A 72,089-nucleotide genomic window follows, 5' to 3' on the forward strand; every position below is an offset into this window, starting at 1 on the left:
GGTAAGTGGTGCGGAGCTTATAAAGAAGGTCTGTTGCATCTTCTGGAGTCCCAAAAGCATCCTCAAGAGCAGCCATATAGTCTTGAAAAGTTGCATTAGGATCACTTCGCCAAGCAGCCTGCACTACCTCCATAGCTGGACCCTTCAAACTCTCCACTATTCTCTGCTTCTTTACTGCATCCGTGCACTGCCACTCTTGCAGGTACTGCAGGGACACATCTCTCCATGTGTCATACCCCTCTTCACCAGCTGGGATTGGAGTGATACCTGAGAAAGTCCTCAAACGGCGATAGCTGGACTCTGGCTGAATCTTTGCAAACTGACTCACTAACCTTTCCATAGCTGCTACCAGCATGTCAGCAGAAGCTGGTGTTTCTTCAGATCTGGCTGATAGTGGGGTAGGAGGTAAACATCTACTAGGCCTCCTATGCTGTGTGTTTGGATCCTGTTGCCCAATCACTGCAGGCCTCATAGGCCATATGATTTTCCATTGCCTACCATGTCCTGGCGGCACAGCTATAACTGATGCAAAGTATTCTCTTTCCAAAATCTTATCAGTTGCTATTAATGCTGCTGGGAATGGTGTATCTTCATCACCCCTGCGATCAACCACCTTTGCATGGGTGACACCAGGAAGTTCATTCACTATCTGCAGTATCTCATCATCAGATACATGAAAGAATTTACCACACAAGGCAAAACTTTTTTCATCACCAATGCACATCTCCTCACACCATGTGGACACTTCTCTCTCTGTTAAAGTCTCCATGGCAACTGTTTTGTTTGTTCAATCTCAGCAGTGCCTCCACTGTAACACCCCTTCAGGCCTACCTCTGCTGGAAGGGTGTATGGCGACTTCAAACTCAATATGGCGCAGTGCCTCCACCCGAATCTTGCTTGAAGCTCTGTAGGTAAGCAGGAGGGCTTTCCTCTTCTGCCAGGGGTTGACTCGGGAAACCCCTGCCTAAGCTTAACACACACTCACAATAGGTAAGGGTAAAACAACTTGGCAGGTTTATTGTGAGGGAAGGAATTAGGGATGAGCCAAGTGCAATGAATGCAAACAGGGAAAAACATAAACAGGAATAAAATATTTACAAAGGCAGATTTTCTACTAAAATGTACTGCTAGTGGCAATAAAGGGTAACTGCACTCCCTAGGCCTGGTTGGGATAATGGTGCAGAGGGGTCCCTTTAACTAAGGAGCTCTGTGAGCAACAGAGGGGATAAATCAGAACACAACAGAAATGACACCTGTCACTATCACACACTCTGCAGATGACAACACACTCTCTCTACCTGCACAGATTACACTATTATGCTGCAGCTATGCATATTACACAGTCCAATCGTTGGGGCCCAGTTGCCGCGGACGTTGGCGCGCTTTCTGCAACGTTGGTGCACTTAATACTTTCAGCACTCCTGCAAACTCCTTACTAACAATAAAGTCTACTCACAACTCTGAGTAACTGCACCCAGGCTTCTGCTTGTGGCTGGGACCAGGCACATGGATGGTAATGGAGGGACAGGCAGGAACCTCCTGTGTGGTGGATGTGGAGACCTCCTGGGGATCAGGCTGTGGTGCAGAGGTGGAGCTCCTCCAGCAGGTCCTCTTCTCCTCTGGGGCTGAGCTGCTGGGCTGTCTCTAGTCCTCTGCTGTGTCACTCTCAGTGCAGGACTCTCTACACTCTGCCATGTGCTGTCAGTCCTCTCTGCTGCACATGAGGTCTCTCTCCCTTCTCCTCCCCACAATCCCTTGTTTTTCCCATCAGCCCTTTCTCCAGCAACTCCTCCTATCAGTGTCAGTGGCACAGAGCAGCAGTGATTGCTGGGAGATGTAGTCCAGTCTGCTCCTGAGGAGTAGGTGCTGCTAGCTGCTGGTCTTAACCCCTGCTGCCCAGCAATTACATTGTCTTGTTCACATGTTGTGCTCTTAGCAGGGGTTACATCTAGAAGCAAACAAAAATGGATTGGGCATTTTAACCCCCAACATGCTGGCAAAAATTTAATACAAAGTAAGTGATGCATTGCATTTTTTCCTCAAATATGCCATTTTAGTGCCAAATATATTGTTCCTTACTCAAGCCACTTTAGACAAACACCCCAAAAATCATTCTGCGGGTGGTCCCAAAATACCCAATATGTGCCAATAATGGACAGACTGGGCACACAGTAGGGTTGAGAAATGAAGGAGCGAAAAAGGAGCGAAATTTAGCTTTTGGACTTCCGTTTTCACGGTTTGGATTTGGAGTGTCATGTCATGGTCGCAGAGCTCCTGAGGTACCAGTACAATAGAAATCCCTGAGAAGTGATCCCATTTTAGGAAAGGGTTGTATAAGTATTTTAACCCCAAAGATCCTGGGTCAAATGTAATACAAAGTGAATAGTGCAGAGTAATAATTAATTTTTTTTCCCCTCAAATATGCCATGTTAGTGCCAATGTATTTTTACAAACTAATACCGCTGGGCAGTGGCGTAACTACCACTGTAGTGGCTGCTATGGGGACCATAAGGTTCAGGAGCTGCCTGCCGGATTTTGCCCCCGGGCCCCTCCAGGCTACTGCCCACTCCTGACCCACCCACCTCTCTCCTGGATCGCCCACCCGCCAACTCCCAGACCCGCCCACCACCTCCCTGACTTGCCCACCACCTCCCTGACTCGCCGCTCATCCCCCTGCAGGACGGCATAGTCGACACATGTATTGTTGTTAATACAACGTCCTCTCTCTTATCCTTGTACTTAGCACACAATATTGAGTCACTGCATAGTGCTCGGCACTCGTGCCTTCTGAGTTTTTGCCATAGCAGCGACTTAGAGAGTCCTCTCTGATTCCTTCTAACAGTGCCGCATGCCACAGTTTGTCTGGAAGCGAGGTTCTTGAGAAGGGTACTGCTGGTGTAAAAATTATATACATAGAGGTGGTAGCCCTGATCCAGTAGAAGGTGCACCAAATCCGTAGCGAAATTCACAACTTAAGGAAAATGTATCCACCCAATTCCACATCTGGATACAAAGTATCAAACCCTCAGGTGATTAACAGGGGACAAGTCACTGACAGCATTCTGGGGGGGGGCATTCTGGGGGCACTATTCTAGAGTCTTTCCACTCTCACACAGCTAATACATCTTAACGCCATACCTCCCTTTGAAATGTACCAAGGACTCGATAGGTGCTTCTCGGGGGTATATATTTCCATAAATTTTGCACTCAGATACTTTATTAGGGACCTGACCTTACATAATCTATCATATCTCGGGTCATCTCTGGGTTGGCACTGTGTATTAAGGGTGGGCACTCCTCTTAAGAACTACTACTCCTGCAGAAGACTACTAATTCTCCAGAAGATTATTACTCCTAGACACAACTCCTCCTCCTCCACAGAACTACTCTTCCTCCGCAGAACTATTCCTCCTCCACAGAACTACTCCTCCTCCACAGAACTACTCCTCCTCCACAGAACCCCTCCTCCTCAGAACTACTACTCCTCCACACGACTGCTACTCCTCCACAGAACTGCTACTCCTCCACAGAACTACTACTCCTCCCCAGACCTACTCCTCCTCCACAGAACTTCTACTCCTCCACAGAACTACTACTCCTCTCCAGACCTACTCCTCCTCCACAGAACTTCTACTCCTCCACAGAACTAGTACTTCACAGAACTACTACTCCTCCACATGACTACAACTCCTCCAGAAGACAACTACTCCTCCACACGACTACTCCTCTTTCACAGAACTATTCCTCCACAGAACTAATCCTCCTCCACATGATTACTCCTCCACACGACTAAAACTCCTCCAGAAGACTACTACTCCTTCACAAGACTGCTACACTCACAGAACTACTACACCTCCACAGAACTACTACTCCTCCACAGACCTACTCCTCCTCCACAGACTTACTCCTCCTACATAGAAATACTCTGCCTCCACAGAACTACTACTCCACAGAACTACTACTCCACAGAACTACTACTCCTCCACATCCTCCACATGACTACTAATGACAACGAGTCCTCCACAAGACCACTCCTTCAACAACAACTACTCCTTTTATTAGATTGCACTTAAAAGTGCAGTTGTGGGGGGAATGGGTAAGATCGCTAAAAGTGCAGTAATGGGACAGATCGCTAGCACTCCTCTCTCTAACATCACCAAGCACAAAATGGCGATGTTGGAGAGCAGGGGGCTACCAAGAGAGAGACTGCTGGCCGTGCCCTAAGGGAGCTGAAACATGGCCAAATACGGTGGCTGAAGGTAAGCCTGTGACGGGGATATTGACCAGGGGTGGAAGCCGTCACCACAAGACTTTTTGCTATGCTCTAAAAGCTAGCATGATTTAAATGAACACTGACAGCAGACATTCAGTCCATTTATATATATTCATAACATATGTGAATGTAGTTCTATAGACTTATGATAAACTATTTATTTTTAGCAAAAATAAGTGCATTAGAGAAGATGGTCCAGCCGTCTCCACTCTATCTGTGCTGGGCAGAAGAAGGTGCTTCTTGCTGCGATCAGCGAGTAAAGTAAGAAGAGGAGTGAGGAAGGGGTCCGGAGTGAAAGGGAGGAGGGTTTTTTTTAAATGCAGTGTGACAAGCATTTCACAGAGGGCGAGGGAACCTGCTGCTTGATCAAACCACACCCTGGGGACACAGGAAACATGCAGGCAGGGAGACGAGTAAAACTTTGGAAATCATATTGGGGCGCGTTGTCACAGCAGAGGGTTGCTTAAGAAATGGCCCACATGTCTTTTACCTTTGTGTGTTTGTCTTGTGTGTTTATGTTTATACCTGTTTTCATTAAGATGGATGGGCCCTCCACAATGGCTATTTAACACTGTTACGAGTGGATTTGGGGGTTAACTGTTATTTCATGATCTCTTGCAATGCTGTAGATTATGACTACATATGCTTAACAAAACATTATAATGTAATCTGTAGTTGGTAGATCATAACCTGCTTTGATAACCTGATGTTTCATGTTAATTACTTAATCTCTGAATCAACGTCATCATGGTATCAATGAAAACATGAGTTCCATATATTGAAGTGTCAAAGAAAATAACAAAAGGTGTCTTTCTGTTATAGGTGACCCCGCAATCCATATCTCGGATCTCGGATCGCGGGTGCCGCAATCCATGTCGCCCTTATGATCCGGCACCTCCCTTCACTCTCTGTGGGATCTTCAAGTCCTTCCACTGAAGTGAAAGCCCTCCGTGTTTCCTGAGCATTTCCAGACGCCTCCTTGTTCCTGTGTGTTTCCAGACGCCTCCTTTTTTTTCCCATGTTCCTGTGGTATTCCTGTGTTCCTGTGGTGTTCCTGTATTCCTGTGGCGGTCCTGTATTCCTGTGGCGGTCCTTTACTCCTGTGGCGGTCCTGTACTCCTGTGGCGGTTCTGTACTCCTGTGGCGGTTCTATACTCCTGTGGCGCTCCTGTACTCCTGTGGCGGTCCTGTATCCTGGTGGCCATCCTGAGGTCCTGCCAACCAGATGTCCTGCCAACCAGAGGTCCTGCCATCCAGAGGTCCTGCCTACCCTGTGTCACTACCTTGGCTGCTACCCCGCTGCAGCAATACCATCCCGCTTTGCGGCGGGCTTTGGTGAAGACCAGGGATCCACATAGACTCCGCTCCCGGGTTGCGGCTAGTATCATTATCCCCTGCGGTGGTCCAGGGAGTCCACTGTCTTTAGCCTCAAGAGACTCTCCCACACCTCCGTGCATGACACTTTCATAGACATGAGCGTATCCGATGTTTCCAATCGGCTTTGGGTTCCGTATGCACAACTCGGACATATTGCTGGAATGTGAGCTGAACAGCCAACCTGGCAAATTGACGCCCCTAGCAACTAGCAATGACCGAGGTTCTCCCAAGAAATCACTTGCATACAACAGGGAAAAACTCTAGCATATCCATGGGAATCCGTATAAAATAGTAGCTTTATTTCATCCACATAAAAATCCAGACATCACGATCATGGACACAGCAAAAAAAAAACTATGCGTTTCATCCTACCAGACTGAGTCATGGTTTACATTTTTTAGGTTGTGCCCCCAGCATTCTTATACCAGTTGTGCAATCAACAGGCACCTGAATCAGTCTCACCTGAACTCTGATAATTGTGTGAACTGGCCAGAGAATGCTCAGTGCTTCAAAACTTAACACATAATTAAAAGTTAACTTATATAAAAACATCTTACAAAAAGCCATTTGTTTTTTCTCATTATAATCTATATATATGTAATATCATATCAGGACTCACCTAAACCAAAGGCACATGTATACAAATCAGTGAGAAATTTCAAAACACTTAATGCTAGGTCGCAGCTCACACTATAGGGCAGATGACATAAACTGTATAGAATGGCATATACCGTATATACAAGCCGAGTACAAGCCGACCCGAGTATAAGCCGAGACCCATAATTTTACCACCAAAAATTGGGAAAACCTTTTGACTCGAGTATAAGCCGAGGGTGGGAAAGGCATTGGTCACAGACCCCCCCCAGTGTATAGCCAGCCCCTGTAGTAAACAGCCTGCCCCCAGTAGTATACAGCCAGCCCCGCCTGCCCCCAGTAGTATACAGCCTGCCCCCTTTAGTATACAGCCTGACCAGCTTGCCCCCAGTAGTAAACAGCCAGCCCCGCCTGCCCCAGTAGTATACAGCCAGCCCAGCCTGTCCCCAGTAGTATACAGCCTGCCCCCAGTAGTATATAGCCTGCCTCCAGTAATATACAGCCACCCCAGCCTGCCCCCTGTAGTATACAGCCACCCCAGTAGTATACAGCCACCTCAGCCTGCCCCCAGAAGTATACAGCCTGCCCAGCTTGCCCCCAGTAGTATACAGCCTGCCCCCAGTAGCATACAGCTTGCCCCCAGTAGTAAACAGCTGGCCCCCAGTAGTATACAGCCAGCCTAGCCTGCCCCCAGTAGTACACAGCCTGCCTAGCTTGCCCCCAGTAGTAAACAGCCTGCCCCCAGTAGTATACAGCTTGCTCCCAGTAGTATACAGCCAGCCCAGACTTCCCCCAGTAGTATACAGCCACCACAGCCTGCCCCCAGTAGTATACAGCCAGCCCAGCATTAAAAAAAATAATAAACTTTTATACTCACCCTCCGGTGGCCCCGTTGTGCAGCGCTTCTCCCCCGATGTCAGCGTGGCTCGTCTTCTGGCTTCCGCGCCTGTCTTCTTTCTTCTGTAAGATTGTGGGGAAAGATGGCGGCGCCCAGCAGGATGTTAGAGAAGAAAGAAGACAGGCACGGAAGCCAGAAGACGAGCTGCGCGGACATTGGGGGAGCAGTTCTGCGCATCAGGGCCATCGGAGGGTGAGTATATAAGTTTATTATTTTTTAAGTATTTTTTACTTTATATTGACTCGTGTATAAGCCGAGGGGACGTTTTTCAGCACATATATACCGTATATACGGTAATCTATATGTGTTATATCGCATCAGGACTCACCTAGGTCAAGGGCACATATATGCAAATCAATGAAATATTTCAAAACCACTTAAAGCTAGGTCATTGTTCACACTTAAGAGCAGATAACAAGCTTAATAACACAAAATCTAATCTCTTCTGAGATTGAGACCCATTGGGTGTCTTGTTTTTAACAGAAACATCCAATAGGTCTCCCTATTCAATAGTTTCTTATTTAAATCACCTCCTCTCAATGGTTTTTGAACTTTTTCTATGTCCTTCCATACAAATGTAGAAACATCTTTATTGTGAACACTTCAAAAGTATTGTGATGCGGCTGGATACATCTGAAAGGTGACGTCTTATCCTGTTCTTTAGAGGACACGTCATGCAGCCCACATACTGTAATCAACATTCACTACACGCTATGAGGTATACAACATATGAGGTATTACAATTAATGTAGGTTTTTATATCATAATTAATATTAGTTACATAAGAGGAAAAACAGTTTTCCGTCTCTAAATGTGTGCATGCCCTACACATGGAGTGTCCAGACTTTTGGTTACCAGGAAAGTAAAGCCAAGAATAATTGCTTCCTACATCATTGTTCACACTACAAAACAAACTCGGCGATACCTTTGATCCAATGGTAGGGGCTCGTCTGGCACTAAACCTGACTCCTGTCTGGAGACATTTTGCTGTATCCTCGTCTTGTTCAAGAATCGGTAAATACCTTTTACCAATATTTTTTATTTTATTGTATTGCTTGCTATATGTTGTGACAAATGTTAAAGGTGTTTCTTTTGTACTCCATTTCATTGTTTTTACTTCCCGTGGTTTAAGTCCCTCCTTTGCATCTTATTGACTTTTCTCATTGCACCATCCAATATGTTACCTTTGTATCCTCTCTCTGCTAACCTACTATACGTCATTTTAGACTCCTCCTTAAAGGTAACCTCATCAGAGCTATTTCTGGTTAATTCTCCCAAAGGCATGTTGTTAACACACATGTTGCAGATGACACGATGTGGCCAATAACACCGAATTTCCTGCCATATCTTTGCGAAAGGGAGACACTTTAATGCCTGTTGTGTCACTCCTTACAGTTATATCCAAAAAAGTTGTTGTAATAAAATAAATTACTGTATATACTCGAGTATAAGCCGACCCAAGTATAAGCCGAGGCCCCTAATTTTACCACAAAAACCTGGTAAAACCTATATATTTTTTACTCGAGTATAAGCCGAGTTTGGGTTTTCAGCACATTTTTTTGTGCTGAAAAACTAGGCTTATACTCGAGTATATAAGGTAGTTGTAAATTGTAAATTCATATCATCGGCATTTATGTACAGTATTTGGCAAAGTTATTAAATTCTACTGAAGTGCCCTCCCAGACATATATCAGATCGTCTCTTAATCTTCCTGCCCATTTTACGTGTTTTTTAAAGGGTTTGGTATCTGAGAAGAGAAATCTCTCCTCCCATTGAATCTTATAAATATTTGCGAGTGAGGGGGAATAACTTGCAAATAAAAAGTCTTGTCAAAAACAAAAAAAATTTTGTCGTAACAAAAACTCAGTGATCATGATAATGTACTCTTTAAGTTCATCTGAATATCTACTATATTTATTTATATTTATTTAAATGCAAATATAGATATTTTATTGCAAGGTCATACAGAATTGAGGAGTAAAGTGCCACTACATCGCACATTGTCCAATTATATCCCTTATTCTATTGTAATCTATCTACTATGTGAAGGACATGTTTTGTGTCTTGTAGATAGCATGGGGAGATAACCACTAAGGGCTGTAGCTTATGGTCAAGCCAGTTTTCCAATCGCTCCCCAAGGCTCCCAATACCCGCCACAATGGGGCAGATTTATCAAGCAGTCTGAAAGTCAGAATATTTCCAGTTGCCCATGGCAACCAATCACAGCTCAGCTTTCATTTCACCAGTGCTCATGAATATTTTAAAGGGGAGCTGTGATTGGTTGCCATGGGCAATTGGAAATATTCTGACTTTCAGACACTTGATAAATCTGCCCCAATGGGTCTACATGAGGGAGGGAATTTACCCTTGTGAACCTTGGGGAGGGAGTGGAAAACTGGCATGACAAGGTATTCTACATACAAGTATTCTGCAATTTTCTCATCAAGTATCCACATGTTTGTGCCTTCCTGCACTGGACAGAACTGGACAGAACATCTTTTGTAGGATCACTGGTCAATTTGCGGTATCAGATAACATCAGATAACATTTTTTCATTTAATTATTTATATAGTGAGGCATTTAGCAAAACTATTGCCCCCCCCCTCCCCCCTTTATCTGACATACATACTAGCAAATCTTTGGGCTATTTTATATCTTCCAATGCATTTTTTCCCTCATACTAAGATTACCCTTATATAGATTATTTTGACACATTATTTTGAACTTGTCCAAAACACCGCTGTGTGATGATATTGGATAAAAAACAGGGTTTCTAGTATTAAATCCTTTTTCCAATTTATCTGATTTAGGGAGGGACTCCAACATGAGGGATCGTAGTTGTAAAACATTGCATTGATCCACAAAATCAGTTACATCAAATGTAAACCATGACTTATTTCGGTAGGACAAAATGCGTTGTTTTTTTGCTGTGTGATGATCGTGATGTCTGGATTTTTATGTGGATAAAATAAAGCTACTATTTTTTATGGATTCCCATGTATATGCAGGAGTTTTTCCTTTTGTATGCTGTTGAACGGAGAGACTTCGGATTACTTCTCCGTGCACTGGGAAACCAAGAGCTTTGTTGGTGAGCTGGACGCTATTTTGTTTTTGGTGTACTCTGCAAGAAATCACTTGGGTAGCTATATCTCAGCCTCCTGTAAATTAGCATTGATATTTATTAACCCCTTCCCGACGCGCGCCGTACTAGTACAGACCGTGCCGGGTCCCGGTGCATGGAGAGGGCTCACTGGCCGAGCCCTCTCCATAGCCGGGAAGTCTTTGCTGCATATAGCGGGTGTTTTCACGTCGTTCGCCGCCAGCATCATTAACCATCTTGCCGCGGATCGTCGCTCCCCGATGACGTCACGGGGAGCAGCGATCCGTTGCCATAACAGCTTCGGGTCTCACGAAGGCCCGAAGCAGTCTCGTTTTAGCCCATTCATTACAATGTGCTATCAGCACATTGTAATGAATGAGGAGTAAAATCCCCATATACTGCCATATTGCAGTATGGCAGTATATGATAGGATAGATCAGACAACCTAGGGTTAACGTACCCAAGGGAGTCTTAAAAATATTAAAAGCAAAAATTAAAAAAAAGTTAAAACATAAATTATAATAAAAAAAACATTCAAATCACCCCCCTTTCCCTAGAACTGATATAAATATTAATAAACAGTAAAATTTATAAACACATTAGGTATCGCCGCGTCCAAAAATGCCCGATCTATCAAAATATAATAACGTTTTTTCACTGCATTTAACCCTGTAGTGGAATATAGCGCCCAAAGTAAAAAATAGCACTTTTTTGCCACTTTGAAAAATATAAAAAAATTTATAAAAAGTGATCGAAAGGCCGTACAGTCCTACAAATTATAGCAATGAAAACGCCATCAAAAGTTGCAAAAAATGACACAACCCACAGCTCCGTACACCAGAGTATAAAAAAGTTATTGGCGCCAGAAGATGACAAAATCCCCCCAAAAAATTTTGTACAGGGGGTACAAAAAGCTGTAAAATCCGAGCCCACAAGAAAATGACGCAAATGTGTTTTTCACCATTTTCATTGCATTTGGAATTTTTTTCCTGCTTCCCAGTACACGGCATGCAATATTAAATACCGTCACTACGAACTGCAATATGTTACACAGAAAATAAGCAGTTGCAGAGCTCTTTATGTGGAAAATAAAAAAGTTATAGATTTTTTAAGGTGGTGAGTGAAAAATGGAAGTGAAAAAATTAAAAAAGGCCAAGTCGTAAAATTTAACAAGTTCAAGTAACCCCTTACACAAAAAAAGATAAAATAAAAACACATTTTACGGTGTAAATCTCTAAAGAGATCACAAATAACAAACAAAATGCTGCTAAATCTATGGGGCAAGATATGGATTCAGACAGGTAGAATTTGACAGCAACAATGCCTCAAATATAAATTTATTTAGGGATGCGTAAAGAAGTCAAGAGGTGAGTATTGGGGAAGTGCTCCTTGAACATTACCGTAGTTCCTATGCTTAAAAGGAGCAAGTTTTAAGTTGCTTTCGATATATAAATAATAATATATAAACAGATCATATATATAAATATATATAATATATATATATATATATATATATATATATATATATATATATACCTATATATATATAACAGCCACATACATTCTCATATCCAGAAAAAGGATGACCTAACTCTTCAAAGCCATCCATCTGGCCATGCCAAGTTATTTTTGGTAAAGCTGAGGTCAGTTGAGCAGTTTTTTTATTTCCTTGCAGAATTCAATGAATGATAATCTGCACAAGTATAACCACCACAAGTACAAAGAAACTGTACACAGTGTTTAAAGGGGAGCTGCCAGCATACGACCCATTGTATTTGTTTCCAGAATGGCATATAGCTCCTCTCCTGAAATTGATAGGTATTCTATCATTTATATGACTTTGACAAATCCCAGGTACAGACTATAAAACATGAACAAGTAGTGGTTCAGCAATATTATCATTATGCTCTCTAGTGGTGAATCCAGAGAAAACAGTGCCACAGATATTTTCACAAAATACATTTGGATACCCTAAAAATGTTCCAGATTTATCACAGTGTCTGATGCTGGAAGACAATGCATATATTTATATAAAGACCCAGAGTAAAATTTTGCCACCTCTTACTTAGCTTAGGGCTTACACTTTGTGTGGTCTATGAAAATGGTCCATGCAGTGTCTTGTGTCACTGACAACAGGGGACAGAATTCTTATGTGATGCAAGGAGTCCCTGCTTCCTCACTAAACAGCAGTGCCGACACTTTAATGATTACTGTACAGTGTCGGTGCTGCTGTTTAGTAGAGAAGCATTATATATTTTTTAAAAATCATCTGTTAAAAAAAAACTAAACTTCTCATAGATCAAGTTATCATTAATGGGGCTTATTTACTAAGGGTCAGCGGATCGCATTTCCATCGGACTGTTCATGGTTTTCGGGATTTGTGCCGCTGGGACAGAAATTGCGGGACGATCCGACTGATTCAGACTGAGAGCGGGATTTATTATTCAAATTGTATCACAACCACTGCAGTTACATACATTGGAAAGAAAATGGTGCACTACGGCGGACCTGAGTGGGAAGCGACATATTCAGGAAATCGCGCGCACAATCTTAGTGAATCGCGGCACAGTGGATTGTCATCGGACAATGCACTTCGGGTGAACTTGGCTGGGTAAGTAAATGTGCCACAATATGTCAATCAAGACAAAAATAAATAGAACTTGAAATACAAACATCAACCAAAAGCTGTGGCATGTTTGGTTTAGGAAACATCCTGAGAAAAGGAAGGAGGAAAGGGGAAACAAAGGTACATCCATATCAACACATTAAAGGAATCAATCACAATATCTAAATATTTCACACAAATATACAGAAGATGACCCAGGAAGCTAAAGAGAAGGAACCCCACGGCCACCAATGCATATGTATCACACTTTCAGTAATGCCCTCTCCCAGTGGCGTAACTAGAAGCTGATGGGCCCTAGTGCAAAGTCTGTGCCAGGCCCCCAACTATAATGTATGGTTTATAGTAATAGTCTTCTCGTATGGGAAAGTGACACCATAAGGGCCCCCTAAACCTCTTGGGCCCAGGTGCGATCGCAACCTCTGCACCCCCTAAAGTTCTGCCCCTTCCCGCTTCTGTAATAATAATAATAATCTTTATATAGCGCCATAAAATTTTGCAGCGCTTAACAAGTCATAGGGGACATATACAAATATAATATTACATTACAGAGCACAAACAGTCTTATGGAACACAAGAGCTTACAGTCTATGAGGATGAGGGGGTTACACAAGAGGTATGTATATTCCTGTACATAACCCCCTCACATATGGTTGTGCCAATAACAACTTTACTTATATGTAAATACAGACAACAGGAGAAATCCCTACTTCATTCCCAGTGCCTGCAGGCAGCGTGTCCCTGGCCTGTAGTTGTTCTAGATCTTCTCCATTAGGCATCACCCCGTCTCCTCTTCAGCCATGTGTCCTCCCTGTGGAGTTCTCCACACCAACATCTTATGTTCTTCATTGTTCCTACATTTTGATATCCTGACAGTGTTATCCTGCTTCTATAATCTATAAACGTTGGGCGCTAGCAACGCTTTTGGCAACACTTGCAACACTAGTGCCACTTGTGAATGCCCCCTAGGAAATGTCCTGACACCCCCCGGTATTGTCCCCCACAGCCTTTGGTAATGTCCTCACAGCTTCCCCGTTTTGTCCCCAATAATGTCCACACAACCTCCACTAATGTCCTTCACAGTCCCCAGTTTTTGTCTCCTGTAATGTCAGCACACAGCCCCCCAGTAGTGTCCTCACAGCCCCTAGTAATGGCCCCCACAGTCCCCTCAATGTGCCTCCCCCTCACAGCGCTCAATTAATTTACCCCCTCATGTCCCCCCCTCCTTATTCAGTTACCCCTTCCTACAGTTAACCCCTTTTTAGTCCCATCATGTTTCCCCCTCACCTTACTGGTGAAGTTGTGCAGCTCTGTGCATTGCTTTACCCTGCAGCCACGTCATAAAATATCACAGGTCTTACAGCCTCCGAGTAGTAATATTCTCCTGGAGGCTACAGCATACTACAGCATACTAAGGCTGTGGTAATTTTTGTAGATTCTACTAAAAAAATATATTGCAATATAAAAAACGTTTTGATATCTCAAAAGCTGAGGAAATGTTTAAACACTTGACAATCCTTACCCTGAAGCCCATAGGCAACGGTTAAATCATGTTACAAGAAGTGGAGGAGGCTATTAAGGCCCTTAAGCCTTCCAAATTGCTGTGCCCGCACGGCTTATATGTTTAAAAGCTTAGCCCCACCCTGGGACCTCATATGGTTAGATACTTTAACCAACTGATTGAGGGACGCCTTCCCTTGCCAGATTTGCTACAGGCAATGATTTCGGTTATACCCAAGCCCGATAGAGACCCCTCCTCATGTCAGAACTTTAGACCCATATCAATCAATGTCGACATGAAGATATTGACGAAGATCATGGCCACCAGGATCAATTGTTCCATCTGATCTCTAAGGCTAAGTCTGGGGAGGGGTCCATAGAAATAAAATCATGTGCCTCTCGTTTGACCTACACAAAGCCTTTGACTCAATAGACTGGGACTACCTGCTGTATACTGTGGGTAGATAGGGATCTGGCGAAGTTTTTGGGCTTACTTAAAGTTTTATACTCTTCCCCATTTGCCAGGGATAATATGGCAGGCTATTTATCTCCACCCTTCCCGATATTAAGAGCAATGCGCCAGGGTTGCCCCCTCTCTTCTTCCCCCTTGGCTCACCTGATCAGGATGAATTAAAATATTAAGGGGCTGGAGGTGGAAGGAGTGCCGCATAAGTATGCCCTTTTTGCAGATGACATTTTATTGATATTATCCTTCCCATTTACCCCCCTTCCTAACTGCCTAACTTACCTCACTTCTCTAACTTACACTAGACTTTAGTCCTACACCTCCACTCTATTAGGTTCAAAGGTAAACCACGATAAATCTGCTCTATCGGGCTCGAAACTAAACCATAATAAATCCCAGTCCCTAAATATCTCCGTACCTATCCCAATGGCTTAATTTCTGTAATTTAACTTTGATTTTCAATGGAGGAAAGATAAAATTCCATACCTGAGCATGTTTTTGACCTCATCAATTAATATCCTTTTCACTGCTAATCAAAAACCAATCTTCCATAAGCTGAGAGGGGACATGAATAAGTGAGTCACCTGATGGGCTATCACAGCCATTATCATGGATGGGCTAAATATTGGCTGTGAAGATGACCCTGCTGCCGAAACTACTGTACTGTTTTCAAACGGTCCTGATTGATGTACCCATTACAAACCTAAAATCTTTGCAAAAGTATATAAACAAATTTATATGGGGCCCCAGGAGAAGTAGGATCTTGGCGACCACAATGTACACTTCTAAGGCACAAGGAGGCCTCGGAGTATTACTACACCTCCAGGCTGGTATCCTTAGTGGTCTCGCATAAAAAGGAGACCCTACCTCACTGCACAGTGATTAAACAGTCTGCGAGTTGCGATAGCTTGGGTCTTAGGTCTGGAGAATACTAAATCTAAATCTAAATACGATATGCCAGGTTTAGAAATATAGAGATTCCACCAAACATATAATTTCCTCCAAGGGTTGAAGGAATCCTTCCCAGATATCACACCATTTTAAGGTCTGTGTCTGAAAATGGCAGGTATCCCTAACACTTTGTCCAATATTTATCACATCATTAATGACCAATCTAGGAAACTTGGATACATGTTAGCATGGGAAAGAGACTTAGATAAACCCTTTTTTTCCTGAGAGAATGGCAGGATATGGCTAAAAATACAGCAAAAGTCTCCATTAATATGTCATTGGTAGAGGCAAATTACAAAGTGTTGCTCCAATGGTACTTAGTCCCAGTCTGCATCGCTCCCAAGTGCCCCCAACATACTTTCCTATGTGGCACCTATGTGGCACCAGAGGCACCCACCTTCATATTTGGTGGGAATGCCCTAAGATCCGGAGATTTGGAGACAAATTTATAACATGCTGTACTCTATAACTATGATAAATCTGACTCTATCCCCTAGCCAAGCCCTGCTAAATGAGAGGATCCCTGACATTTCAGCATCTGCCAGAAGATTCCAATCTTCTTTATGGCAGCTAAAATAGAGATTGCGACTTCCTGGAAAAAGTCTACTGTCACCTTAGACAAGTTTTATTGTCTGGTACAAAATGTCTTTATTTAATGACACATGGCAGATGTGGATCACATACCATTCAAGAGTCTGAACCATTCCCATTAGGACCCCCCCTACTTTCCCTTCTCCCCTATGTTGTCTTCCCTCTCCCTCCTGTCTTATACTTGTAATATAATATGTTGTATAACTATGTTCAGTGTTTTTACATCTTTAGTTCTCTTTCCTTGTGTCTGCTTTGGTTTCTTATGCTGTCTTGAACCCCGCTTGTTTCATCCTTGTTCGTCCTGTTTTTTCCCCCTGACTGTATACTGTCCTAACTCCCACATTGAAGTTTTCTGTCTGTACCACCTCACTGTGGATGACAGACCTATTTGGGTTCCTCTCACCTCTCAAGGCCTTGCAGGGTAGATAGGAGGTTCCTGCGGCAGAGGCTCCCTACCTTCAAGGGGGTTTCTGCCTTGGTAGGGTCTAGTTGGTAGAACAGCGCAGGGTTAGTTCGCCCTCTTGCTCTGCTCTGTCAGCCTGCACTCAGACCGTGTGGTAGTTTGGCGTACAGTACTCCAGGCGTAAGTTTTCCTAACAGATACCCCCTAGCGTGAGATGTATATGTTGTGTAAGGAAGAACGTACCCAAGGTCTGTTTATTATGGAACACTCTCGGCCAGACATGTTAGGAAGGGATTATGCTTCCTATTTAGAGAGAACAATAAGTACATGACCCAGGCCTCTAAACAAGGTTTGAATACAGAAGACAAGAGCAGAGGATACACCCATTTAGTAAAAGAGGAACAAGAAGGAAGGGGGAAACAAATGGAGGAAAAGAAAAGAACAGAAAAGTAAAGGGCAAAAAAGCAGGGATGCAAAGAAAGCCTGGATGCCTAGCCCCAAAATAGATCCCCAAACTCTTGTGAAGCCTTGAACTCCAACCAAGGTCTCCACACCTACAAATATCTGCAATAGCTCCTTCATGCAAGACAAAGCAACATCTCCTAGACCCATTCAAATATGGATGGACAGACAGTGAAGCGCTAGTGTCTAGGAATCACTGCTCTAGCTGCAATCAAGCAGAACCTCAGTTAATCTTTCTTTTGAAGTCCTATGAGACCTGGGAGAATCAGTAAGCAATGCTTGAGCAGAGGAAGTTGTCAACTACTTACCCGTGATTTGCCCATAAATTGCAAATACCTGATCCCAGAACTGCTTGAGTGCGTCACAGATCCACCAGTTGTGCAACATATCTCCCTTTTCCGTTCCACAGTGCCAACAGGAGTCCAAGACAGAGGATAAAGCCAGGTGAAGCACCATCAAGAGCAAATTTAGTAATCCTTTTCTTGCACAAGCACAAGCACAGACAGTCGACAATTTATGAGTGAAGAAGAAAGAGCGCAGTCAATCCTCTTCTGACAAGGGTGCACCCATTTCAAGCTTCATCTTCTTACAAAGGGCAGTACCTCTGAGCCCTGAGATGGGAGGGAGTAATTCTGCGAGATAGCATGAGCCGGCGGTGAGTATAAATGGAACAGGCCCTCAAATGATGTGAAGGAAGCATCAAAAGCAGCAGCACCTCAGCTGGCTATAAAGGATCTGAATTGTGAGTAATCGAACCATGTAAGGCATATCTCAAGATAGTTGCCTGGGGGGTAAAGGAGGAGACAAATTCAAAAGGTATCCACGGGAGTAGCCTAAGGAGTACTGGGGAATATGCCTGCTCCAGTGACACCCATTGTTTAGAGGTAGAGCGATAATGCCAGTCGATGAGTTGCAAAAGCAACAACGCCTGGTGATACATTTTGAGGTCTGGGAGGCCCTCACTATCTCTGGGCTTGGGGTGGTTCAGGACCTTCCATCAATCTCTTGGATGTTTCATTTTTAATTGGAAATTAGGTGGATAAATTGCCATTTACTCTAACCTTGGCAGGAGTGCCAGAGTATAATGCCAGGAACTTCCCCCAAGACATCAGACCCAACCCTATTTGTTTCAGCACTGCATTAATGAACACCCAGTGAACCCAGTGGAAAGACTTCTCCGCATCAATAGATAATAGACAAGAATGGATCGCGTGTGCTTTGGCCTCTGACAGGAGGAGGACGGTCTTATTCAGGTTATCCCGAGCTTCTTGGCCCTGAACAAAGTTTAGAAGCTGTCAGATAATGACCTGTGTATATAACTGGATTAAATCCAATTCTAAAAAACATTAACAAAAATTAGGAACAGATATTTGTACATAACAAGCTGAAAGGAAAGCAGATGAAATGTCTTGTGGCAATGAAGGTGACGTCACAATGCTCTGACAAAGTGCTGATGTCAAGTGTAGAACATTACATGAAACATAACATTCTACTGGCGGAATACAGATATGTTCATCTCTATCATCCATGGAGGTAATCTTATCCAATAATATATTTTAAGATATTTTAAAAGTTATGAATATTATTATATTCTAGGTCCGTTTTTTTGCAGACACACAGGAGTTTTTGGTCAACATCAACTGCAATGTTATTCACCTCTTGGATTACCTGAAGCAGAGATTTCAGTTACCAATGACAGGTATCATATTAACATTATGTTAACATTACGACATATGTATAGTTCACTTTTTCAGACAGGACATTTATAATGCTCCTGTGTCTTTGTTACTTTAATTCAACTTCATCTACTAGAAAATAACTTTATTGGCAGTACTGTAGGTCAAATACACATTATAACAGAGATATCAGAAGAGTGATATAGCTGCACTGTCCAATACTGTCCAATAAAGGGCTCTTCTCATTGACGACACCCATGACAGGACAAGGGGATAAATGACTGAATGTTCCATGTTTACAAGACACGCTGTATACTTGAATAGAGTCGTGGCTATGTATGTGTGTGTGCATGTCTGCTAAAGGAATCTGTACCGTCGCATTTATAACCTAGTCTATGACGTTTCCTGAGTCAAAATTTTCACCCTGTGCTTTCCAAAATAAACTTATTAACCACCATCTACAGAAGACATTGGGGCACATTTACTTACCCGGTCCAGTCGCAATCCCGCGGCGCGTTGTCCGTCGAGGACTGCCAGGATTCACTAAGTTTATGCGCCCAATATCCAGCAGGTGTCGCTGCTCCGCCGGAGTTCACCTTCTTCTTCCCGGTGCATGTAAGTGCTGATCTTGCGACACAATTTTTTTTTTTAATTCTGCTTTTTTTCCGAATCCGTCGGGTTGTCCGACAGCCATGCCCCCGATTTCTGTTGTGCCGCTGATGCGCCACAATCCGATCACGTGCGCCAAAACCCAGGACAATTCAGCGCAAAATGCCGTAAAACGGAAATATGCGGGAAAACCAGACGGAATCACGGCCACAAGACCCTTAGTAAATGAGCCCCATTGTCTGCTGGCTGCTGTGGCAGTTAGCAACCAATCACAGCTATGAGCAGCTTATGTGTGAGGTTATATGGATAGAAATAGTGACAGAGAGAGACAGACACAGATAGACAGAATGAGAGAGACAAAGAGAGGATACAGAAAGAGAAAGAGAAAGAAAAAGAGACATACAGAGGCAGAGGGAGAGAGACATAGAGAGAAAGAGACAGAGAGAGACAGAGAGATAAATATAGAGATAGATAGAACATATTTTTTGTTGACCCACTGAATTTTTTTTATAGCTGAGAGCAATTATTTACTATACCAGGCAACGCTGGGGGCAACAACTAGTAGTATATATATATCAATTGATGTGAACTGACTCCTCCACCCAGAGGGAAATGATAAATCCTCCCCAGCTACACCCCTTTCGCCCCCCCACATCCATTGCTTTAAACAATACTGTTTAACCCCTTTAAACGCCGGATGCAGTTGTTTGGAGAGGGCTCACAGGCTGAGCCCTCTTTATAGCGGTGAGTGCTTGCTGCATATTTCATGGGCGCCGCCATGTTGGCTTGGATCATCACTCCCCGTGACATCATCCGGGAGCGGTGATCCATTGCTATGACAGCCTCGGGTCACACAAAGACTCGAGGCTGTCTCGTTTTACAACATTTATTACAATGTGCGATTTGCACACATTTTTACTGTAGTATGGCAGTATATGGTAGGATCATTTAGATAACCTTGGATTAAAGTACCCTAAGGGGTTTGAAAAGTAGATTGAAAAATCAATCATAAACATATTAGGTATCGCCCTATCCCAAAATGTCAGATCTATCAAAATATAAGAAGGGTTATTCCCAGCATTCAACCCCGTAATGGAAAATAGTACCCAAAATCAAATAGTACCCAAAAATGTTATAAAAAGTGATCAAAAGGCTGTACAGACCTCAAAATGGTAGCAAACGTCATCAAAAGTCCCAAAAAATTACACCACACACAGCTCCATACATTGAAGTATGAAAACCTTATTAAGCCAGAAGATGGCAAAATGAAGATTTTTTTTTTATTGTACATGAGGTTTTAATTTTTGTAAATGTATGAAAACATTATAAAACCTATATAAATTTGATATCTCCGTAATCACACAGGCCCAAAGAATAAAGTAGGCATGTCATTTGGGCCGCACAGTGAAAGCCACAAAATCGAAGCCCACAAGAAAATGGAGCAAATGCATTTATTTTACTGCATTTGGAATTTTCCCAGTACATGACATGGAATATTAAATATCGTCACTGTGAAGTGCAATTTGTTACGCAGAAAAAAAACACTCATACAGCTCTTTAAATGGAAAAATGAAATAGATCTTTGAAAGTGAAAGGACTGAAAAATGGAAACGCAAAAACGAAAAAAGGCCCCAACACATCAATGAATCCTTAAAGGACATTGTGTCATGGTAAAAGGCCTCATCAGGGAAATCCGCTCTTCCTGAGAGAAGTGGTGAACAAAGAAACTTCTCCTTTTTTTGATAGACGACCCGTCAATGTAGACGTAGTTCTTTCCGCCTCCATCTTCTCAAGCTGAAACAGCCGCTTCATCTGATCTATTACTCTAGATGTCTGGGGGACTTGTGAATCAAGCTAATGTTGCAGAAGGCATCTCTTGGCTACCAGGCACATGGTGTGGATAGACTGTTCTTCCTCACTGCTATTGTTATAATGAAAAGCTGTGCTATTGGATCAAAACCTATTTACCTACCCCACATCCTATCATCTAGGCATTTTATTTCTTCCCCAAACTTCTGGAATTGGGGGCACTCCCACAACCCCTGGTATGGATCTGTCGCTGGTAATTACAGGATGTCAGTCACTCCAGGCAGTTAGGCAAAGGAGGTATGTTTAAACCATAGATGGCTCTATGCAGAATTCTGATGGGAGTATCTCTCCACACTTTAAGACTGCTCCTCTCAAGGTTCACCACCCCTTTCGATCTTAGTGAAAAAAAAAACATCGCCCAGTCCTTTCTCTTTTACCAAACTCCGGTATAAAAGCAAGATTTCTACCTTCTGCAGTGGAATGGTCAACATACAGGCTGTCTATGTACGCATATTTAACTTGTGCAAATTTAAAAAAATGGCTCCCCTCATAGGTCATATGTCTACCAGTTCCTCCCTGGTTAGCCATTTCTGTTCACTCAAGCTTAACAGATCATTGACACACAAAATTCCCTTATTGTTCCATTTTTCGAACAATCAACTTTGTTGTCCTTGGGAAAATTCTTGGTGGTTCCAAAGGGGGAGATTTTTTAACAGTCTCCAACACAACACATAATATTTCCAGATCGCTTTCCATGCAGCAATTTTATTTTTAAAAATCATTGAAGCTTTTACCTTAGGTGGTAACTTACCCGCCTGCACTTGCAATAGTGTTTTTAAATCCCATAGATGAACATATTGTGATTCCAGGGCAAAGTCCGAACACTGACTCGAACGCTTGAGCCTAACCACTTTACTTTGCAGGAGACATACTAAGTTGTAACTGCGGACATTTGGCAAGTTCATTACTCCCTCCATTTTGGTCATCAACAACTTTTATGATCACTTGATTTTTTCAGATTTTTGTAAGGGGTACACCATGCCATTAGAAGAGTTTTTTACAAAATAACCAAATTATATTAACATCCATTATTGTGTTTCACCGCTCTTTTTGTTGTTATCTTGCATTTGTATGGACTTGTCAAAAGATTTGATTAGCTCACCATTTATAATATTTATTTCTGTACATTGTTGTATACTAGATTGTGGCCAGTAGGGGGAGCTGGAGTTCCGGGAACAGTGAACATTATCATGTGTCCAGCACTTTCCCGAGGATGTCATTCTTTTTCGTATTACGTTTTTATTGGAAATTTTTCGTTTATAAACAAAACAAAACATAAATAAAAATAGAAAATTTTCTCTACAAACAGCGCTCTTAAGGAGCGACTAGGTGATGAAGGCAATTCAACATTCACTGAAATTATCTAATAAGCCACGAACATCCGTCTATAATATCAAACGGTAAGGCACAGTAATAGCAACCAATTTATAGATGAAAGAGGAAACACAGGAGTGGAGGGGAGGATCAGAAAGGAAAGAGGGAGGAGGGGAGGGGAAAGGGGAATTGAAGAGGCCAGGGGGGGAAGGGGTAGATTTCCTCCCCCCCCCCTCCCAGCCAGCGAAACCTCCAAGCTCAGATCTCCTCCGTCTTCTCCGGGGCGTCTCGTAACAGGGCATTATATGCCGATGATGACTTAAAGATGATCCAATGTTGCCAGGTCTTTTGGAAACGGGCCGCACTTCTAGGGTCCGAGCTCAAGAGACTCTCCATCCGACCAACCTCCTCCACCCTCCTTAACCACTGAAATACAGTGGGTGGTTCAGTAGAGAGCCAACAGGCTGGTATGCAAGATTTAGCCGTGTTCAGTAAGTGTCGGACCAGGGAGCGCCGGTATCCCGAGGATGTCATTCATTTGTGACTTCGTTCACAATTTTTAAAGGTTTTTAAGCATGTTTTGTGGTGTATTTTTCTATTAATAAAGATTTTATTTGCTTGATCTATTTTTCATGCCTCTGTTCTTTTTGTGGCTTTTGATTACTTATTTTGGCATGGTTTGATCAGTGGTTATTGTTGGGCAGTGCAGGTCCATCTCTTGTGTATTGTTCAGGTTCCCAGACAGTCCCCCACGCTGGTACTTGTCAAGACTTAAAGGGGTATTCTCGTCTGGGCATTCACATACAGATTCATTAATCTGCCATATATAAACAATTCTTCAATTAGATGTCATTAAAAAAAATTACCTGGGTAAAGATAATTTCTCAAAAATATAGTGATATGGTCCCTTAGAAACAAGACTCTGTCCCTGGATATGGCCACCTCTGCTGGAGTGATTGCACAAAGAAGCAAAAAGTTTTTTATATGAAATGTCCAAGAGTTACTGCAGATCCTACAGCCGTCCTGTGGTAATGATTGCTGAAGCCAGGTGGTCAGACAGGGCTCAATAGCGCATGTCTGGCCACCGCTGCGAAAATGTGAGGTGGTCGTATCCAAGGAAGCTATCTAGTTTCTAAGGGATAGAATGACTACATTTATGAGAAATTATCTTCATACAGGAACATTTCTTTTAATAACATCCAATTGAAGAAATGTTTACATATGACAAATGAACTAAATTTAAATACCAAGATGGGAATACCCCTTTAAACTGCATTGCTGCTGCGATCTTACGAGAGCAGGCACATTGAGCTTAGAATGGCCTTGACGTGCTTAATTCCTACTTTCTTTTACTATCTTGATAAGCTAAATATCTGAAGAAAATCAATATCTTAATTCTGGAAGACCACTTTAATGTAAAATGAGACAAAATATGTTTAACAAATTAAAGTGTTAGCAAAATATTCTTGTAAAAGCATTCATTCAAAAAATGTTAATGATGCAGGACATTTTGGTCAGCGCATGGAATATGTTTTGTTTTTTTTTGTATTTAATTTTTTTATTAAAGTATATCAAAATACTGGCTCCAGTGTAAAAGTCCATTGGTGTTGAGCAAGTCTGGGCAAAGGTCTGTTGGCTGATTGTTTTCTCCCAGGATTGTATCCAAGTTTCTGGTTCAATTGTTGTTATAAGAGTCCTTTGTAGCTGCTTAACATTTTTTTACATAAAAAAAAAATTTGAAAAACCAGGAAAAAAAAAAGGAACACATATAACGTACAACTAGTATAACGACCTGTGCGCATAGGAGGTTTGGTTCTAGGTTGGTAGTCAGGCAGTCAAGGGGGGAGTTAATTGCATCCTAATATAGCAGGCTTTAGACCCATAGAAAATGCATCTTTTTACACCCATCCTCATTGCATAGCTAACCCTTCATGGATATCTGCCAGGTTTGTTAAAGTTGAGTGTGCCAGCATAGTCATCAGTCCTTAACCCCTTAAGGACCAGGCCCTTTTTCGTATTTGCTCCTTTATTTTTCACTCCCCACCTTCAAAAATCTATAACTGTTTTATTTTTCCATGTAAAGGGCTTATTTTCTGCGTAACAAATTGCACTTCATAGTTATGGTATTTAATATTCTGTGTCATATACTTGGACGCGGGAAAAAATTCTGAATACAGTGAAAATTATGAAAAAACACACATTTGCGCCATTTCTTGTGGGTTTGGACTTTACGGCTTTCACTGTGTGCCCCAAATGACATGTCTACTTCATTCATTGGGTCAGTACGATCACTGGGATACCAAATTTGCATAGGTTTTATAATGTTTTCATACATTTACAAAAATCTTCATTTTGCCGTCTTCTGGTGCTAATAACTTTTTCCTACTTTGGTGTATAGAGCTGTGGAGGGTGTTATTTTTTGCGACCTTTGATGACGTTTTCAATGCTTCTATTTCTAGGACTGCACAATCTTTTGATCACTTTTTATTGAATTTTTTATATTTTTCAAAATGACAAAAAAAATGCCTTTTGCGACTTTGGGTAGTGAAAAACAAGCATTATATTTTGATAGATCGGCCATTTTCAGACGCGGCGATACCTAATGTGTTTATTTTTACTGTTTATTTATATTTATGACTTCTAGGGAAAGGGGGGTGATTTGAATTTTTAGGGTTTTTTAAATATTTTTTTTTATTTTTTACTAATTTTGAGACTCCCTAGGGTACTTTAACTAGAGGTTTTCTGATCCTAACATATACTGCCATACTACAGTATGGCAGTATATGGGGATTTTGCACACCATCTATTATAATGTGCAAATCGCACATTGTAATAAATAGCCTAAAACATAATACCCTGAGATTTTGTGTGACCCGAGGGTGTCATGGCAATGGATCAACATTCCCCGATGACGTCAAATGGTTAATACCCACGATCGGCGTTAGCACCAATCGCAGGTGTTAGCGACAGGCGTTTGCTTCATTGTGAAGCCCGTGAGCCCTCTTCATACTTCTCCATGCGCATCTAGACGTAAGGGTACGTCTTATTGCGTTATGGGGTTAAGGGTTACAGAAGGGGCTGTTTAGCCAACTTCCAATTATCTAAATATTAAATATGCTTATTTGTCTGAAATGATATAATTTTTTCATGGGATGTGTTTTTGAACAGTTGTCTTTTGTGGGAAATTTAAAGCTATATGCACATGAACATAAAATTTAACCCAGTGGATGGCACACAGTCAAATTACTTTCTATGAACATGGGCTTACATACTACCTGTGGCATAAAACTTAGAGCAGGTCCTGTTGTGGTAACAAAATGTTAATGTCACATATCTTGCTTTCTGTCATTTCAGATACCATAGACATCTGTGATAAAAATGGTTCGTTAAAGTACCTCTTCTTAATTACAAATTTCTTTGAAAGAGCCGCTAATGGTTTGACACCACATGAAACTTACTACGTATGCAAGATAGTTAGAGGAGAACCAGGTATACTCTGTATAATGTATATCATATTATATAGATAAAGTACTACTTTAAGTCAATGGTGGTCTAGTTAATTAATATAGCAAGTTTAAGCCTTTGGGTCTAGTAGCAAAAATTTTAAGAAATTATAGTAAATGTGTTGATCATGGACTGAACAAGCAATACATGCTCACTTCTTGCAGTTTAAGGAGATTTAGTTTTGCCACAAAGTCATAGTATTTTCTAGAATGTAAAGATATGGGAAATCTTCCCACATAATTTGTCAAAGTCTGAATGTTAAGATAAATGTAACCAGCTGCACGATGCTGTGGTAATCATGCTGGTTCAGTACACCTTCAATTTTAAATAAATCCCCAACAGTGTCACCAGCAAAAGACCCCCATGATATTACACCTTCTCCTCCATGCTTCATGCTGGGAACCAGGCATGTAGAGGGCATTAGTTCCCTTTTTTCTGCGTCGTACAAAGACGACCCCCAACTTTTCCATGGATTTTTGAAGGAGGGGAGCAAAAAAGGGTCAAGTCATTAAGGGGTTAAATCAGATCAATTTGACATGAAAAATAAGGGAGGCTAAACATGTTACCCCATAAATTACAATATATACTTACATACATATTTTGTACTGTAAATGATGGTATATATGCATACAGCTGAGATTTACAAAAACGAAATAATGCTCTATTACTGTATTTTTTTAGGATTTAAGCATGGATGTTGCTACAAAAAGATCATTCTCATGCTATCTAATGCAGATCCTAAGATCACCGGTAAGTTTATCTGAATACACAGTATCTTTTCAGGAATAGGTGATGCATCTATTCATCTTCTATCTGTCATTTACATAGATGCATTAAGAGCCCAGTGTGATCTCCTAGAGAAATGTCGCCTCAAGCTTCTGAGGGCTTATAAAGCTAAACAATCAGCTGCTCATGATATGCGTATTCACTCTTCCAGTCTTACTTCACAGAAAATGGTAAGTGTACTCAAAAAATGTAATATGTCACTTTAAGGTGTATATAGGTTTTGAGACACTGAAGGGGTTAACTGTGGATGGGCGGTATGTTTCCCCTGGGTTTTCCTACTATGCAAGGCCTTAGTGCTGAGGTTGTGTTGTCCAGCACCTTGGACACAGGTGGTGGGAGCAGCCTAATCAGTCTGCATAAAGCTGCTGAGCAGAGCTGATGGCTCTGAAAGGAGGCTGGAGAGCACACAGCCCTGACCTCTGTGCCTGGAGCTGCGACATCTTTTATGTTTTAGTGGTGAGTTAGAGGAACTCTGTTTAGCTAGCACCCAGATGGGTAGGATTTTGTTTATGTTTTGATGCCTGAATGTGAAGGCTGTTTTATTTTGTTCCTGCTGTCGAAATAAACACAAGCAAGACCTGTTTTGAACTCTACCTTGGTGTCACTGTTTTGAACTGCATCACGAATCTCCACTACCACGGTCTCTACTGGGCCAAATCTCCCACAAGGTGTATGTACTTTTTTGGGTGCAAGGTGCCTGCAAAAACATGTGATTCAGTGGGAGCCTATGGAGATTACCTACTTTTAATTGAAGTGTCCAGATCTTCAATTGCCTTAGTTAGCCTCCCAAGGAGACTGGACACCTCAACACATTCACTGGAAAGGGAAATTAGAAAAAGAGGATAGTGAAGACTTGCTGGGAAATCAAAGGTTTTGTGCATGCGACGGTGCTCCAAGCATCATAGTTGTTATATTTTGCAGGGAATCCTTGCATCCACCATGATGTAATTATGATTACAGTACTGTGCTGTTGTTATGTTATGTTATGCAATGGCTCCTTGCGTCATGCCTAACAATGAAGCTTGAAGTTCCAATACAGATACAGTATTCTGGCCAGCACGTGATCCAGGATTCAAAGACTCAGCACTTTCATGTGTTTTGTTCCTTAAAAAAATATGTCTAATATCTACAAGAAACTCCTAACCGTGAAATCATTTAAAAAAAGCCATACATGTAATATGGACTTACCAATTGTATATTTCTAACAGAGTCGGGGAGCATTGAAATTATCTGAAGAAGAAATATCAAACCGAAACAAATCAAACAACACACGGATTCTACACAGTAAAATTTCAGACTCTCTACGCAAAGACAAATACAAGCTGTAATATAGACATAATGTTTGTGAGTTATCAGTTATAGAGAAAATAATATAATGTCACATTCTATCTTATAACAAAATATACACTACCCTGGAACATATAGAATATATAGAACTATGCAAAGTCTTAGCTTGAAGGCTTGTCTAATAATGTGGAACTTGACTCCTTTTAGTAGATTGGGAAGGTGTGGCCTCCAGAATAAGGCCTTTTTATCATTTTAAGTGTTCTGCTTTTAAAAGATACAATAAAAAAGTTACACAGTTTTGTAAAATATTCTTTAACAGTACCTCATGTTCTAAAGATTTCTTCTTGCAGTCATTCAACAGGAACTTGAGAAGACTTGAAAGCCATATGTAATTTGAGCACAAGAATATATGGTATTAGGCCTCACCGTATATTGGCCATGCACTAGCCAATGTCTTTGCAGCTTGCACACTGGCATGTTTTCCATAGTCCGAGCTACAAGTTATAGAGTAGGACCTATTGCTGCCTACTGATCGGGCAGTCTTTTCTATTGTAATACAGGCCAGTTATTTGCGGCCCAAAAACACACAACATGAGGTCTAACATTTACAGTAAATTTTTTATTATTCAAAAAAATCTATCCTAGGATATCCTTCTTACAATAACCTTGATAGGAAAGACCTGGAAATCAAGTTTACCTGAACTTTGAAGATGTGGCAAAATGGGGCTATGGAGGCACTATGGAGTTTCTTGTTTCTTCCGCATTATCTTAAGCCACATTTGTATCAAATTATTTTAATTATCTTGAAATTAACTGTTAAGATGGTTCTGGTTTAACCCACAATTTAATTGTAATAAACTAGTAAACGCTGAGGGACAAAACAAATTACAAAGTTTGTTTCTTAAGAAAATGGAAAGTATGCAAGACTTATTATAAATGCGCATTGCCAAAATCTTTCAGACATATTTTTTTCTAATTGCTTTATTGGCACAGAAACGAAACAGTAGAGCATCACAAAACAAGGAGCATTAGCTGAGGTACATCAGAGATAACATCATACATCATTATGCAATTATTCGCCATGTGCAGGCTCGGACTGGCCTGCCGGGATACCGGTCAAAACCCGGTGGGCCCTTATCATGAGTCACCATCTCTTATCTGTGTCTGTAAGCAGGCACATTCAGCTGAGGCTGGAGGAGGGGGATAGCAGGGGGGACGATGACTTCCTGCAGTAAGGAGATACAGGTTCTCTGCTCTTCTCACAGCAGCGCTGGGGCAGTGAGTAAGACATTTCCTCCTCACTGCACTGAGCACCTCAGCCCCTGCGTCACTGCAGGAGAACATGGCCCCTGATTCATTGCTGCTGCCGCACTGGAGCAGACAGGGGGCAGGATGTGCTTCTATGCAAACGCCTGCGATGGGTAACCCGCAACCGGTGTCTTGTATTGTCCAAATGCCGGGGCTGAAGGAAAAAATTGGGAAAAAATCCCAATGTGGTAAAATTGCCAAAAAAACATACTTATGCTATTTTTTTGTGGGCTACGTATGTATGGCTTTCACTGTATGCTCCAAATCATACCTCCCCTTAACTCCTTGGGTAAGTGTGATCACGAGGACACCAAATTCATAAAGCTTTTATAAAGTTTTTATATTAAAAAATGAACCTTTGTTACAAAAAAAAATGTCTTAAAGGGGTTTTCCCACAAAGACTAGTTAGCCCCTATCCATGGGATAGGGCCTGACTTACTGATCAGTGGGGTCTCAGTGCAGATTGCGAAAGTGGATTACTGTATTTGCAATTTGCAATATAGCTGCATCGCAATATGTGGTGACCAGGATGAAAGCCTGTATGCAAATGAGCCTGAGGGGCTCCAGGCTCCTCCACAGGTGTTAATGCCCTTTTAATGCTCACAGTGGCATTTTGTAGGTTAATACCTGTGATTGGTCCCAGCAATCCATTTAGGGAGATATTCATCGGCCATGCCATGTGCTGCCGGATACCTGGAGAGACTTGGGGTATTGGCACACGTTAGCATTTTAATTGTGTTTTGTAACTCATTCAAAATGCACTAGGTTGGGCCGTGACCAATTGCATACAGTATTCATTTGTATGAAAACACATGCGATCGACAATCCACACCCGGTGTCTTGCATTTGCACAATACAAGACAACGGCGCTGATTGCCGATCATATCTGTTTCTATACAAACAAATATGAAATTGGTTACAAATCGGAATCAAAACCCTAAAAAGTGACAGCACCCTGAGGCCTCTTGATGTATCTGCTGAAAAAAGCAGCCGCCGGGCAAAATCATACCAGGTCCATCCTGATGTAGTTTTGTGTAAAAACAGCAAACAAAAGTTCGTAGGTTTTTCAAAATAATTCAGGCAAGCCCCGCGCCCAACCTGCACCCCTTCAAGCCCATATGTCATGGAGGTGGCATAGTTGCTTATATAATCGCAAATTCTTCATAAACCCCCCCGGTGCGTATGAATAGGACTTAGCCTGTGAACCTTCTTCATATACAGGCAGTCGCTGGATTATTTACAAGATAGGTTCCTTAGGTTTGTACTTAAGTTGAATTTGTATGTAAGTAGGAATTGTATATTTTATAATTGTAGATCCAGACAAAAAAATGTTGGTCCCAGTGACAATTAGATTTTCTAAATTTTTTGCTGTAATGAAACCCGGAGATTATCAATAAAGCTTCATTACGGACACCGTACAGCTGATTATTGCAGCCTGGGACTAAAGTAACATTCAGAGAGGTCACAGTGGGCAGAGAGGTCTGTCTGTAACTAGGGGTTGCCTGTAAGTCGGGTGTCCTTAAGTAGGGAACCACCTGTACCTGAAACCTGTTAAGGACATACATGTACCATGTGCAGTCCTTAAAGGACATCTATCACCAGATCAAGGATTGTAAACCAAGTACACTGACATACTGGTGTGCGCCCCCTCTGGCAGGATCTGCTCTTCTTTTAGCTTCTTATTACCTGTTTTTAAAAAAAAAGTATTTTAAAATTATGCAAATGAGCCTCAAGGGCTCAGGCTTCATAGGAGTTAATGGAACCTGGAGTCCCTCAGACTAATTTGCATAATTTGTAAAGCCCTTTTTTCTTAAAAACAACGGCATAGCCACCTTAAAGAAGAGCAGATCCTGCCAGAGGGGGCACACACCAGTATGTTTGGTTTACAATCCTTGATCTGATGATAGATTTCCTTTAAGAGGTTAAATACTGATTCCAGGAAGTTAAACAGTCCGGCAGATAACAAGTGCAACATCCCCCACCGGGGCCTAGCCTTTACTCGGGGCCTGGAGTCAGCCGGGGCCCGCAGTACCTCAGTGGCTGGCGGTTGCGGCCTAGGCACGCTTGTGTCACGATGCTTGGTACCCCTTTCCTCACTACCTAGCTATTAGCTCCACTTCAGGCAGGGGCTAGGCTCTTCCTGCTCTGGTCTGGTGTGCTAGCTGTACAGACTCCGAAGAGTCTGTACTGGAGAGACTCCAGTCTGCTTCTGAGCTGCTGCTCAGCTAACTGCTCTCTAGAATATTCTTGGCCAGGGGTTTTATTATCTCCCCTTGGTCAGGTGGTGGCTGCTCCTCCAATTACCTCTCAGCTCACAGAGACAGGATGTAACACAGATCATTGGATACTAGACTCTTACATCATACACAGATTAACTTCTGCCTTGCCAGGCAGGATTAACCACTGCAATGTCCCCTGTGTGATGTGGTGACATGCTATGGGGCTTATTCGCAAGCACTCCTTCGCCATTGCATCGGCAAGGGTGTTGCATACCCCGGGGGCAATTGAAAGAGCCGCCCTCGGCTCGACTACAGATGGTTTGGGGCACAGAGGGGGCTAAGGGCACTTCTGGGAAGTGCAGGCTATGTGAGGTGTAGGGACAAACCGCCCATGGTCCTGGAGACAGGCACCTGGGTTGGTGTCGGACTAAGACAAAAACATGTAGCTGTATGACAGTTGGTCGCTGACGCCATTAAACCGAACTGTACAGTAGGAAAGGTGTGGTGTCATGTCCTGTAATCCACTCCTAGCACCAAGGCCTGTATATTTGTTATATCAACACTTCTTCCCTGGCGGCAATTATATAGTGTGTATATCTGCATTGCGTTAGCATATGCGACACGAGTACCTCCTGACTGGCATCCTTACTCATGTATGGGTGGCATCCAGGTGCTAACTCTGTAACACCCCCGGTCCCCTAAAGACCCGCAGTTTACGGACTACCCCCATGTGCAAACCTCGGTTTGAGGGATCAGGTAGCGGTCAGTGTTTTACACAAATAGACGGTCCGACACAGCCACACTACAACCTGAAAAGCCTATGAAAGGGTTAATGCAGACTACTGGCATGTATGACAGTGTGCAAACATTTTGGTAAATTCACATTGGCTTAGGAGCCCAATGGGTACACATCTTAAACGTTACAAACGTTACAGAGGTAGGCTACTCAGGGTAGCAAGATAAATGTCTCTTTACCTGAAAAGGAAAAGGCATAAAAAGTGCAAGCATAATGTCCATACCTAGAAGGAAGGCATTAAGTGCAAAATAATAATAAATTAAATGGCAACTTTTCCTTGGAATTGGCAAAAGTCTCACAGAAGGTCTTTAATGACAAAGTCCATCTTCTGGTTACAGCCCTTGATGTGGGGAAAAGTGCAATAAAGAAACAAAGGGTCTCCTCTATGTGTAGAGGGACAGAGTCCTTTGATAGGAATCTCTGCTGTGGCAGAGGAAGGGTGCTATCATAGCACATGACAGTGTATAATCTCTTGACTGAGATAAATAAGGGTGAGAGTCTCAGGACAGTTTCTGGCTCTATAGGGATAGGGGCAGAAATATACAATATGTACAATGGACATAGTACCTGGAGAGGGCTACAGCCCCTCAGGGGTTAGTCAGATGCACCTTCGCTGGGTTCAGCAGGGACAGGATCCAAAGTCAGTAGGGAATCCTGTGCATACTCAGCGGGAGTAGGTGCCGGCTGGGGACACCCGGTGGCAGTAGCGGGTACTGCAGGTGCAGCAACATCCTCCGGACCTTCAGGGGGAGGAGCGCTGTCGCCCGGGGTGTCGGCTGTTCCAGCCGGGGGCTCAACTGAGCCAGGGACCACGGAGGGGTCCAGAAAGAAATAAACAGGGACCTGCGGCAGCGCCGCAGCTCCTTCCAACTCCGGTTCTTCCGGGGCCGGGTCATCACCCCATTGGTAACCGGCAAGGGGACATGTGGGCCTAGACGGAACATCCGGACAAGGCTCGCTAGCCGGGATGTCTTCTCCCACAGAAGAGCCGCGGGACCTGGCAATACTCCCGGCAGGGGAGACAGTGGGGGTGGTGCCCTGGATCATGCCCGGCCCATGGATGGCAATGGGACCGGTACTCACAATCACCGTGGATGGAGCATTCACGTGGGTCACCGCCCGGGGACTCGCAGCCGAGGAAGAAGAGGTGTTCGGAGATTCCGGCCACTCGTCGTCCTCATACAGGTCGTCATACGGTGGGTAGCGGTCCTCATCAGAGTTGGGGATCCGGATCACACCAGCCGCCCATGGTCCTCGGGGCCCCTCCTGCAGGGAGAACTCAATGCACTCGCCTGGCTTCAGGTTTTGCTGGCTCTCTGGCAGATCAGGCCTCTTGACAGACCGGCGGGGAATAAATACCTCCCGTCCGGTGTAGTCTTGAGTGGCGAAGCCATAGCCACGTTGTTTGTAGAAGAACCGGACCATACCGGTGGTGCGGTTCTTTTCCACCCAGGCTCCAGCTGCAGACCGGCCGGCCATGTAGCGTTGGGCCTCCTTCTCGCGGCGTCGCTGCTCCGAGACAGCGTCCCGGAGTCGCTGGCGGGCGGCCTCACCTCGGCCTCGAGGCTGCGGAGGTACCGGTGCTGGGGCTCGTGGCTCCGGTGCAGGCTCGGATCTCCGTGGTGGTCGGGCAGGTGCCGGAACAGGAGCAGGAGCAGCAGGTGCAGGTGCTCCGGTGCTGGCTCAACAGGAGTCGGGGCCTCCCCACGTGGCGCCTCCACGTGGGCCTGCGGTACCGGTATGGTAACCGGGATAGGCACGAGGAACCGCCCGGGTGGTACTTGATACTCCGTCACCATCTGGACATACCTCCGGGTGACGAATGCTCGGGTCAGTCCTCGATGCAGCCGGTGCCCAGCAAAGGGCCTCCGGACCGGCTGCGCAGAGACCACAACCATGGTCTCCAACACTTCAAAGAACTCGGGACACTCCACGGGAGGGAATGGCGGAGGACCCCACATGATGCTGACCTCACTGTCCAAGATCCGCACGAGTTCTGGCGTTTCGTTGAGGCGGGGCAGGAAGTCCGCCTCGCGCCAGAGGGAGGAGTCCAAGTCCTTCTCTAATTTTTCCTGCGCCACAGGAGGCGGGGTTCGCGCCCTTCGCGCATGGGTGGAGCTTGGCGTGTCGTCTGGGTTTCCCGCCAGTGAAGGTTTTGGCGGGCTGGAATTACTTGCTGCGCCACAGTTTCTGAGGTAAAAATCTTCAGGCGCGGCAGCGCCGGATGTAGCAGAGCTGGTACAGTTCTTGCAGGGATTAACCTCTTGAGTGCTGGAGCGGTGCTCGACAGCACGTGGCAGCAGTAACACAGTTCAATCCAGAAACACACAATTACTTGGGCCTAAACCCGGATGGCATCAGGGTTAGGCAGCATAGTCTTTTCAATAAAGGAAAGTCTTTAATGCCGTAATAAGGCACAGAAGTATCAATCCTGTTCGTGACGCCACTTGCAACATCCCCCACCGGGGCCTAGCCTTTACTCAGGGCCTGGAGTCAGCCGGGGCCCGCAGTACCTGAGTGGCTGGCGGTTGCGGCCTAGGCACGCTTGTGTCACGGTGCTTGGTATGGGGAACCGGAGGGCTGTCCTACAGCCTGGCAGGTCTCCAGCAGGGTGGTGTTGGCAAGAAATGATGAGGGAGAGGCTGCTATAGCGGATCTCCCTGGGGCAACCCTTTGGTCTCTAGAGGATGAGTCTCTGTGTAGTGGACAGGGTGCCTGTGATGATGGTAGTTGTAGTAGCAGGGACCAGACGGAGGCAGAGGTTGAACAGAAACACTTACAGTTCTTTATTGGAACCGACAGGAACATCAGCAACGTGCCTTTAACAAGATGGTGGATTACTGGAGAGGTATTTGGAGGGAGCCACAGGATGTAGATCACCAGCCTGGATGCAATGGCAGGCTGGGAGGCAGCTGTGTCCTAATAGGATGCTTCAGCTTGATCCTGGATATCTTCAGGTATCACCCTTGAAGGTAGGATGATACCCCTTTCCTCACTACCTAGCTATTAGCTCCACTTCAGGCAGGGGCTAGGCTCTTCCTGCTCTGGTCTGGTGTGCTAGCTGTACAGACTCCGAAGAGTCTGTACTAGAGAGACTCCAGTCTGCTTCTGAGCTGCTGCTCAGCTAACTGCTCTCTAGAATATTCTTGGCCAGGGGTTTTATTATCTCCCCTTGGTCAGGTGGTGGCTGCTCCTCCAATTACCTCTCAGCTCACAGAGACAGGATGCAACACAGATCATTGGATACTAGACTCTTACATCATACACAGATTAACTTCTGCCTTGCCAGGCAGGATTAACCACTGCAATGTCCCCTGTGTGATGTGGTGACATGCTATGGGGCTTATTCGCAAGCACTCCTTCGCCAGTGGATCGGCGAGGGTGTTGCACAAGCCTCAGGCCCAATTCATACCTTGCAGTTCTTGATCTGTTTTAATTCCATTTAAAAACGCAACAGGGAGGGGCTCATTCCAGAACTAAAGTGTTTCAGTATAAAGACATATGTGTTCTGGCAAAGCCCCTGCCATTTGCAGTTTTCAATACAGTTAAAACTCATCAAAAAACAAAAAGTGTGTAGGCCTGTTTTCTGCAGGACTGTTGTACACGTCCTCATTCACTTCTATGGGCTCCTGCACATGGCTGTGAATTTCATAGCCCTTTTTATGAGCCGACTGCTTGAGCTGCAAATGACAGAGCAGGTCCTAAACATGTTTGCGGTTCAGGATATTATTATGTACTTACATCCCGGTGACAAGAAACCCTCAAACAATGTTCCAAGGGACTATCGTTTGCATCCCAAGAACTGCGCAAGTGTAGTGTGCAGAAAGCCTGATGCTGCGTTTACACATTACGTTTTTTTTTGTTGCAAAAAATTTACGTTTGTCTGCTGCATGGACATGCATTCAAATGGAAGAGGAACAAATCGTCTTTCCAAAGCGTTCAATACGCAACAAAAAACGCAATGTGTGAATATGGCCACAGGCTGCATTCACACCTTGTATTTGCTGCACGTTCAGAAACGCAATGAAAATATACATGGGGGTGGCTCACACGTATCCATGAAGCAGCTGCTGGGCCCCAAGAATTAATTTCACTGGTGGGCCCTTGGCACCCCAGTCCGACCCTGGCCATGTGTGATAAATTCTGCACAAAAAGCAGCGATCTATTAAACCCCTCCCCAACAAATACATCTAACACCCTATCTCTGAAGATTAAGGAAGATTACAGGAAGTTACAATTATAGTATATAAAGTTATAAAATCACCTGCAGCAAGTATTTCACTCATTCAAAAGGGAAAAAACACTCTCTCAGACTGCGAACACATGGGTATCCGGGGAAGAGCACCAGGAACCCCACACTCTCCGGAACTTATCTGGGCAGCCACAGTGTTTGTAAACTATATTGTCATAAGGTAAAGTCAGATGAACTAATTTCTTCCACTGAGAGACAGTAGAAGAGTGATCAGCCATCGAGCGTATACAATTAGACTTACAGGCCAAAAACAGTGCTTCCTTCAGAAAAACAGTTTCATAATGGGAACAGTCATCTTCCCAGGTAATACCCAATAGCCATAGTGCCGGTGAAGCAGGAACTGGTTCATTCAGGATATCAGACTGCAGAGAAAATAATTTTCTCCAGAATCCTTATTCTGGAGAAAATTATTTTCTCTGCAGTCTGATATCAAAATGGCTATGTAGTCGCAAGTCCATATTAGATGGATAAAATTTGCCAGGTCTACTTGACATCTGTGACATCTAGAGTTCAACAATCTCCGCACGTGTGCTGCACCGTACAGCTCCCGTACGGTGCCGTGAGGCCATTTTGATGTATGGGGGGCGTATATATACATGCGAATGTAGCCTACGTCTAAAAGGTAGATCTTTTGCTTGATTTGTGTAGCCCTGCTCTGTATTATTTATCCTCCCTAAATGGACAAATTGACCGTAGGGTACTGCTTTTTTTTTACATGATGAGGATGAAAGCTATTGTTATGCAGAAAGGCATTTGTAGCTGTTGGTTTCCTACAACCCTCTGTAGTGTTCCCATCTCTCTCTTTTACAAGCACATCTAAAAATTCTAGTTAGTTCCCTCCAAATTTAGATGTAAATCTCTTATTCATTCCATTACTTTTATTTAAATAGGTAACAAAAGAGTCAAATTCAGATTCTGTCGCAGGCCATACAATAAACACATTGGGGCTCATTTACTAAGGGTCCGCGGACTGCACTTTCGTTGGGTATTCCAACAATTTCCGATTTGCGGCGCATTTACAAGGGATTTATGTCGCACGCAATCGATTTTGCTGCATCGGTGCCGGCTTTCATCCGACGGGCAGGCCGTCAGACGATCCGACTGATTCAGACTAGGCGCGGGATTTAACTTTTAAACTGTGTCGCAAGACATGCACATACATACACCGGGAAAAAGATGGTGAACTCTGGCGGACCTGAGCGGGGAGCGACACATACAGGATATCGGGCGCACGATCTACGTGGATCGCGGCACAGTGCATCATCATCAGACAGTCCAGATTTGGGATTGCGACTCAGAAGGATAAGTAAATATGCCACATTGTCTATAAAATGAAAATAACCTTTTATCATGGGGGTCCATGAATTGGCACTGCCAAATACAGTCTCTGCTTCTAATACAGCTCAGTATAAATTCAGCAGGGTACACGCCTAAACCAATCAGGACATCCCAACGATTTCCGTTTTGGGATAGGGATTTAAAAGGTTTTTTTGGAGCACACAATTGGCTTTCATGTGACACAAATCGGGGTCATGCCATTGGGCGATCCGACGAATTTGGACAAACCGCGGGTTTTTACTTCAAAATTGTGTTGCAAGCCAAGCACTTACATGCACTGGGAAGAAGAAGGTGAACTCCGGCGGACCTGATCGGGGAAGCGACACATGCAGGATAACGGGCGCACAATCTTCATGAATCGCGGCAGAGTTCATCCACGTCGGAGAGTCTGGATCGGGGATCGCGCAGGGACCGGTTAAGTAAATGTGCCCCAGTGAGTCAGAGATGAACTAAATGTATAATTCCTCTTTTCCTGTACTATTTAGGATATTTCTTGTTCATGGGGAATATGTGTGTATACACTCTCTACATCAATAGAGCTAAATTTATTTCCCTTGTCCAATGTAAGTCTTGGAGTGTTCTCAAAAAAGAATTGGTGTCTTTCAAAAAATCTGGCACATCTGATAATAAAGGGTGCAATAGCCAATCTAAGTATTGTGAGAGCGGTTCCGTTAGAGAGCCCACCCCGAATACTATAGGGCGCCCAGTGGGCTCTCCCACTGGAGAACCAGGAGGAAACCCACGCAAACATTGAGAGAACATACAAACTCTTGGCAGATGTTGACCTGGGTGAGATTCAAACCCAGGACCCCAGTGCTGCAAGGCAGAAGTGCTAACCACCGTGCCGCCCTCGGAGAGACACAATCATCACTTAGGTATAAAGGAGTGAGGTCAACCACATTAGATGGGGAAGACACATCAAAGCTCATTTCCATCAGGAAACTTGTTTTCATATTCTTTCTTGGATTTTTGCTTTCTCTGCCCGTGCCCTCTCCTGGTTTGTTTCCTAAAGGGCGATTCTCTGTATTATAAGGTTGCTGAAGATCATCTGGAGTGGATATGCTTGTCCCATTGTCCTCTGAGCCACTAAGACTCCTTCTTTGTCTATTTCTTTTATTATTACTCCAGTTGAAAATATGACCGGTTTCGAAGTCCGTTTTATCTCTCAAAAATTTGTCACGTTTATTTTCTTTAACCCCTCTGCGTCTAAGCCATTTTAGACCTTTAGGACCTGGCCTGATTTTTAAAATTTTCACTTTGTCATTATAGGAGGTTATAACTTCATGACGCTTTAACATATCCAGGGGATTATGAGATTGAAATACAATGTGTGATGGTAAAACAAAGTAATAGAAAAATTTTTGATGAAATTTTGGCAAAAAATTCTAAAAATTATTAATTTTCAAAGTTCAAAATTTTCTGCTTTTCAGTCAGATAGTCATAGCACCCAAGTAACTTTATAACTAAATGTCTGCTTTATATTTGTATAGGGTTTTATGCATCCTCTCTCTTTTCTAGGTTGTCAGGAGGTTCAGAATTTTGGGTGCAATTTTTCTCATTTTTATGAAAATCGCCAAAACCCTTATTTGGAGGCACCTGCTCAGCTTTAAGTGACTGTGAGAGGCCTAAACAGCAGTAAAACCCATAAATTATGCAATTTAGAAACTACACCCCTCAATGTGTAAAAAATCAACTTTAAGAAGCGTGTTAACCCTTTAGATGCTTAACAGGGGTTAAAACAAAATGGAGGTGTAATTTACAAGCTGTAATTTTTTTAGACAATGTATTAATTTTGGCCAAAAAGTCACAAAGTATTAAGTGACGAAAAACTCCACAAAGTCTGATACCCAATTTCTCCCGAGTAGGAGGATGCCCCATATGTGGTGGTGACTGTTGTATGGGCACATGGCCGGGCATAGAACGGAAGGAGGCGCCATTCAGAGCAGATCTGCAATGTCACATTTTACAGGCTATAAAATGTTTATTTTTTGTAATTTGGACATATGGGAGATTATATTTTTTGTAGATGAGATCCACTTTTCAGGTACGTCATTTACGGGGGGGGGGGGGGGGCTCAATAGCTAATAATCAGATTTTATTAACTCTTTCTTGGTGGTGGTTAAAAAAATCATTAATTCTTGATTATGGTTTTTAGCCTTTTTTCCCCCGGACATTCACCATACCATAAAAATAATGGGGCAGATTTACCTACCCAGTCCATTCGCGATCCAGCGGCGCGTTCTCTGCGCTGGATTCAGGTCTGGCCGGGATTCATTAAGGTAGTTCCTCCGACGTCCACGATGAAAAGCATCGAACGCGCTGGAGTTCACCGAGCCGGGCTGAGTGAAGGTAAGTGCAAGCTCCGCGACAGATTTATTTATTTATTTTTTTAAATGCGGCGGTTTTTCCGAATCAGTCGGGTTTTCGTTTGGCCACGCCCCCCAATTTCTGTCGCGTGCATGCCAGCGTCGATGCGCCACAATCCGATCGCGTGCGCCAAAATCCCGGGGCAATTCAGGGGAAATCGGAAATATTCGGGTAACACGTCGGGAAAACACGAATTGGGCCCTTAGTAAATGACTCCCAATGTGTTATCTTTATTCTATGGGTCATCACGATTACAGCGATACCCCATTTATATAGATTTTTTATGGTAAACTTGTTTTGTAGAACTCATTTTGTGAGAAATTTGTTTGTTTTTGTATCGCCATGTAACAATGGGTAGAACATATACACTCACCGGCCACTTTATTAGGTACACCTGTCCAACTGCTCGTTAACACTTAATTTCTAATCAGCCAATCACATGGCGGCAACTCAGTGCATTTAGGCATGTAGACATGGTCAAGACAATCTCCTGCAGTTCAAACTGAGCATCAGTATGGGGAAGAAAGGTGATTTGAGTGCCTTTGAACGTGGCATGGTTGTTGGTGCCAGAAGGACTGGTCTAAGTATTTCAGAAACTGCTGATCTACTGGGATTTTCACGCACAACCATCTCTAGGGTTTACAGAGAATGGTCTGAAAAAGAAAAAACATCCAGTGAGCGGCAGTTCTGTGGGCGGAAATGCCTTGTTGATGCCAGAGGTCAGAGGAGAATGGGCAGACTGGTTCGAGCTGATAGAATGGCAACAGTGGCGATTTGAGTAGGCAGAAGAGCATGTCTGAACGCACAGTACGTCGAACTTTGATGCAGATGGGCTACAGCAGCAGAAGACCACACCGGGTGCTACTCCTTTCAGCTAAGAACAGGAAACTGAGGCTACAATTTGCACAAGCTCATCGAAATTGGACAGTAGAAGATTGAAAAAAACGTTGCCTGGTCTGATGAGTCTCGACTTCTGCTGTGACATACGGATGGTAGGGTCAGAATTTGGCGTCAACAACATGAAAGCATGGATCCATCCTGCCTTGTATCAACGGTTCAGGCTGGTGGTGGTGGTGTCATGGTGTGGGGAATATTTTCTTGGCACTCTTTGGACCCCTTGGTACTAATTGAGCATCGTTGCAACGCCACAGCCTACCTGAGTATTGTTGCTGACCATGTCCATCCCTTTATGACCACAATGTACCCAACATCTGATGGCTATTTTCAGCAGGATAATGCACCATGTCATAAAGCTGGAATCATCTCAGATGGGTTTCTTGAACATGACAATGAGGTCACTGTACTCAAATGGCCTCCACAGTCACCAGATCTCAATCCAATAGAGCATCTTTGGGATGTGGTGGAACGGGAGATTCGCATCATGGATGTGCAGCCAACAAATCTGCGGCAACTGTGTGATGCCATCATGTTAATATGGACCAAATTCTCTGAGGAATTTGCACCTTCGTGGCACCTTGTTGAATCTATGCCACAAAGAATTGAGGCAGTTCTGAAGGCAAAAGGGGGTCCAACCCGTTTCTAGCATGGTGTACCTAATAAAGTGGCCGGTGAGTGTATATTATTTTGTTTACAGAGCTGGTTTAGAGCTTATTTTTTGCGGGATAAGCTATACTTTTTCTTGGTATCATGTTGGGGTAAATTTTACTTTTTGATCATTTTTTATGTGTTTTTTTAATGCGGTCAGATGTGAAATTTTAATAATTTTCGTGAGGTTTTTTAGTGTTTTTCTTTTTTTTACAGCGTTCACCGTACGGATTCAGTGACCATTTTATTTTATTGTACGGGTTGTTATGGACGTTGTGATTCCCAATATATTGTGTTTTTTTTGGTGACTTTCACTTTTTTTCGTGTTTTATTTGATTACTGCATGGGAGGGGGGACTTCTTTTTTAATAATTTTTTTTAATTACCCTTTTTTTAAAGTTTTTTTTACTGTTTTATTTTGTCCCAGGGTGGGACATGAATAAGTGATCATTTGATCACTTGTTCATTGTAATATGCTGCAATACTAATGCATTGCAGCATATTACATAGTCAGCCTATGCATTCTGCATAGGATGATAGCTGCACTGTTGGATCGTGCACAGTGCACGATCCTAGCAGGCAGCTACTACAGGCAGCCCTGGGGTTCTTATCGGAACTCAGGGTTGCCATGGTAACGATCGGCATCTCCGTCCCCTGCACGAAGAGTGCCGATTGTGGCGCCGATGCACCATAGGGTTAAACAGTCGGGATCGCGACTATCGCGATCCCGGCTGTTGCCACGGGTTCCCGGCTACCGTGCACAGCTTCTGAGCCTGGGCGATCGCCATGACGTGATTCTACGTCAAGGTGCGGGAACGACCCACATCCTATGACGTAGAATCACGTCAAGGGGCGGAAAGGGGTTAATTTCAATTTGTTAAAGAACCAACTTTTTTTTTTCTATATTTGTTCTTTTAAATTCTGGTTGTGTTGCTCTGAATTCCTAGTAAGCAATTCAGTTTTGGTTTTGCACAATTCTCTTGTAATGGCCTCATGTTCCTGCTCATTTCGTTTCAAGACAAGGTGCATTAGGTCTAAAGCTCGCTACAGATGTATTTGTTCCCATGTATTTGTTCGTCAGTTTTATGTGAAGCCTCCTTGAATGCACGTAGTCCTCTCAGAACTCTTTTATTTTCAGCATAAGATTTCAAGGAGTTGACTGTCCAAAAAAGCACTCTCTCTTTTTCAGGCAATTGGGAAATTTTTAGTTCCAAAGCTTTCGTACTCATTACTTGTAGAAAGTCTCTTTTATTACATTGTTCAAAGAAAGTGTCGGCATTAGCTCTATCTGCCTTAAAGGTTTTTTCACATACCTTGTATGGGCATGTTACTATATTTCTTATAGATTGAGGTATTTTGCCATAAAAATTCTCATATTGGGGGTGATCCTTATTATGGAATTGATTTCTGTTATGTATAGACACTAGTGAATCTGTTGGAACATTCACGATTAATGGTGGAGTGTTTACAACTTGTGATCCTTTTAGCAGGTTATGCATAACCATAACAGCCAGCGACCACCATGAGATTGAAGCTCCTGCTGGGCCTACGGCTGAGGTGCTGCACCGCTGCCACAGTGGACTTTGCTCTCACTAGTGGACCTGCGTGATGAGTGTTGGGCCATGAGCACGCTATGTTATTAGAGGCTCTTAATATAAGATGTTCGGATTGTACACCAACTCCTGGTTTTATTATGCAACGTTTTCCCTCCTGGGGAGGCCTTCTAGTCCCTGTTTGTAGATCTAATCTGAATGAACCCGTGGGATTATTGTATAACTATTGTTCAGTTATAAATATTCATTCTCCCCAGCAGATAGTTGAGTTCCTGGAACCCCTGACATGTACGATGCTGGTCGATAATATAGAAAAAATAATCACAGCGCTATAACAAGTAGTTACAAGAAAGATCGTTATTTACATCGGAAGGGTCCTGCACAGAAACATAGGTCTACGAGAAGATAATATGGAAACCTATTTAGTTGACAGTTGCAGCCACCACTGGTGTCCGGAGTCGTGCCAAACCAGATACAACGGAAATGGAGGGAAACTACCAGCAATATATCAATGCGCTACTGAATGTGATACAGGACAGTAAAATGACCAACAGCGGCCTCCGCTCTGTAAAATGACCAGCAGCGGCCTCCGCTCTGTAAAATGACCAGCAGCGGCCTCCGCTCTGTAAAATGACCAGCAGCGGCCTCCGCTCTGTAAAATGACCAGCAGCGGCCTCCGCTCTGTAAAATGACCAGCAGCGGCCTCCACTCTGTAAAATGACCAGCAGCGGCCTCAGCAGCAGCCTCCACTCTGTAAAATGACCAGCAGCGGCCTCCACACTGTAAAATGACCAGCAGCGGCCTCCACTCTGTAAAATAACCAGCAGCGGCCTCCACTCTGTAAAATGACCAGCAGCGGCCTCCACTCTGTAAAATAACCAGCAGCGGCCTCCACTCTGTAAAATGACCAGCAGCGGCCTCCACTCTGTAAAATGACCAGCAGCGGCCTCCACTCTGTAAAATGACCAGCAGCAGCCTCCACTCTGTAAAATGACCAGCAGCAGCCTCCACTCTGCGTCTTTGTCCATTATTTGAAAAAGGGTCTTGAACTCGAAACGCGTTATATTGGACTTTTTAATTGTGTTTGCAACTGCATCTTTTTAAATAAGGATATTAAAACGCTGCTTAAATATTATACTTTATTGGTATTTTGGATAATCTTTTTTGGGTACTGTGGGCACTGTAAGAGCTCCACGTGCACTACGTTCTTTTCTACATTTCTGTATCCACTCAGTAAATGACCAGCAGCAGCCTCCACTCCGTAAACGACCAGCAGCGGCCTCCACTCCGTAAACGACCAGCAGCGGCCTCCACTCCGTAAACGACCAGCAGCGGCCTCCACTCCGTAAACGACCAGCAGCGGCCTCCACTCCGTAAATGACCAGCAGCGGCCTCCACTCAGTATATGACCAACTGCAGTCCTTAATTAAATACATGTCCAGCAGGAGCCTCCCCCATACATGCCCCCTCTATGTCAACATTTTTAGTAAACCTCTTTGTTTAAAAAGAAAAACGCCTTTTCCTGATCTCTCCCGGCAAGTGGCGGCTATCTATGTGCCCAGCGCCGGCAACACGAAGACATAATTGCGCTGCTGGCACAGGAATGTCTGCAGAGGAGGGATTCAAATTATTAAAAACAGCCTCCCTTTGGGAGTAAGAAATCCTTTAGCAAGATGTGTGAAAAAAATTACGGTATACTTACTCTAATCAACAATTACAATATTTAAAATGATCCTTCAGTCTTTTCAGTCATTTTCTATATTTTTATATATCTTTATATACGCGATATAAAAAATTGCAATGTACAAACAAAATAGGTGCATATTGTTACATTAGTCAGGCGGATCAGATGATGTCCTTTGCCCACCACCTAGCTAGCATGGGATACTGTAGTAAGAAGTAAGGTTCAGTTCACACAACCATTTGTGCTATTCATCTATCTAGAAGAGGCTGAGCCCCATAGATGAGTTCTGAATGCTATCTATTTACTCAAACCCATATACAGTATACACATATTCATACACTCTTAGGCTGCATTCACACAACTGTATGGGGGACGTATGCATGGCTGTAAGCTTGCGGGCGTATATACATCCCCCATAAACGGCAATGGGCACACGGAGTGATTCGGTGCCACACACATGCGGCACCGTACTGATCCGTACACGGGGAAAAGATAGGACATGCAACACACTATATACTCATTAAATAGACACACATACAGTATATACACATGTACGGCATATACTCACCATATATACACAGGCTTATACAGACAAACACACATATAGAACATACACAACATAAGCACACATATAATATATATGCAACATATACACACAGCATATACACCCATACAGCTTATACATATTCACACACAGTCATATATTCTCTTGCAGTTTGCACTAACACAGTGACATTTACTTTCAAACTTACATATTCACTCAGGACAGCATATTCTCATACATAGTCACACACATACAGTACTAACCATTAATTTGACAGCTTCACCTTCAGCACTCAGGGCATCAAGGAAGGAAATCTGTAGCACGTGCAGCAACATAGGAGGAGAACACAGGAGATTCCATGTGCTCCTCTGCTTTCCAGATGTACCCTCTCCCGCAGGGATATTTTATTACAGCTTCAAGAGGAAGCTTAACTTCTGTTAATTGTTGCGGGGCGTATTAACCTCATTAAAATTTCCTCATTTATTTGGGGCAGGGGGCGCTCTAAACTTCAGGTGGCAAAACTGCAGCGACCTAAAACATTGGCGGGGATGGCCTTACTTGACATATTTTTGTATTATTTGGCAGGACAGCTCAAACACCTGGGGTCATGGTTGGGTACAGAGAAGTTGATGGCTCCCGAGATACACCTTGCTATGAACTTAGATTCCAAAAGATTGTGGCACCTCCTCACTCCTCAATCTGGACAGGTACTAGGCTCCTCCGAATTCATAGGCTAGCGAGGTGTGTGTGGTGTGAAGCTATTAAGATTATATGCCATACTGACATCCCACTAGAGACTCCCCTGTGGGACAACCCTGACCTCACAGTGTACCGAATTATTAGACCCTTCCTTTAAGAACACCCAAGGGGTACTTTCAGTTCAAGATATGGTTCAGAACCAGACATTCCTTTTTTTTTGGGCAACTTGTCGCTAGGTATCAAACCCAATATCAATTTTTTCAGTTTCAGCATGCTTTTCAGTCAATTCTCAGCCGCACCGTCCCATGCCTTATCCTCCTGCCATCTCATATGAATTTTTGACCCAGAAGGTTAATTTCTACTATTTACTCATAACTTATCCAAGCTAAAGCCAATTCTCCAGGGCTGAAGGCCTTTGAAGACTGGAAGAGTCTGATTCTAGGCATCCAGGCCTCTCTTGAACATGTACATAGAGTCCGCCATAACAACCTCCTGCAGCAGAGAGTTCCATAGTCTCACTGCTCTTACAGTAAAGAACCTTTGTCTATGGTGATGGTAGAATCGCCTCTCCTCTAGGCGCAGAGGATGCCCCTTTGGCCTGATCACAGGCCTAGGTATAAAAAGATCTTTGGAGAGATCCTTGTACTGTCGGTTCAGGTATTTGTACATTGTAATGAGGTCTCCCCTCAGTCGTCTTTTTTCTAAACTGAATAATCCCAAATTTTGTAATCTGTCACTGTATTCTAATCCCCCCATTCCCCTAACAATCCTGGTTGCTCTCCTCTGCACCCGTTCCAGCTCTACTATATCCTTTTTATACACTGGTGCCCAAAACTGTACACAATATTCCATGTGTGGTCTGACCAGGGATTTGTATAAGGGTAAAACTATGTCTTTATCATGAGAATCTCTTCCTCTCTTGATACATCCCATAATTTTATTTGCTTTAGCAGCAGCCGCCTGGCTCTGTTCACTAAAATTAAGTTTACCATCCACCAATACCCCCAAGTCCTTTTCAGCTCCGGTTTTACCAAGTAATTGTCTGTTTAGAACATAATTATACTTTTTGTTTCCATGGCCCAAGTGCATAACTTTACATTTATCTACATTAAACCTCATCAACCATTTCTCTGCCCACTTCTCAAGCTTCCACAAATCCCTCTGTGTACCCATCTGTGAACAATAAATCCCTCTGTGTACCCATCTGTGAACAATAAGCCTATCCAATTGTATATAATTCATCAGAGCTATCTCACCCAGATAAGGCTCCATAAAATAGGCCATAGTCCCTCCCCTAGCTGCCACAGATGTAGCTTCTCTCCTGCATCTTTTTGGCAAATGATCTGAGCTTGCCCTCAACTTCAACTGTGAAAGAGGTGATTGCGACACGGTCAGATATATTAGGGTTCCCTATTGATTGTTCCCCTGAAATATGCCTGTTTGATGCTTTTGCCTAAAAGATTTTCCGCATTACTTTATTGAGAACACATTAATGTAGATTTGGTGTGAGAATTATGGGTGGTGACTGGGGTGTGGTGTATGCATTTAGATGTTTACAGTAATCTTACTATTTTATTTATTTATTTTATTATTTTTTACTATTGTGTGTATTTTGAGCAATACAATGTATACACATATGTGATACATTTCACATGTACGTTTTTTCTTGTTCAATCGATGTTTAAAAAAAAACACAAAATCTATGAAAACATAAATGATATATATGTGTCATTTGGATAGCAAAGTGAACGCCATAAAAACAGGGCTTGGCATGTAACAGTACATGGCATGGAATATTAAATAGTGACTGTGATAAATAAGGCCAGGGACAGGAAGGCCTTATACTACTTAAATCCCCCACCTCCTTCTAGCTAAAGTGTTATCTAACACTTCAGAGGCTGCAGAGGCTCAGTACAGTGCCGGGCCACAAAGCATTTCCCTAATCATGGGACTTTGAGATTTCCTCCAATTTTCAAATAGGAGACAAAGAATTATAAAAATTCTTAAACCAATACGTTGATTAGGGACAGTTATGGTCCATCTCAGCCCAAAGGCAACTACGTGTTTGGATTTGTTAACTTCAAGAGAGACTCTCAAAATATACACTTTATGATCCATCTAGTTCTGTGAGTTGAAAATGTGGTTATATTATCAGGGTGCAGGATTATTTACACTTTCATTTAGCTTCTGAACATGGTACTAGTATCTGACACATGGAAAGAGAGATGAGACAGATATGATGCGTTCCATGAGATGCCTTTTGCATACAATGACAGTCAGCTCTCAGACATAAGACAGAATAGTAGACATCTCTGCTATTCCACAACACATAAGATCTGCTGTGCCTTTCTCCCCCTCCCAAGATAAAGAATGTATCTGTCTGTAGCTTTACACTCCTCAGGCTGCTGCTTGCAGGATGTCAGTGTCTGTGCATCATTGAGTGAGTTCCATCGTGGAATGGGAGGGGCTAGAGACAAGATAAATCTCTACTCAACTGCCATCAGGGAGAAAACCAAGATGGCTTCCCCACCCCTAAGTCAGAATTGAAGGGTCGTGGCTAGGGGCAACTGAAATTGTGTACATCAGGGCTGATAGAGACAGGTTGGACTTATATCTGTGAAATGCTGTATTTGTTAATAACAGTGAATTATATAATGTGCTATTTTGTTATCTTAAATATAGTTAAGAAACTTGTCTTTGTAGGAATACCCCTTTAAGTATGAGTTTGTTTCTTTTTTTTAAAGCAGTCTCTGAAGACCAGTTATTATTTTTTAAGGTCTTACCTGTTGTCTATGTGTGTTGCTAAACTAGTTTAAATGTATAGAGCAGTGGTGGCGAACCTATGGCACGGGTGCCAGAGGTGGCACTCAGAGCCCTTTCTGTGGGCACCCAGGCCTTCACCCCAGCACAAAATTTGTTAGACATGTCTCAAGGTTTCCTCCTGCTGTCCATAGCTATTTTAAAGCAACACCTTCTACTACACAAGAAGCGATAAGGACAGAGAAAGAGATGGACAGAGATGGATTATGGTTGGACCTCCTGCTCTGGGTCCCCTGATTCCCCTTCCTCTGCAGGGGACACTGGAAGGAAGCTACAATCCAAATTTTACACCAATACGATTAAGACTTATGATACAGTTCAGATCAATAGGTTATTGCTTAAATTGTCATCTTGGCACTTTGCGACATAAAAGTAGGTTTTGCATGTAGTTTGGGCACTCTGTCTCTAAAAGGTTCGCCATCACTGGTATAGAGTAATTAAGTTGTGTTATCACTGGATGAAGTCTGTACTCAATATATTAGTAATATAATCACACTGTAAATAAAAATGATTAAAAAATGAAAATAGATGTGCAGGGCTCTGACACTTGCTCAAATAAGTAACTAATACAATAAAAATCAAATAATCATATACTGTTAGTTAGACAGGAGCAATTACATATGTAATACTTTATGGAGGTATAGTGAGGAAAAAGATCTAAACAAAGGCTAAAGTTCCACCAAACAAACAACTATCACAATGGAAGGATATACCCCAATTGGCTGGTTGTCAACAGATTATTTTAATGTACCAGGTCTACATTCCCTTCTGATGCACATGAGGTCTCTGTTGCAATGTCATTGTTAGCCTAAATGTTTGTTGAGCACAACGATAGTAAACATACAAAGTCCATCTTTTGTTGGTAATGGATGCCAAATATCTGTTGTCATTTGGTGACATGGTGTGCTAAAAGATAATCCTGAAGATCCATGTGTAGTTCCCTCTGGATCTGAAATCCCTGGTACTCCGAAGTTCAGTAGTGTGGAGGTACGTGCATGCACATTGATACTTCTTGGAGCACCACCGCTTACAGACACATCATTCCCGATGTTCGAAAAGAGTCACAAAGAGGTGCTGCTTTGGATACAAGATTCTTGAGTTACCGTAATTTGACTTTCTTATGCCTGACCTTTGTATGGGATATTTGCCAAACAATGCTACATTTGCTATGATAAAAAGGTTTCTGCCACACATGTTTTAGAGGGGCTCCTTCCTTCTTCAGTGTAATATTTTATCAGACATTGTTGGCATCTATATCTTGTTTAAAGTGTTATGGTAATGGTAATGGGCTAATAGAAATGTCTGAGAGAAGTTTTGTAGCAGCAAATAGGCTTTACAAATAAAAGAAGGCCTCAAGTTAGATTTCCTTTCCCTTCTTCCAGCAAGATTTAGGGTTGCAACAGCAGATACAGGTAAAAATTTCAGCACTAATTACAGAGGTCTTCTTGTCATCAGAAATGGGGTTATTCACAGCGCTGGTGAATAAGCCCCTCTGCGGCCGCTGTCAGCACGCCGCATCGCATAGAGCCGACAGCAATTTCGCAATACATGCTATGCTGCCAGCGATTCTCACAGGTCCCTAACTGACAGGGGCGTGGAGGGGGTGTGTCGGCCGGCCCCCTCATGAATACGGCCGACTGCTAGGGGACTTGTACAACGATCCGACCTCTTACTTGATAAGAGGTCGGATTGTTTAAAAGTATGTATAAAAACACAAATTTTAATAAAAATTCAATAAATATGAAGGGGCTGGGGACAGGATGAGGGGGAGTTAATTTGTTGGGGGTGTTTTTCCCGGGTGACAGGTCCTCTTTAAGGTAGGACACAAACTCTATGAATTAGTTTGGGGTACCTGACCATGCTATAAATATATTGTCCACATAGCGATGGTATATTTGGATATATTAAGAAATTGGTTACTGACTGTAAAGATGTATTTATCTTCTAAATAACCTAAAAAGATATTAGCATACATGCATGCTGCTGGTGTACCCATTGCTGTACTAGCTGTTTAAACCAGGTATTTGCAAATTGAAATGTATTATTGGACAATATAAATAGCATGGCTTCACCTATGAAGGACACCGCACCGGTTCTTTTTTCGCTGTTGTCAGAACACTTTTTTTTTTTTTTTTAATAATTGTATTTTTATTATCATTTTCAAAACAATATAACAAATAACATGCACATATTTCACATTGAAGTTTTTCAATAATAGTACAACCGAAAAACAAGTGTTGTCCAAAAAGATATTGACAGCTCAAATTTCCCATCTGCATAATGGGGTTCAAAGTTTAACAGTGCAATGTTTTCCTGGCAGTAAACCAATTACCAAGGACAGCTTAAACTTCATGCCCAATCGGTCTAGAAGGGTTGGGGGGGGGGGGACCAACAGAAGACAGTCAGACGAACTCACCATGACAACAATTAACACTCGGGTAGAAACAAAAGGGGTGACCACCTCACTCTCCTCCTCCTGCCCGCTCTTCTATCCAATAGCGATCCCAACGTTCCCAGGTTTTGTCGAATAATGGGATACGATTGTTCAAGGAGGCGGTCAAGTGTTCCATACTGCGAGTCTCCCTTACCCTAGCGAGTAGGTCCATTCGGGAGGGAGGGGCCTGCCTTTTCCAAAATTGCGCTATCAGGCATCTTGCAGCTGTGAGTATGTGCAAGCTCAATTTTGTAGCCGTCTTGGCTATGGGCTGAGGAGAGACGTTCAGCAAGTAATACAATGGGGAGAGTGGAATGTCCACCGCTACAACCTCCCGGAGGAGAGACTTTACCTCCTGCCAGAAAGGCTGCACCAATGGGCACGTCCAGAAGATGTGCTGAAGAGTTCCCCCAGGCGAGCCACATCACCAGCAGGTATCCGGTGTGTCTGGAAATAATCTGTGTAATAAGGATGGGGTATGGTACCACTGCAACATCAGCTTGTACTGATTCTCCTTATGTGTAGCACATAAGGAGGTTTTAGCTGCTCTATTCCAAATCATCTGCCACGTGTCTTGAGATATTGGACCCCCCACTATGCTTTCCCACTTGGCCATGTATGGGTGTGCTATAGGGTCATCTGAGCTTGGGTGTAATAGTATCATATAGATATATGATATAAGACCAGAGGTGTGGGTAGCGGTTTTGCAAATGTGCTCAAACGCGGTGGGCACCGAAACCATCTCAGTACTGCTTAGGGACTGCAGGAAGTGCCTAATTCGAATATAGTGGAAGTTGGCTGTATGTGGGAGATGGAATTTATCCTGCAAGGCAGGAAACGGCAAAATCTTCCTATCTTGGTAGTCTACTATGTCTGCGAATCTAAACAATCCCTTCTCATGCCATGGTTTAATTTCCTGCCCAACTCCGGCCTGTTGCATACGAGGGGTGTGTAAGAAAGATTGCATAGGAGAGCATTGGGATACCAGCGGAAACCTGGTCACACAGGCCCTCCACAATTTAATCGTGAATGAGATGGGGCCTAATTGGGGGTCAGGCAATGTAGGCGCCTCCTCAGGCCAGAGGTAAGAGTTAGGGTGAAAAGGAGCCAACCATAATTTCTCAATCTCCATCCATTTGGAGAATGCCAGCAAGGTAGACCACGCTGGAATTCGTCGCAAATGTGTTGCCCAGTAGTATCTGGTGATATCCGGCACCGATAGTCCACCCTTGGATTTGTGAGAGATTAGAACAGACTTGGAGACTCTGTGCCTCTTTTTTGCCCAGATAAAATGTAAAATTGATGCTTGCAGAGACCGCAGAGCACCCAACGGAACTGGCACCGGCAGGGTTTCAAAAAGATAAAGCAGCTTGGGTAAGATAGTCATTTTAACCGCTGCTATCCTGCCAAAAAGAGAGAGAGGGAGACTATTCCAGTTATCCAGCAGAGTCCTTATTTCTCGGAAGCTACCAGGGAAGTTCTGCCCATAGAGTGTGTTGTAAGAGGGGGTCAGAAATATCCCCAGATACTTAATAGCATCAGTTTTCCAGTTATATCGGAATGTCGCCTTCAATTGATCAACCAATGGTTGGGTAAGATTAAGGGGTAAGGCCTCTGTCTTTGAGGTATTCACTTTATAACCAGAAAGACGAGCGTACTGCTGTAACCGTGCTTGTAGGTTGGGCAGAGAGATTAGGGGTTGAGTTAAAGTGAGCAGGATGTCGTCTGCAAATAGAGACAATTTGAATTCCTTATCTCTGACCATAATACCATGAATATTAGGGTCTTGTTGGATGATGGAGTATGAACAGGAGAGGAGAAAGTGGGCAACCCTGACGTGTACCATTCCTTATCTGCAGAGGTGGGGAGGACGCATGTGGAAGCTTAATTTCAGCTGTGGGATTTAAATATAACCCCCTCAAAGCCTGGAGAAAGGGACCTTTTATTCCAATGTGTTCTAGCACTTGAAACATGAAGGGCCAGCTGAGGCGATCAAACGCCTTTTCTGCGTCTAAACTGAGGATCAGGGCCTGGTCGTTTTGTTTGTTGACTACATCAATAAGATCAATTGTTCTCCTCGTGTTGTCGCCACCTTGACGCCCTGGCACAAAGCCCACTTGATCCTTATGGATTACCTGAGGGATCCACTGGATCAGGCGATTGGCCAGCAATTTTGTGAATATTTTCAAATCAGCGTTCAGAAGTGCAATCGGCCTATAATTAGCACAGTCAGTTGCATCTTTCCCAGGCTTGGGTATAAGAGTGATATAAGAATGAGTAAAAGTTGTAGGCATAGGCTCGCCTTGTAAGAACGCGTTAAACACTTTTGTCATATGCGGCAACAACACAGGGGAGAAGGTCTGATAATAGAGATATGTGAGCCCATCCGGACCCGGGGATTTCCTGTTGGGCATTCCTTTGATCACTTCCTCTATCTCCTCCGATGTTAATTCTGAGCTAAGTGTCTCAATAGCCTCCGAGGGGAGACCCGGGAGGGAGCAAGAGTTCAAGAAATCTACTAGCAACGTTTTTCTAAGGTCCTCATCCAGGGGCAGGGTGTTTGGTAAAGAGTACAATTTGGCATAAAATTCTTGAAAACGAGAGGCAATCGCCCTCGGGTCATGCAAGAAGTTCCCCCCGGAATCGCGTATAATATGGGGAGTTTGGTGATCTCTCCTCTCCCTCAGTTGCTTCGCCAGGAGTGAATGGTGTTTATTTGCTTGCTCATAGTTGCTTAGTAAACACCAGCAGTTTCTCTACCTCTTGGGTCTAAACCTTTCGCAACTGTTCCCTGACCTCAATTAGCTGTTGGAGTCTCCTCCTAGTTGGTTTGGCTAACAAAGCTGCTTCCTGCTTATCAAACTCTTTCCTTAGCTCTTTCTCCAGATGGACCCTATTCTTTTTCAATCTGGTTCCCTTTTCAATGCAGTGACCTCGGAAGACCGCTTTATGAGCTTCCCACATCACAGGAATGGAGGGAATTGAATCCTCATTAAACTGAAAATACTCCCGCAACGCCCCATTTAACTCCTCCTTGATCAAGGGCTTTTTAAGAAGGGATTCATTCAGGCGCCAGTGACATACCCTCGTTGTAGTGAGGCCCTCTCTAAGCTGCAGGAGGACTGGCGCATGATCTGACCACGATATGTCTCCCACCTCTGCAGTGTGCATCATTCGCAAGAATTGTATATCTCCAAACCAATAATCTATACGGGTATGGGTGCCATGTGGGGCGGAGTAAAAGGTAAATGAGCGGTCACCCGAGTTGCCCACTCTCCACGGGTCATACAGGGCAAACCTCCTAATGACTCTACGGAATGCCGCTGAGATGGTGTTCTGCGATCTAGTGGTGGGGTTGGGATCAATTGCCAGGCGGTCCATATTTTCTGAAAAAATGACATTGAAGTCCCCTCCTATCAGTAGGGGTGCTGGTGGAAGTTTAGCAAACTTATTCAGGACTTTAGTAATGAAGCGAACCTGGGATGTATTGGGAGCATATATGTTGCATAAAAGTACGGGCGAGCCGAACAATTTACCCTGAATAATGATAAAGCGGCCCATGGGGTCCGAAGTCACTGTCTCAGGCACTATGGGGCACGAGGTTGAGAACAGAATTGCCACTCCCGGTAAACCGGTAAAGATGCTTAGCAAAGTTAAAATTCCCCGTCGCATCATAATGCGTCTTCTGCAAAAACACCACATCTGCTCTACTTCTCTTCAGCTCATTAAGCGTGAGTCTTCGCTTACGAGCCGAATTGAGCCCTTTTACATTTAGCGTCAAGAGCTGGACCATGATTACCTGATTAGCGGATACTCCTGGGCCAAACCCGCGGCGTGCTCCTGTGTGGTATGCGCCTGGACCTAGGGAGGGAGGGGATGAGAGGGGCTATATGTAGCTTCTACAGTAAGGCTTCAGTATGGGAGTGGGGAAGAGTGCTGGTGTGTGCACACCCAAGATGTCAGAAACACTAGGAATGAAGGGTAAGGAATGTGACAAGGGGGAGGACAAAACTTGCACACTACAAGACAGACAATGAAAACAAATAAAAAACCAAGTAAGAAAATAACAAGAAAACAAGAATAAATTCCCAAGTCTATAACCAGGGAGAGGAGAGACCTCCTGACCCTGGTGCAGGCCTACTCAGCCGATCTGCCCCTAAAGTAGGGGAGTATAGTCGGCTGATCTGGATTCACCACCTCCTATATAAACCCCAATCTGGAATTAGGGAGCAGGATCCAGAAACGACCCACCTAGTGGGGAAAACGTGGTAATGTAACCCTGGAAAGGAGAGAAAGAAAAGAGAAAAAAAAGAAAAAAAAATTTTCTGCAAGTACAGTACTATACTAGCTTAAATACTTTGATATATCACTAACTATCCAGAGAATCCGGAAAATAACCCTGATGCCTTTATGCATATTACTATCTAAAGATGTTAAGGAGGGAAAGGGCACCCCGAACATAAGCAAACATAAGCAAGCATAGGACCCCCTTTAAACTGTAAAGGATATATGTCCAGCAGATGTTCTTCTCTAATCATAAGAGTCCTGGGATGGAGCTCTGGTTCGTGGTCTTCGTCTCTTTTGTTGCGGCTGGCTCTTATACTGCTGTTGGCGTAGCTGATGGGGAAGAGCCCCCCAATCGTCCAGTCGTGGAGTCGGAATGTTCCAGATGTCGCAGAATTCCTGCAGCTCCTCAATCACAGTAAGCGTGGCCGTAATTCCATCTTTGGTGGCCGACAGGGCAAAAGGAAAGTTCCAGTGGTAGGAAATGCCGTTCTCATGTAGAATATCCAGCAACGGTCGTAGAATCCGCCTCTTCTGAAGGGTGATCCCAGAGAGATCCTGATAAAGCTGTATGACATCTCCATTGAAATTGAAGTTCTTATTTTTCCTCGCGGCAAACATGAGGCGTTCCTTTAATTCAAAGTCATGTACACAAAAAATGACATCCCGCGGGTTTCCTCCCAATGCTTTAGGCCTCAAGGCTCTATGAGCTCTATCAAACTTCACCTGTATTTCCGGCTCTCCTAGTAGCGCTGAAAAAAGTGCTTGTAGTGTAGCGCGAACATCCTCCTTGCCCTCCACCTCCAGTAGACCCCTCACCCTAATATTATTACGTCTTCCTCTGTTGTCAAGATCTTCCAGGTGCCTGGCCATATCTTGTAGTGTAACAGATTGAGAATGCAAAGTATGTTGCGCATGTGAGATCTGACGCCTTGAGTCTGCCTGCGCAGTTTCCAGCTCATCAATTTTCTGCGTCATACACTGAATATCGCGTCGTACCTCTGAAATTTCAGACTTGAACGCCTCTTTAACTTCAGCGATCAGCGATTTAAAGTCCTCTTTAGTAGGCAGATTCTGGAGATGAGCATGCCAGTACGGTTCCGAAGCTGATGGCCTCTTGTCTGTCATAATGTCCATACTATATGGCTCCGGCGATGATGCCCACTCTTGGGAAGGTGCTGCATAACGGCTGGTCAGTGTCCTGCGGTGGCGCCACTTTATTTTGGCGCTGCTGCGCCGCTGTAGTTTGGCGCTGCTGCGCTACAGTGGAGCCACGCTGCCCTTTAGACTGGGGGCTAAGATGGCGGCTCGGCGCGGCCTGTGACGAGCCGGCCGAGTCTTTGCAGCCTGCATGTGAAGGCGTCGCCGCAGTAGTCGCCGCGGATCCCCGCCTCCCCGCTGCTGGTGTGGGGGCCATGACGGACGCCTCAGGAAGCTGCGGTGAGTCACCTCTCGGATCTTCAGGTCTCCTGGCTGCACGTGGGCCCGCGCTGACCGCAACTGCGGACCGGAGGAAGAAGTGGGTAAGCGGCGTTTCGCCTGTCCGACCAGCGTCTCGGGGTCTCGAAGGCTTTGTTCCCCTTCTGGGGGTCTTTTTGGCTTTTGGGGCCAGGATAATTCCCCTCCTTATAGCGAAGTTAGGCACCGGGGCTGCGGAGCTCTGCTAATGTGTGGCCATCCTGTCCAGGGTCCAGACCACGCCCCCGTCAGAACGCTTTTAATCGCTTCTATCCCAATTGCATGTGAGATTTTACTATAGAAGCTCTCTACGTCTATTGTTGCCAGATGTATCTCACCCTGCCATGTACAATTTCTTATGGCCTTCAAGAAGTCATTGGTGTCTTTCAAATAGGAGGGAATTTTGGATAGTAAGGGTCAAAGCATCCAATCTACATATTTAGATAGTGGCTCAGTTATTGACCCAATATCTGCTACTATGGGCCATCCTGGCAGGTTTATGGTAAAAAATAATTTATGGTAAAAAAATAAAAGGTTTATGGTAAAAAATAATAAAGAATTTTTGGTAAAAAATACCACCCAGGTTTTTGTGGGTACAGAGGCAAGTTTTTCGCGGTAGTACGAGATATAACGCCTTTAGTAATATAGTCCCTCAGTAAAGATTCTAATTTATTTTACATTTTTTTGGGTGGGATCTCGATTTAGTTGTTCATAATTGTGTGTATCTTTTAAGCGTCTTTCAGCTTCTTTTATGTAATAGCTACAAGTGTTTACTACTACGTTCCCCCCTTTATCCGCTCTTTTTATAATTATGTCTCTGTTACCTTTTAGCCAATTTATTGCTTCCTTTTCTTAAATGGAAATGTTATCCTTATCGTCCTTGTTTATTAATGTTTTGATGTCTTCTATCACCCTTTGTTGAAATATAACTATGGAGCTACCTGGTGTCGTATGGGGGGTTAAAGGTGGATGGATTGCCTCCTCTAAATGGATTTATTTAATTTTTATCTGTACCTTCTATTCCTGTTAGGGCTAATAGACATTCTGTTTCGCTTTGGTAAGTGGACTATGTACAAAGAAACCTAGGGGATCTATACTTAAAGGGGTCTTACCTTTCTCCTTATTTTTATGTATACCTTGATTTGCAAACCATTTCTTTAATTTCATTTTTCTGACGCCTTTGAAAAGGTCAACTTCAAAGTTAACCTGATCAAAGCGCTGTCTCAGGCCTTTTGATAATACAGACATACAATCATTATTTAGGGTTATGTCAGTGAGGTTTACTACTGTCATTTCTTTGCATTCTTCAGTTATCGCCTCCAAGAGACTTGCTTTATTTTCTTGTCTGTATTGATGGGCCTAAAGGGAGTTGTTCTTTTTTATCACTGTCCATCTTGTTCGTTGTCTGTCCGGTGAATGCAGTAGGGTCCTCCGATGCACTGGATTCTGAGTCTGTTGTCCAATAATCGGTTTCCTTTTTTCAAGGCGTTTTTTCATTCTTTTTTGTCGCTGGGTGCCCCAGTTGAAGATTATACCGGTGTCAAAGTCATGCTTGTCTCGGATATATTTGTCGCGCTTGCAGTCTTTGATGTCAGCTTGAATAGGTATTGCCGCTTTTCTAGCTTTTTTGTAAAAATTTGCATTTGCTGTTCTGAGATATGTCCTCTAAGTTCTATTTCGCTTTGCAGAGATTTTCTGTTATTTTCTCATATTCGGTCTCGTTTCTTCTCAATATCAGTTTTGTAAGATTCATTGAATGGATCGGATGACCCCCAAACAATTATTGTATAAATCCCACAAACCAGAAAGAACACAAAAATGTATCTTTTCTTTTGAATACAATACTATGGCTCCTAAAATTAAGAATGCCATTAAAAGGAACTGGTACATGGTGAAATCTGATCCTGTACTAAAAGATGTAGCCGAGAATGGGCCTTTAGTGACATTTCGCAGAAGTAGAACAATAAAAGATCACTTAGTATGTAGCAGATTCCCTGGGTCATCTAGAGAAGAGAATTGGCTTAATAAATTTATCCCTATAGGTAACCACAAGTGTGGAAGTTGTAACCACTGTGCTCAGATGATAACAGGGAAAATCTTGAATATTGGGAGTATTAAACATAAGATTAGGCAATTTATAACTTGTAGGTCATGCTATGTCGAGTATGCAATCTTTTATCCATGTAAACGCTTCTATATAGGCAAAACAATTAGGGCAATGTTCACAGATTTCAGGGAAAACAAAAACTCAATAACAAACGGAAAAGGAGCACCACGTCTGATTGAACATATACAAGTGATACATAGAGGGGATATAAATCTCTTGACATTCGCAGGATTAGAGCGAATCCCGATACCTCTCTATGGAGGTGATAGGCACAAAATATTGTTAAGGAAGGAAGCACAATGGTTTATACAAACAGAAGCTAAGGAGCCCCTATGTTTCAATGATAAAATCGATATGGGAGTGTTCCTATAAAAGTCAACCGAAAAAATAATTTGCAGTATTCAATCTAGTAGATTGTGTTTCCATCATATGCTTATAATGCTTACTATCCCTTTGTATTGGAAATGAAAGATACATGTTCGTAAAGAAAAAGTATAGAATACGCCATTGTCATTTGTAATGTCATGCAAAAAGTACATTGTTACTGCACTTTTAGAGATCATAAATTTAACCTCTGTATGCAGAGTTTGGGTAAATTTAGAACAATAGATTGTCATATACATGCATATAGCAATGAAAGATGTCTACGGCCTTTTGTATCACGGTCGATGTATAACTATTTACTTACCTAAAAGTACGTTTCGGCACAAAGTCTGCCTCCCGCCTAAGATCATAGGTGGATACCGCTGACAGCAGCATGTTTCCCTTTTGGGTCTGCCATCTCGCTATGTGCTTCCCTTCAGGTCTGATGTTACTTTAAGTTCTCTTTCAGGTCCGCTAATTCAACAGAAGAAAAAGTTCCGCCCATATATCTCAAAGCTGAGATCTAATTGGTCGGGTAAAACAGAATAGTTCTCCTTCAGGTCCGCTAGTGCATCTTGCAATGTTATAGAGGCGGTGCAGACTATATGATACACCGCCCCTATGTTTTTAGCCAATCATGTGTCTCTAAAAGTGTAGGTGTGTCCAAGCAACCTTTGGCGGCCTGATGAAGTGCTCGGATTAGCGTCCTACAACGCTCCTCATGCATAAGATTCTCCTCTCCCTGTAACGCATGTCATTTTTAAAGATGTAAGAATAAAAGAAGATTTTAAAGAAAGGAGACCCCTCCTGATTTATATTCAACAGATGCCAGTCCAAGGGGTTGGGGTACTCAACTAAAGGGCTAATTTTTCATGGGGTAATTAGACTAAGCCACCAAAAAGAATCACTCAAATTCCTCCTAAAACTATATCACCAGATGAAAGAGAGTAGAAAAAACAAACTTCAGCCTAAATCAAGAGGACAGGTCTTTTGAGTGGTGGATGCCCTCACTCAGAGGTTGGTCTGAAGATTGGTTTATAGCTAATCTCAGGAACTTTGAAGATCAGGGAAGACCAAGCTAAAGTCATTTTAATTGCGCCCTTCTGTTCTCGAATGGCATGGTTCTCCGTCTTGAAGGACCTCTTATTTGCAAAGTTTAAAAAGTTGATTTCCAGGGGGCCATCATTTTCAGAAACTAGATGTCAGAAGATACAGTACAGACCAAAAGTTTGGACACACCTTCTCATTCAAAGAGCTTTCTGTATTTTCATGACTATAAAAGTTGTAGTTTCACACTGAAGGCATCAAACTATGAATTAACACATGTGGAATTAGATACTACAAAAAAGTGTTAACTGAAAATTCAAACATTTTAGGGTCTTCATAGTGGCCACTTTTTGCTTTCATTATTGCTTTGCACACTCTTGGCATTCTCTTGATGAGCTTCAAGAGGTAGTCACCTGAAATGGTCTTCCAACAGTCTTGAAGGAATTGGCAGATGGCACTTGTTGACCCTTTTGCCTTCACTCGGTGGTCCAGCGAACCCCAAACCATCTTGATTGGGTTCAGGTCTGGTAACTGTCGAGGCCAGGTCATCTGGCAAGGCACCCCATCACTCAACTTCTTTGTCAAATAGCCTTTAACACAGCCTGGATGAGTCTTTGGGGTCATTGTCCTGTTGAAAAATTAATGATGGTCCACCTAAACGCAAATTGGATGGAATAGCATGCCACTGCAAGATGCTGTGGTAACCATGTGGGTTCAGTATTCCTTCAATTTTCAATAAATCCCCCACACAATCACACCTGTTCCATGCTTTATGATGGGAACCAGGCATGTAGAGTCCATTCGTTCACTCATCAGACCAAAGCACAGATTTCCCCTATTCATTCTATTCTGCTTGTTGGCTGTCATTAGCAATGGTTTCCTAGCAGCTATTTTACCATGAAGGCTACTGCACACAGTTTCCTCTTACACAGTTGTTGTAGAGATGTGTCTGCTGCTAAAACTGTGTGTGGCATTGACCTGGTCTCTGATCTGAGCTGCTGGTAACCTGTGATTTTTAAGGCTGGTGACTCAGATGAATTTATCCTGCGTTGCAGAGGTGACTCTTGGTCTTCCTTTCCTGGGGTGGACCTCATGTGAGCCAGTTTCTTTGTAGTTGTTGCAACTGCACTTGGGGACACTTTCAAAGTATTCCTAGTTTTTCGATCTGACCGACCTTCATTTCTTAAAGTAATGATGGCAACTCCTTTTTCTTTATTTAGCTGCTTTTCTTCTAGCCATAATACAAATTCTGCTTCTAAACAAATTTGAGCTTATTCCACTAAGGCTCTAACAATTAGAGCAGATTTATAGTTCTGCTTCTTGATCCTCTTCACATTTTTTAAACATTAGTTGGATGTGGCAAGATTGAGTGAGCTCAATAAATTAACCCCTTGCATTCACACCCCAAATCTCCTAACGAGGCAGTTTGGCAGTCTTTGGCATGTATGGAGGGATTGTTTTGTATGCTTAGGATTTCTGTCTATGGGGGCAGAGGCTTTTTCCAAATTTTGCCGCCATTATGGTATTTACTGTTTTTACAATTTGGAGCATTAAATCAATCAGAACCAGCCTATTTTTGACCAAGCAGTGTTTTTGAATGGGACATACTTGGGGTAAATATAGACCATATTCCTGTTTAATCCTTTCAGTGGAAGGATATAAAAAAAAAAAAAAAAAATCATGGAAATGTCCATAGGGTTTTAACCTCTAAATGCATCAGGATGGCCAGTATATTTTCACACATACGGTGACATTGTGTTACTTTTAACAATTATTTCCTCCTAGTTTTCCGTGTCAGTGATCGTACATGCCATAAGCAGAATCTGAAACTGTATCCTCGAATTCAAAACGTCATGCATGCCCAGAGTATTCGTTCATAGCTGTTAACTGCAGACTCTCCTTACAAGTTTTTACCGGGTCCTAAGTTCAGTCTATTTTGCTGACTATAATAGTGTTATACAGGCAGTCCCCGGGTTACATACAAGATAGGGTCTGAAGGTTTGTTCTTAAGTTGAGTTTGTATGTAAGTCGGAACTGTATACTTTATCATTGTAATCCCAGCCAGAACTTTTTTGGTCTCTGCGACAATTGGATTTTAAAAATGTTGGGTTGTCATAATAATCAAGATTAACAATAAAGCTTCATTACAGACACATTTGATAACTGTTACAGCTGATCATTGTAGCCTACCAATATCCAGAGGTCCGTTTGTAACTAGGGGTCGTATGTAAGTCGAGTGTTCTTAAGTAGGGGTGTGTGTGTAGGTGTGTGTGTAGGTGTGTGTGTGTGTGTATATATATATATATATATAATTGTTTACCATCTATGAACTAACAGTGCTGGGGTATCTTTGCTTATACTCATGTTGTAGAGCAGTGATGGCGAACCTTTTGGAGACTGAGTGCCCAAACTACAACCAAAATCCACTTATTTACCCTCATGTGCCAACGTGCCATTTTAAGCAGTAACTTATTGCTCCCTGTTCTTTCGCATCTTTCAATCGTATTGGCCCCTGTGGCCACCAATACAGTTGAAAGAAGGAGGGCAAATTCAGACTCGTAGCTTCTGTCCAGGGTCTCGCTGTAGAATAATGGTGGGTCCAGAATGAGGACCTCCAAAGACATTCCAGTTCTGTCAACACCTTCTGGCTTTTCCCGCAGTTCCAAACAGCCAATAAAATGTCACTTTAATACAGAGCTGAGAGAAGCTTCTCTAAAGTTGTCTGGGAGTTCACGTGTATTTGGTCCTAATTGGTGAACTCTTTCCTGGAGCGATGGTCTCAGTGCCCACAGAAATGGCTCTGAGTGCCACCTCCGGCACCCGTGCCATAGGTTCGCCACCACTGTTGTAGAGTATTTTCTGGATTATGCAACTACAACAGTTATCTGTAAAGTGTGTGATAATCATAAACTGCAAAAAAAATTAAAAAAAAAACAAAACACACACACTACACACTCCTTATAATGTCATATCAAGTCACAGTTTGAATAAGGTTTAATGCTGGTGTAGGATTATCACAATATACTAATCAAAAGTAAATATGGAAGCCTGTTACATAATTCCAGACTATCTATACATTCCAAGTCACCTTTTCTTATCATTACACACATATGGTGTAGGCACACTTTTACAAGTGACAAATAAACATTTCTCAACATGACCAAATTATTGGGCAACATTCTTTAATTGTGATTACGGTTTGACTTAAAGTAGTAAAAAATATCCAACTCTGCAAAAATCTATCCATGTATACATAAGTACCAAATCCAATTTTCTATACAATATATATATATATATCTATGTTTATATACATACACTGAAATGCATTTCTGAAGATTCAGTGATCCTCAAATTAAAATCTTCAAGTGTAAAGATAGGAAAATATTTTAGTTCACCTCAAAGAAAATGTTCCCCATTGGCAAATAGGGTCAGTCTCATTTATAATGGATAAAACATGCAAACATATTAATTGTAATGCTAAGCAAAGCTTATGTCTACTTTTCATACTACATGGACATGTAATATGATTCATACAGTACAATAAGAAAATTGTATAAAATACATACAATAAGTAAGCATGGGTCCTTAGGCTTAAGCAGTGCAATAAGTAAACAAAGCCCACAAATGACAATTAGACCTAGCACAGATGTGGTTTTACAAAAGAGCAGTAGAAACATTCACATGTAATTGTTCATATCTGAAATTTTATGCATTAGGACAGCCGCACGTGACAGTGTTCGCCCAGCGATTCCATGGATCGACCAAAGCGCAGAGGAAGGGACTCCATGCATCAGAGTGATATGACACATGGACTCCCTTCTTCCCCTAAAAACAGTGGCACTGAACTGTAACCACTATTACAGCATGGAAGAAGGGACTACTTAGCGCATATCAATATAATACACTGAATTAGACCTCTGCACTGTGGTCGGTCTGTGAAATCTGACCAGCGCCCTGTCATGTGCAGCCAACCTTAAATTGACAACTTGTAATGTCATGCAATAGTTACTCATAGGTCATAAATACTGAATATTGGTCTCTCCATGAGGCAACTCCATTATTTGAGAAGGATAGTACATCAGGATCATTATTACCACAGGGGGCATTTATTAATATGGAGCATAATGCTTGTCCATATTCTGATTAAACAAAGCCTCCAAATAAGAATGAAATCTAGTCTTGAAATATGTTAAAAATATTCATTTACAGGTAATTGCCAGCTGCTACACACGCCAGACATGGGCCTATGAATTCTAGTGAGGTCAAAATATGGAAACTTTTCTTTGTAAATGAAGACGCACTTGTATACAAATTTGAAAGTTTTAAGTTTGTAGCATTTGATTAAATGATCTTTTTACATGTCTGTGAATGTCGCTTGTTACTCTTTTTATGAATCCACTTACATTATTATGGTTGTAATTATTAAAAAAAAACAACAGCACTACCTGCTACATTTCTTCTGAGCCTTTAATATGGAAGTCCGACTTGTGTTCAGACTGTACTGTAGTTGTATACTGACAAACTTCTATAAACAGTCGTACGTTCCTACTCATAGTAGTGTTTCCCTAAATTATTCCTCAAACACTATTTTTTGTGAATGTTTATATACATTCTATGATGCTGTATTATAGGTAATACTATGGCAAGAACCCCAGTGTTTTAGTGTTATGACATGTCATAAGTTTTCATTAATAGTGCCATGGGTGCAAAGAGATCCACTATTGCCAAAATTACTAAGAGAGACTACTTTTGCTGTCGAAAAGTACTCAGTTTAAATAATTTGTGGGTTTCTCAGCACCTGACTCCACCATTCAAAACATTTACCTGTGATTTATATAAAAAGTCTAACAATAACATGTCATTCTTTAACCCCCTCCTGACAGATGGTCATTGGTGCCCGAATGTCCAATTTTTGACGTTCTGCTATGCTCTTCTTTAAATGACGATATCTCCGGAAAAGCGTTACATATAATAATTTTTCCTTTTTTTTTTCAGTACATCTACTTTATAGGAAAATTTTATTAATTACAAAATGAAAATGTGAAAATAAGCTTTTTCTGTAATTTTTCCAATTAAAGTTTGTTTTAATAAGTAGTAACCAAAATATGTTATAATTACGTACAGCATTATTCCCTCACCCTTTCCCAGGTTCAGCTACAGATGCAGAGGTGTACTTGTGCAAAGAGAAAGTCTCCTGCAGCTTCTTCTATATTCTGCCTTCAGCTGGCAGGCCGGAAGGGGGCACACTTCACACACCTATATCTTCTGAAACCTTGCACCTAGTAACACAATTCTGCTGTCATATTAAACAAGAGAATATTTATATTTAATAAAATATAAAGCTATAAATGGGTATAAAAAAGCTGTACATAAAAATAATTTTTAATACAACGTTAAGAGTGGATCTCTCTGGTTCTGTGAAGCATACATACACAATACACATTATATTAAAGGGGAGATTGTATTTAACCCCTTAACGACTTGGCCCTTTTTCTGTTTTCATTTTTCACTCCTCACATTCAAAAATCCATACTTTTCTTATATTTCCATGTTAAGAGCTGTGTGAGGGATTGTTTTCTGCGCAACAAATTGCACTTCATAGTGATGGTATTTAATATTTCATGCCATGTACTGGGAAGCGGGGAAAAAATTCCAAATGGCAGGAAACTGGTGAACAAATGCATTTGCGACTTTTTGTTGTGGGCTTGGATTTTACAGCTTTCACTGTACACCCTCAATAACAAGTCTACTTTATTCTTTGGGTCGATGCAATCACAGGCATACCGAATGTATACACGTTTTATAATGTTTTCACACATTTACAAAAATTAAAACCACCTGTACAAAAGAAGATGCTTCATTTTGCCATGTTCTGGCACTAATTACTTTTTCATACTTCAGTGTACAGAGCTGTGAGTGGTCTCATTTTCGTGACTTTTGTTGTCACTTTTAATGCTACCGTTTTGAGGACTGTAGGGCCTTTTGATCACTTTTTAAAGAATTTTTTTTAATATTTTGCAAAATGGCAAAAAAGTGGCATTTTCCAATTTGGTCGCTATTTTCAGTTACGGAGTTAAACGCCAGGAATAATATTATATTTTGATATATCAGACATTTTGGGACGTGGTGATACTGAACATGTTTATGATTCTTTCCGTTTATTTACTTTAATATGTGATCTAGGGATTTTTTACTATTTTTTTTTTTTTTTACTATTATTTCAGACCTTTCAGGGCACTAACCTTTTAGGGTGTTATTGCTAATACGATATACTGCAAAACTACTGCATTGCAGTATATAGCAATTATATTGATGATCTCTAAAAGCCTGCCCTCTGCTGGCTATTACAGATCATTACACATGGCAAGCCTACGCATCTCAATGAGACCGGAGGCTGCCATGACAAGCGGTCGCCGCCCTCTGATGATGTCACCCAGGGGGGGCAGCTGTATTATACAGCAGACACCTGATGTATATGGAGAGAGCTCAGCTTGTGAGCGCTCTCCATACATGCCTTGCAGTGCAAAGACAATATAGTTTGCCCTGGTGGGCGAAGGTGTTAATATGATATAAAATTGTTTATCTAAGTGCTATGGTTCAGGAGACACAGCCATTTGAAGTTGGTCACTGTCAAGCAGCTTATAAACCTCCTTTCTGCACGGGGCACGTGTAAATAGGACGTATATAACCATATGGCAGTCGTGAAGGGGTTAAAGAAGTTTTCCCAGTTAAATGATCTATCCTATATGAATCTTCACTAAAACACCAGAGATGATTTAGCACCAAAGCAAGCAGCTTACCAAACTCTGTAGATGCTTGTGTGGTAAGGTACCTAATGCAATATCACCTCATAAAACTTTACATTTGTCGAAAAGGATTTTTTATTTTTTTTCCTTTTACTATGACGTGCATGAAGGAAGCCTTCCCGGACATATCTAATAGCAAATCAGAAGTACAAAAATCCCTCCTTTCTTCTTGCACACCACCCTCTTCCATTGGCTCACAGCTGACCTACCTCCTCGAGGTTAGAAACAACTATATCGTGCTGAAAACTGTACCAATGGCTATACAGACGATGTGGAGCTTTAGTATCAGAGAAAAGAGACCCCTTCCAATATACATTTTGAGTATATACAAGTCAGCACAGAAGTATGGATTTACGTATGGCATTCAAAAGTGGCAATTCACAGTGAAATCTGTAGGATGTGAATTGGTTGATGCCGAGAGACATAAATTAAGCCAAAGTACACGTGTTTCAGTCCTGGGCTGATCATGCATATGGATCTTTGGGAAACTAACTTAATGAATGTGTCTCCACGCAAAATATGACTCTCAGCACAACCATCGTATTGATCTAAATACTTGGATTAACCATTCATGTAATTTTACTGTCTAGTAGCAGGTTACCATTATACAGCTAAACATTATAAAATCACTCCAATAGATGTGGTTTAACTACTGTAAAATATCTGTAGGTGTTAGAATGAACAATCACCTATCTACACATTTCTCATACTTTAGCTAGAATTCTTGCACTTGCATCTTTTAGCTGAACCTCCAGCATTTTCCAGATTAGAAAATATATTTGGTAAGTTATAACATTCCTTTAACAAGTAAAATATATGTAGTAAATTGCACTAATGTTATATTATGTGTTATAAAATATTTTAATTTATACTAAAATCATTAGAAAACTTAAGGTTACAAAAATGGATTTTATAAAAATGTTCATAAAATTTGGGCACAATTTTGCATATTTTATTTTCTTTTTAAGATGTTGCATGTACTAATTAGCAACAGTGTGGAAAATTGTAAAACTTGATTAAGGAAAAAAAAAATAAAAGCCATCTTTAAAGGGCATCTCTCATAAAGTCCCACTAAGCGCCCTGTATTAGACTTTATTCACTTCCGCAAGACCAGATGGTTCCTGTATCGTAAGGGGGAGTGAATTAATTTTAACAAAAGGCATTCTGGTGACATAGACGGAGCTCCCCAGACTATTTTGCATAATTTTTTATAACTCTATATTGCCACAATTGCATGCAGTATTGAGTATAGAGTTATAATAAAAAGTGCTAAGAGCAGAGATCCTCAAGGAACTTCATAGTAGGACATGTCTACCATCAGTATAACGGATGGTAGATGACCTTTTCGGAGAACTTATAAGGTGATTTCAGCTGCCATTTCAAGGTATGGTATAGGGAGAGAGGTTGATCTCTGTGATCTATAGGCAGGATTTCTGAATAAAGACTTCAAGAAGCTACTGTAAGAGTACTGCAACTTCCGTCTCACAATGATTTGACAGCCATCTGTGTACACACCGATACAGGTAAATCTGTCAATCAGCTTTTGTGGATGTCAGAATTTAACATGCGTCTCACCAACCTGCACACGAACATGTGCTATTTCCGGGTTGCAAAAAATGGTCTATTTTTGCAGTCCATATGTAATCAGTAAATAACCCATTGCAGAACCACATTTCTGCAAAAAATAAAAACAGAAGGCTGCCAAAAGATGTCACTAGATTGTCCCAACTTTGTGAAAGGTCACATGATTGCGTTATCTAGAAAGTGTGGCATGGGTTCATGGGTCCATCAAAATTAATGTCAGTGTGTCATCAGTTAAAATAAAGACTAAATTTACATTCCTTCACATAAGTGGGAGCAGGGTTTCTGAGTATAAACCAATATACCACAGAGGTCAGATTCACTCCGTATATCATATCCTTCTCTCATAAAACACAGCTAAAATCACCTGTTCAGAGGGGCTTTATCTTCGGCAGCATGGCTTCTGCTCTTTATTGCAGATCAGATAACATCTGGCTCCAATAAAGATTTTAGTGTTTTGAAACAAGTAAAAGATCTTTGGTGCAATGAAGCGAGATGGTCCGTGCATCTGAAAGGAACACATATTCATTAGCAACATTGTGTTTCAATGAACTAAGAAAATGGCTTAAAAACTCAACTGCAAAAGAGCCTTTCCGACTGTAGCATTTAACAGAGGCCATGATGAATAAATTGAAAATACTAATGAACATCTACGTTACTTAAATTCATGATGGAAATGAACACACATTAAATTGCGACTATCCACATATTCAAACATTTAGAAAAACATAATCTTGGCATGAAAATCATCAGTGATACCTATAATCTGTGGTATTATTAAAAGGCAGGTTTAAATAAAAGACGGCTCTTGAAAAAAATACATCTCCATTTGCTTCCTGGTGGAGTAACTTTTGGCAATGTATCTTTAGTGGCTCTCATACTAACCAGGAGGATGCAAAAAATAGCCCTATTTAGAGAACGAAGCCAATACTTAAAGCAAATGTAAATATCCTGTAAATTGAATCACATGGGTTATTTTACATGAAATAGAATTTAAAGGGCTTTTCCATTATTATTAACTACCTATCTTTAGGCCATCAATACGAGTTTAGCAGGGAACAGATTCCTCGTTTCCTGAGTGATCAGCTGAACGGGATGAAATAGCCTTGTCCGGTAATTTTTTTTTTATCACGCACAAGTCTGTACTTTTTGTAATTGAATTATATGGTATTTCATCCAATCTCAATTACGTAAATGAGATGCAGCTTTAAAATCAAGCACCATCATTACTAAGTGCAAAGCATTTTTCCCACAAGCAAGTTTGGTCCGAGAAACTTGTTCTGTGAGTATGCACTGAACCTAGAACCACTGAGCTGATACAATGATACGGGGAATGCTGCAAGCACACAGGGCTAGTTTTTCGGACCAAACTTGCTTGTGGGGAACAGGCTTAAAGCATTGCAGACCCAACTACCTGTACAGGTGATCAGCTGCGATGCTAAAAAGTCAGAGCATCACAATGCTCATATTGAAGACCTGTACTATATTTTAGACCCCAGAAAAGCTCACAGTGGTAAAATCTAGTATCTAAATGACATTGTGCAAGGTAAGGGAAACAATAATTGAAGTTAAAAAGCTAAGCAATAAGAATCAGGCAAAATATAATTCTGCAATTTAAGTACATATCAACTGGACATTTTCCACATTATTAGTGTTTTAACAAGTTACAAAGTACCCTTGTCTGAAAACTACAAAATGAGTACAAAAATTAATTTTTAATTAAAATAACTCATTTGACAAATTCTTATTGTTAGGGTTGTATAGATTTGTGTTGGTGCCTGCACCTCTCTGTACACAGCTCAGTATAACATATGTAAAATAGTACATATAGCATAAAACAGGAGGGCAAAAATTTGGGAACAGTGTAGTCTGCAAGAAATGATGCTTTAACTCCATGCTGGTACATTAGGTAACCAGACACTCGAGATACATAACCTTTTAAGTTACTGTGAAACATTGTTGGTTTACCTGAAGACAACACACAAAATGTTTCTATACTTCTACCATGGTTTGCAAATTTACAGTATGTTATGCTCCATAATGTTCCTGGTAATTGTATTCTTGCACTCGCAAATATGGTACTGCCAAGTGACCCATATGGCAGGCAGTAGAATATGCAACCTCAGGAGTGGCGTAAAAACCGCTCACAATCCATAGAACTTGCAATGCACGTCAGCTTTGTCTCTACACGAGCCCAGGTGAACATGGCTATAGTGCTATTTTTGAGGCATTATATAGTGCGGTCGGCTGAAGAGCTTAAAAGGTATTTCTAGGTCTGCACAAGCAGAGTCCTTAACATCAGTACTCTTCAAGGAATCCATAGTAAAACAAGGCCTCCAACCGGATCTGCACCAAAAGAAAAACAAAACAAAGTAAAGTTAGGCAGGTTTTATATTGTTAACTGCTTTGCCATTACATGGTTTTGCTTCCAGTTACAGACAACTTGCAACCTTCATGTAGTATTACTATACCTGTCCTTAACTGGGTACCCAGCTATGGTTGTTGTTCTGGTTGGAACCAGGATGTATAGGTTCAAAGTTGAAATCCAGACCACCTTCATCCATTAACTCATTGTTAATGATGTATTCCATATCACATTCCA

General features: G+C 42.4%; 3 protein-coding genes across 4 annotated transcripts in view; 1 reads left to right on the top strand and 2 right to left on the bottom strand.

The window, feature by feature from the left end:
• The window catches only part of LOC140076457 (paraneoplastic antigen Ma1 homolog), a 1,374-nt gene extending 605 nt beyond the window's left edge, over positions 1 to 769 (bottom strand). The window contains exon 1 of the mRNA XM_072122983.1: positions 1 to 769. This exon is cut by the window's left edge and continues 605 nt beyond it. Coding sequence (XP_071979084.1) covers positions 1 to 769 — 769 coding nt within the window.
• Positions 770 to 18,692: 17,923 nt separating this feature from the next.
• On the top strand, positions 18,693 to 28,589 carry C9HXorf65 (chromosome 9 CXorf65 homolog). The gene is made up of 6 exons (XM_072125908.1): positions 18,693 to 18,771; positions 18,851 to 18,937; positions 26,061 to 26,195; positions 26,892 to 26,960; positions 27,039 to 27,166; positions 28,205 to 28,589. Exons 1-6 carry the CDS (start codon positions 18,747 to 18,749, stop codon positions 28,322 to 28,324), a joined length of 564 nt encoding a protein of 187 aa, XP_071982009.1. The 5' UTR covers positions 18,693 to 18,746; the 3' UTR covers positions 28,325 to 28,589.
• A 37,998-nt stretch (positions 28,590 to 66,587) lies between these two features.
• Positions 66,588 to 72,089, bottom strand: part of FOXO4 (forkhead box O4) — an 11,084-nt gene continuing 5,582 nt past the window's right edge. For both annotated transcript variants that reach the window (XM_072124971.1, XM_072124970.1), the window contains 2 exons: positions 71,959 to 72,089; positions 66,588 to 71,833 (listed from right to left, as the gene is read on the bottom strand). The exon at positions 71,959 to 72,089 is cut by the window's right edge. In XM_072124971.1, the coding sequence (XP_071981072.1) occupies positions 71,965 to 72,089 (125 nt within the window). In that variant the 3' untranslated portion in view covers positions 66,588 to 71,833; positions 71,959 to 71,964. The remainder of the gene's footprint in view (positions 71,834 to 71,958) is intronic.

This window comes from Engystomops pustulosus, chromosome 9 (assembly GCF_040894005.1).
Source record: "Engystomops pustulosus chromosome 9, aEngPut4.maternal, whole genome shotgun sequence".
In the NCBI taxonomy this organism is placed as follows: Eukaryota; Metazoa; Chordata; class Amphibia; order Anura; family Leptodactylidae; genus Engystomops; species Engystomops pustulosus.

Coding starts and splice junctions, on each gene's coding strand:
- C9HXorf65 (XM_072125908.1), top strand. CDS start 18,747: ATGTTCATCTCTATCATCCATGGAG. Junction 18,938..26,060: donor ATTTCAGTTACCAATGACAG/GTATCATATTAA, acceptor CTGTCATTTCAG/ATACCATAGACATCTGTGAT. Junction 27,167..28,204: donor GTCTTACTTCACAGAAAATG/GTAAGTGTACTC, acceptor TATTTCTAACAG/AGTCGGGGAGCATTGAAATT.